The sequence below is a fragment of the Drosophila ananassae genome (genome assembly GCF_017639315.1).
Source record: "Drosophila ananassae strain 14024-0371.13 chromosome Y unlocalized genomic scaffold, ASM1763931v2 tig00000098, whole genome shotgun sequence".
Taxonomy (NCBI): Eukaryota; Metazoa; Arthropoda; class Insecta; order Diptera; family Drosophilidae; genus Drosophila; species Drosophila ananassae.
Genome location: NW_025319060.1, coordinates 298,356 through 370,444, shown reverse-complemented (window position 1 = coordinate 370,444; position 72,089 = coordinate 298,356). Strand labels below are relative to the sequence as shown.

Below are 72,089 nucleotides of genomic sequence, written 5' to 3'. Positions count from 1 at the left end.
CAGAAGTTAAGTCCATTTGTCCATGAAACGTCTCAGGCTGGGCTTTCCTTTTCGTTGTTGCGGGTCGGGGGGCGACTAGCTAATGCTCCTATTTCGTACGATGCCAAGTTTCCAGTATTGTTGACGAAGCGCTCTCAATTTGTTCAGAACTATGTCCGATACTTGCACGAGTCGAATTTTCATGTGGGTCCACGAGCACTGGTGAGTCTCTTGCGACAGCGCGTTTGGATAGTAAACGCGCAGGAAGTCTGTAGTCAGACAGTGCGGTCATGCGTACGCTGTTTTAAATGCAAGCCTCATCTGATGACTCAAATCATGGGAGATTTACCCTTAGATCGAGTTCGTGCCTCGTTTTCGATTCGCTGCCGCAGTGCCGCGAAGTGGCGACTCGCTCCGACGAAGTTCGTCAAGAAAAGGATGCGTATTTGCATTCATACCGCCGCGGGCTCCGCACATGGGCGGACTATGGGAGGCAGGTGTGAAGTCTGCAAAGCACCTACTCCTACGAGCGGTAGGCAGCGCGAAGTTGACCGCAGAGGAGCTGCAGACCGTTCTCGTTGGAGTCGAGGCCGTCCTGAACTCGAGGCCCCTGGGCGCCCTCAGCCAGGACCCAAGCGACGGCGAGGCGTTGACTCCCGGGCACCTATTGACAGGCGGGTCGCTCATCGAAAGGTCTAACGTGCTTCCGGCGATGGCGGCTTGTCTCGTCAATCAAGCAATCGTTTTGGCAGCGATGGTCCCGGGAGTACGTCTTGGGCCTACAGGCGCGGTCGAAGTGGCAGCTGGAGCAGGAGGACGCCAGGAAGGGCGATATGGTCCTGGTCGCCGAGGACAACCAGCCGCCCCAGCAGTGGATCACCGCCAGGGTCGTCGAGACTCACGCCGGCGCGGACGGAAGAGTCAGGGTCGCCGACGTCGGGACTAGGCTTAAGTTCTTTTGATAGAAATTTTCGTGGTAATCACAATAACTACAACAACAATAACTACAACAACAGTAACTATAACAACAATTACCAAAATAACAATAGCGGACGAGGCCAATATAGAGGAAACTATAGAGAGGGTGGAAATTCGAACCGAGGCCACAATGGCAATAACCAAAGCAATGTCAGAATTAGACAAAGTACTAACCAAAACACATCGGAAAACTCCCAAAACCCTTTAAATACCCAACAATAAAAGAAGTCAGAGTTCACACTATTAATCTCGGCCAGAATATATTCGTTTTTCAATGTAGCTACTGGAAAATAACTTATCTTTTTAATAGACACAGGTGCAGACATTTCCATTTTAAAAGAATCTTCGGATAACTTCCAAAACATCCAAGATGATCACATCATACACATAAAAGGCATAAGTCAAGAAATAACCAAATCTAACGGTTTAGTTTCTTTGGAGATACAGACAACTAAATACATAATTCCATACGATTTTCATATCCTAAATTCACATTTCCCAATTCCATGCGATGAAATAATAGGCATCGACTTTATTAAAAAATACTGTCAATTAGACTTAAAGCCATCTGAAGATTGGCTTATAATTAGACCCAATAATTTAAAATTTCTAATAAGGGTACCAATAGCTCATAGTTCTGGCAATAATTCAGTACTTCTGCTAGCAAGATCCCAAGTTATTCGGAAAATTTAACTTAATTTAAAAGAGGACAGTGTTTTAATTCCAAATCAGAAAATTCAGCATGGTATTTACGTCTCAAATACTATAGCAACATCAAGACTATTAAACACAACAAATACCGACCAAGTAGTCAGTACAGATAACCTAACATATGAATAACTTTCGAACTACGATGTAGTCAACACAAATTCAGACAATAGAAAAAAATCCGTACTATCACAACTTTCAAAAAACTTCCCTCCACAGTTCAAGTCACAGCTTTCTAGCTTATGCACCCAGTACAGCGATATATACACAAATAATTTTTATAAACAGAAACAAAAGATGATGAACCAGTCTATATAAAGAACTATCGAAGCCCACATAGTCAGGTGAACGAAATACGAAATAGCAAGTAGGAAAATTAATCTCTGACAGGATTGACGAACCATCAGTATCTGAATATAATAGCCCATTGTTACTTGTTCCTAAGAAATCATCCCCCGGGTCAAATGTAAAGAAATGGCGATTAATAATTAACTACCGCCAGATTAATAAACAATTACTATCTGATAAATTCCCATTACCTAGAATTAATGATATTTTAGATCAAATAGGTCGAGCAAAATACGTTTCATGTCTTCACTTAATGTCAGGATTCCATCAAATTGAACTAGAAAAAGTATTAGGAATATCATCTAAGCATGTTTGAGTATTCATAAGACATCTTTCTAAAAATCGATACGATAATTTGGGTTTACTTTTAATTCTTTCACTGCGTCTGATTTCTTCTTCCTTTTTATTTTCTTTTAATTTATCACCAGTTTCAACGACTGGATCGGCATTCTCAAGATATGTGGAATTTTCATTGAGTTGCCCATTTAACTCAGAATCAACAGATTCATTATTTTCCACCAAAGGAAAATCCAACTCTTCATTCTCTTTAGTTAAAGATTCATTATTTCGTTCAACAGTATTACTTTGAACATCCGAAACTTTTCCATGTAAAACTCTCGATTTTAGCATGTTTATTTCATCCACCACAACATCTCTTGCTATCATAAATTTCCTCGATTCCTCATTCCATAATTTATAACCATTTGGTTCATATCCAACAAGTATAGCTTTAATTGACCTTTCGTCAAACTTTCTTTTTTTTACTTTATTCAATGCATATACCGTCGAACCAAAAATCTTCAGATACTTTAACGTTGGCTTTTTGTTATGCCACATCTCAAATGGTGTTTTATTTATCTTTTGCAATGCTCTACTTGGGGATCTGTTAATTAAATAGGTTGATGTTAAAACAGCCTCACCCCAAAAATGTTTATTAAGTTGAGCACCATTGATCATAGATCGAGCCTTTTCGGTGATAGTTCGTATCATCCGTTCTAATACACCATTCAACTCTGGAGTATGAGGAACCGTTAAATGATAGCTGATGCCTTTTTCAACACAGAAATCACGCATTTCACCAGAAAGATATTCCCTTCCATTATCGATATACAAATTCACAATTTTTAAATTGAAGTGAGCCTCGCTCTTCGCTACAAAGTCCTTGAAACAGAAAAACACATCCGACTTATAAGTTATTAAATAGGTTACACAGTAATGTGTATACTGATCAATAAAAACTACATAGTAGTTCTTATTATCAATGGTAGTGGGTGTTATTGGGCCACAAACATCGGAATGGACAACAAACAAAGGTCGTGTAATATTTTCCTTATTTTTAAATTTTTGAAACTTTAATCTAGATTGCTTGCCATTTATACAAGCCTCGCCTAATTCATAAATTAAATCAGAATTGCTTAAAATATTAGTATCTTCAAAAAGACTATTTCGCTTTATTTCTAAAAACTTTCCTACGCTTATGTGACCTAATCTTTCATGCCATAATCGATACTCAGCACTATTTGAAATTTTAGACATAAATACGTTACTGTTTAATTGAAATTTTATAATAGGTACATTGAACTCACGGATTCCATTAAAAACCAATTTACCATCCTTGGATACTTTTTCACCTCCAGGATTAAATTCAATGGTCATACCTGCATCCTGCATTTTCTTTACCGATATCCTTATGGAATATCCTTGCAATACAAAACGTTTTGCAAGGTGATTTGGTTTCCGCAGCTGGTAATATTGACAACTCCTTTGGCTGTAGCGTAGATAAACTCTCCGCGTTTGGCAATCTCGATGGGCATATTTGATTGCAAATGGTCATATTTGGAGAACAATGCTGTGTCATTTATTAGGTGGTCTGATGCTCCTGAGTCTAGTATAAACTCAGCCTCGTTTGTATTTGAATTGGAAGTTGCATTTCTCAACATGAAGGCAAAACTACGCTCTGGTTGGGTTGCTGCTGCTGTTGCCATCTGAGCCTGCTCTTCCTTTCTTTTGTTTTCGTTAGAATTCTGATTTGGCTTTCTTTTTAAAAAGAAACAATCCTTCTTTAATTGTCCTGGCTTACCACAATGAAAACATTTTGGTTTCGGATTGAAACTTGGCTTGAACAATTTTTTCTTAAACTTTTGCATTGGATTATTGTTAAATTTTGTATCTTTGAACTCCTTTTTACCTACTGCTTGCAAGATTTTATTTCTTGGTCAAGAAGTCGTGTTTTTACAAATGCCAATGTCAAATTATCTTCTGATAGAGTCTCTGTTGCCGTTATAACTCCATCATAACTGGGTGGAAGAGTTAGAAGTAAATGGGAAATTTTATCCATCTCATCTAATTTTGCTCCTGGTGCGATAGGTTCGGTAATGAGATCATCAAATGAATTAAAATGATTCAGGAGTGAAGTGTCACCTTTTAACTCCATGGCTAAAAGTTTCTTTCGCAGAGATAGATGTTATGCCAAGCTTCTTCTCTCGTAAATTGCATCTAAATTTGCAAAAATCTGCTTAGCAGTGCTCCCACTGTTAGTGAAAGATAGAAATGCATCACTTAGGTATTCAAGGTATCTGCCTTTTTTATCTCATCAGTCACTTTTTCGTGCGTTTCATCTATAACCTTCAGAAGATCATGCTCTTCTAGCAACGCTCTCATTCTAAACTTCCATATTGAATATTTGTCACCATCAAACGGTTTGATATTTCTTTTCCCTTTATCCATTGTAAGATTAGCAATAACGTTTCTCAACAGTAGCACTATCTTGTAACACCGTCCTGTCGCCACGTGGTGATTTGCGGCTAATTTGTCAAAGCGTTTCCAGAAAAAAAACTTGCGAATTGATTAAATGTATATAAGTATGCTTTACTTATTCACAGTAGTTGTGTCTGGGCCCATAACCTATTGGTTTTGTTAATAAATAAGTAATACAATTAAGTATTAACCAGAAACCCTCAATGAATAAATAAAACACACAATAAAGATTTTATAAACCACACGCTCTCGATGCCAGAAACGAAGTGAAGTAAAATGTCAAGAGGATAAGATATCAACAAATAGGCGAGAAACAAGGAACACATTTTTAGTGTGTATACACTTGCTACATCCTTACATTCAAGTGAATATATAGCATAACTGTCTATGTTACTTTTGCATATTTGAATACGCAAATTTCAATAGGGAAAATATCTTGCAAATTCCTCAACTCCTCAACAGCCGGTCTCTAGTCTGAAATGCCAAGAAGAAATATTAGAGTCAATAGACAAAAACTTGAAAAAATTCTGGTCGTTGGAAGAAGTTCCATCTTCTAAAAAGATGTTGTCGCCAGAACAAGAGCTATGTGAGGAACATTATCGGAAGACTACAAGAATACAGCCTTCAGGTCGATTGGAAGTTAAACTTCCATTTAAGTCGGATCCAAGCGTTTTGGGCAACTCATTCGAGATAGCCAAACTCCGATTTCTGTCGCTCGAGAGAAGATTATCTCGAAATCCGAACTTAAAGAAAATGTATTTGGAATTTATGGAAGAATACGAATCCCTAGGCCATATGTCCCCTACAAGCAATGACGTTCTTGCTTCTCCACACTACGTTATTCCCCACCAGTGTGTCTTACGGCCTCAAAGTACAACGACCAAACTCCGAGTCGTTTTTGATGCGTCCTGCAAGACATCCACACAGAAGTGTTTAAATGAGTTGTTGATGGTGGGTCCAACAATTCAGGAAGAGCTTTACTCAACTCTCCTTAGATTTCGGCTAAACAAATTCGCTTTGGTAGCCGACATAAAAAAGATGTATCGTCAAGTTATGGTAAATGAAGCAGATCGACGATACCAGTTGATAGTGTGGAGAAAAGACCCGTCTGAGTCCTTGAAATTGTGCAAGCTCAACACCGTTACTTATCGCACTGCACCAGCCCCATCCCTGGCCATAGGGTGTTTGAAGAGGTTGAGTGAATCCGCGAAAAATACATTCCCTCGAGCTGCTTAAGTTATTGGGTCTGACTTTTACGTCGACGACATGTTAACGGGTGCTGGTTGCGTGGAGGAGCTAAAGACAATTAAGTCTGAAGTAACTCAGGTTCTTCAAAACGCTGGGTTTGAATTGAGTAAGTGTTTTTCAAACTCGCCTGAAGTTACTGCATCCGAGAGCACGGTTAAGCCAATTTTCGACCCCCTTGGCTTATTAAGCCCAATCCTTATTAAAGGAAAGATCCTGTTGCAGGAACTTTGGCTTAATAAGCTAGATTGGGATGAGTCGATTCCACTGCACTTGGAAACCGCGTGGAACAAAATTCAGCTTGCCTTGTCACAGTTAGAAGATATCTCAATACCGAGATTTGTGATGAGTGAGCCAATGTCACCAATTGAAATTCATGCCTTCTCTGACGCATCGATGAGAGCCTATGGAGCCTGCGTCTATATCCGTTGCAAATCTGCAGAAGGTAGTAAAGTTTCATTATTGACTGCAAAGTCGAAAGTAGCGCCGCTCAAGACAAAGACGCTCCCCCGTCTTGAGTTATGTGCCGCTCACCTTCTCGCGGACCTCTGTCGCAAAATAAAACCTCTTACCAAAGCACCGATCGAACGAAGTGTTTATTGGTCACATTCGGAAGTTTGTCTTCATTGTATTCGTTCCCATCCATCGTCGTTGACTACGTTCGTATCAAATAGAGTATCTGACATTCAAGAGTGGTCAGAGGATAGCACGTGGCGGCATGTACCAACTAAACAGAACCCGGCAGATATTGTGTCAAGAGGTGGAGACGTAAAGGAAACGATAGAATCAATCTGGTTTACAGGTCACAGGCCAACGAGCCCCCGGTTTGATCCGTCACCAGAGATCTTGCAGATGGAAGCAAAGAAGAATGCAGTCGGACTGACTGCAATGGTCTCTACCTCATATTTGTTGGAAGTGATAGAAAGATTTTCCTCTCACTTAAAACTGCTGCGAGTGTTAGTTTACGTGATCCGCTTTATAAAAAAGTGTAAAAAATTAGTAGTTGCTTCTGATAATGTACCTTTACCTGTCGAATATGGAGAAGCTTTTAACAAAATTGTCCAGATAGTTCAAGAGCACGAGTATCAGGAGGAGATTAAAAATATTCGAAAAAATATTATTGTTAGCCCAAGCCTACAGAAGTTTAGTCCATTTGTCCATGAAACGTCTCAGGCTGGGCTTTCCTTTTCGTTGTTGCGGGTCGGGGGGCGACTAGCTAATGCTCCTATTTCGTACGATGCCAAGTTTCCAGTATTGTTGACGAAGCGCTCTCAATTTGTTCAGAACTATGTCCGATACTTGCACGAGTCGAATTTTCATGTGGGTCCACGAGCACTGGTGAGTCTCTTGCGACAGCGCGTTTGGATAGTAAACGCGCAGGAAGTCTGCAGTCAGATAGTGCGGTCATGCGTACGCTGTTTTAAATGCAAGCCTCATCTGATGACTCAAATCATGGGAGATTTACCCTTAGATCGAGTTCGTGCTCTCCGCCCATTCTCCATATGTGGCGTGGATTACTGTGGCCCTATTGAAACGACGTTGAAAATTCGTGGTAGACCACCCTACAAGTCTTACATTGCCCTTTTTGTTTGTTTTGCGTCCAAGGCAGTACATTTAGAAGTAGTTTCCGATTTGTCAACTGATTCCTTTTTATTGGCCTTCCAAAGGTTCGTTGGGCGCCGAGGATGTCCGCAGATCGTGCACTGCGACAACGCGACGAACTTCGTCGGAGTGAGTCGCCACCTCGCGGCACTGCGGCAGCAGTCGAGGACGAGGCGGACGAGCTGCGGCAATACGCATCAAGAAAAGGATGCGTATTTGCATTCATACCGCCGCGGGCTCCGCACATGGGCGGACTATGGGAGGCAGGTGTGAAATCTGCAAAGCACCTACTCCTACGAGCGGTGGGCAGCGCGAAGTTGACCGCAGAGGAGCTGCAGACCGTTCTCGTTGGAGTCGAGGCCGTCCTGAACTCGAGGCCCCTGGGCGCCCTCAGCCAGGACCCAAGCGACGGCGAGGCGTTGACTCCCGGGCACCTATTGACAGGCGGGCCGCTCATCGCAAGGTCTAACGTGCTTGCGGCGATGGCGGCTTGTCTCGTCAATCAAGCAATCGTTTTGGCAGCGATGGTCCCGGGAGTACGTCTTGGGCCTACAGGCGCGGTCGAAGTGGCAGCGGGAGCAGGAGGACGCCAGGAAGGGCGATCTGGTCCTGGTCGCCGAGGACAACCAGCCGCCCCAGCAGTGGATCACCGCCAGGGTCGTCGAGACTCACGCCGGCGCGGACGGAAGAGTCAGGGTCACCGACGTCGGGACTAGTGCAGGAGCAGTCTTCAGGAGAGCAGTCCACAAGCTGGCGAGGTTGCCAGTGGTTGAAGCCTGATGGACGCCTTCAACGGGGCCGGTGTAGAATTAATGTAGAATATTAAGTTTGAATTTTATTAAAGTCTAGTATAAGTTAGTATAGGGCGGAGCGGGAGCACAAGAAAAGCTCACTTGCGCTCTCTCGTGAATTCGCCCCGCTTCGCCGCAATAGATAAGCTAGGCTTAAGTGCTTTTAATAGAAATATTTTCGAATTTATAAAGTTGAACCGAGTGCACGTATTTCTCGTAGTTGCTATATTTAAATTTTATTGCCACCTCTTTCGGGTTTTCGCGACGAGATAAACTAATCTCAGTTAACAGGCCCACCTAGTAATAATTAGCAATAAGCATAAAACAATATCTGACCTAATAACACAGCACTAGTAGACAGCACCAGAAGCAGAAATCAGCATTATCAGCGGGAAGAATGACTGACTGACCGAAGAAAGCAAAAACCAGCTAGCCAAGCCGAAATGCATGTTCAGCAGTACATGAACAAATATTCTGAGTCAGCAGACTCAGAGGTGGGCGACCCTAGCATTAATATTAGATTTAGCACGTCCATAACATTGTCATTTCTAGATTTAATTATGTATAATTTAGCATCTTATAAAAGAATTGTTCTTCTGAAATAAAGATAGTTGCGAAATCAGAGTGACTCGTCTCCAGTGTAAACGGACCACCAGTAAAACTTTCATCATGGACGGCTCGAGTGGCTCCTGTGTAAACGGACTACAAGTAGAACCCGCGGCATACCAGTCTACTTCAAGTGTTACTCCCGTGAAACGGTTCACAGGTAGGACCGGCCGATAAGGAATCAGCCGAACCACCATACCATCTGTACTTAAGGAAAACCAGCCCAGGACTTCAAGTATCCCACATCCACTCCAGCCTGATCACAGCAAGCACCTGGTCAACCCGATCAGTCCCTTGCAGAATCCAGGAAAATTAGTCAGATTTCATACATTCCTTGAATACGACTCCGGGGTCTACGGTTTTGCCCGCGACTTCGAATTCGACGTAGTGGCCGCAAAACCCTCTACGGTCGAACAAAATTAAATAAGTTACTTTCGGAATTTGATTGGTATGATTTACTGAGATGCGAGGATATAAACATCGCATAACAAAAATTTTATTACACCTTGTGTTCGGATCAGAGCTATGTTCAACGTTCTAAATAATGGCTTTAGTAAAAACAAGCACAGTTCAATTTAGAGCTATTCATACAATTTATTTGAAATGTTTTGGGTTTATACAATTGATATATGTATAGATGTGACTGCGAGGGGGTGAAAACCGAATTAGAATACAAACACGGGAGCGCGGCCCAACGCTTGATGCTGCGGAGCGATCGAGAGAGCCCGGAGAGAGAGAGAGAGTCAAACGCTAGTGCATGACCGTCGACCGATCGGCAGGTGGCCGATCGAATGCACGAGAGCGGGCGACGCGAACATAAGTATAAAAGAAAGTGATGTCACGAATTCAATAAAATATTGCAGGCCAAACTTCTTTCCGGCGGCTGCTTGACCCGACATACTCCCCCCGTTGGAAGATGAGCTTTCAACAACTTCATGAAGGGGCAGCAGGCACCATTTGTTTTTTGCCCGCCTTGTAACTCCGGACGCCGTCCTCAGCAGCGCACCTGTGGGACATCTGCGCACCTGTGGAAACCGCAGGAGAGGGGTTTGGTCTTGAGCTGGCGACCTGCCACCAAAATGCAGCAGATTATGATGCCTGCGTCCACACGCACGGCAGCTTGACGCATTGCAATGCCGAGATAGGTGCCCAGATCCAAGGCACTTACGGCATAAATCCAATCGCCTAACTTCGCCTAAACGATCCTCAGGCGACAAGCTTAAGAACCTTGGACAGGAGTTTATCACGTGAGAATGGTCATCACAGATCATGCATGCGGAAGAGTTTGTGATCACAAATGCAGAGTTACCTGGATGAAAGGGTCTACGTCGTCCTACCGCAAAGTTTGGTGCATGTGATGTCGTCGGCAAATCCATGCTCTCCAAGGTCGGGCATCTTCGCTCAAGAAAACTGGCGATGGACTCCAACGTTGGAATGGAATCCAAGGAATCCGAGTCGGCTTGCATATTCTTCCACTTAGACTGCGTGGCATCATCAACCTTCTGCAACAGCACTTGGATTATGATGCAGCTGGCAATCTGCTTCGTCGTGCCCTTGCTTGCCAGGGCTCGCATATGCGAATTAAATTTGAACGAAAGCTCGCGAAGCCTCGTCGCCGATGCGGATTCTACGGCCCTCAGATTCATTATTTCATTAACATGAGCTTGAAAAATGAGCCTGAGATTACTAATCCTTTTGTTTAGCAGCTCCAATGCGACGTCATAATTTTTGTCCGTGAGCTCCAACGATTGAACAGTCTCCAAGGCAGATTCACGAAGGCAGGACCGCAACCGTTGAAGCTTCTCGACCCGACTGATGAATGGGTTTGTGACATCATGGTCGAGAACATTTACCGAAATTCAAGCCACTCCGCATAACCTCCACTAAAAGTGAGAAGTGGCAGTGGCGGCAACGCCTGAAAGGTTCTGCCAAACGATGCATCGAAATTGGTGGCAGAAGATACGTTGATCAGCGTCAAACTAATATCCTGATCCAGGATGAAGCGTGCCTCCCTCGCCGCATCGTTGAAGTTGACGCGCAGATCGCTCCTGAGTTCTGCAACATCCATCTCGGACAGCTCCTTGTGTATGCTCTTGAAATCCGCAACGATTCCCTCCAATTCGCTGAGCCGCACATTTAACGTCGACTCCGGAAATGTCTCCACTGATTTTAAGGAGGACAACAACCCTTGAAGATCATCAAAAAAGACAGCCGCACTTTGGCTCAGGAATACTTTCCTTCCCGGAGAGGCCCAATTGAAAAACGGATTCATTTTCGCAACAAAAAATTTATTTTATTTTGTTTAGTTATTGTATAGACCCACAGTGCCACTTCTATATAACGGAGTAATATATGTATGAGCGATTGTAGCACTCTGCAAACAGCGTATGTATGTATGTCAACAGATGCTAATATTTTTCGCACAAATCTCCAACCGAATAATGTTTTTATTCCCTTGCAGAGGGTATTATAATTTTGGTCAAAAGTGTGCAACGCAGTGAAGGATACATCTCCGACCCTATAAAGTATATATATTCATGATCAGGATCACCTCCTGAGTCGATATGAGCATGTCCGTCTGTCTGTCTGTCTGTTTCTACGCAAACTAGTCTCTCAGTTTTAAAGCTATCGAGTTGAAACTTTGCACACACCCTTCTATCTGTTGCAGGCAGTACATAAGTCAGAACGACCGGGATCGGTCGACTAAATCCTATAGCTGCCATATAACTGATTGATCGGAAATGCCATAACTTCGTTGTTTTTCAAGTTAGAAGGATGGGACTTCCTATGGAATCTAATTTGGGCAAACGTATACGATCTGCACTTCGGGGTTCACCAATGTTCAGTTACCGAGCATTTTCGGGTGCTATGTTCAACGTTCTAAATATTGGCTTTAGTAAAAACAAGCACAGCTCAATTTAGAGATATTCATACAATTTATTTGAAATGGTTTGGGTTTATACAAATGATATATGTATAGATGTGACTGCGAGGGGGTGAAGACCGAATTAGAATACAAACACGGGAGTACGGCTAAACGCTTGATGCTGCGGTGCCATCGAGAGCGGGCGACGCGAACATAAGTATAAAAGAAAGTGACGTCACGAACTCAATAAATTATTGCCGGCCAAACTTGTTTCCGGCGGCTGCTTGACCCGACACCTTGAAAATATTTTACGGCACCGCTTGACTTGGAAATATCCCTCCGCTTCAACGAATCCGACTTGATATGCAAGGCACCTTTTAAATTTAAAGAACATTATGAGTAGACTTTTAAATAATCATAAATCTGGCTGTACATTAAGTTATTCAAAATACTTAGTAGCTCGGTCCAATTTCACCGTGCATAACGCAGAATGTTGTAGGAGTAATATAAGCCGCTGCCGGATTCATTTTACTCAGGATCCGAAGCAGTTTAATAACTTTAAAAACAATAAGCGCAAACATGTATCTTTTCCTTTCCTGCTTACGTTTGAGAACTCATATGCGAACTCTGTTCATGGCCGATCACTTTGCACAGTTTTTTTAAACAACGTATTCACCTAGCAGCAGTTTCCCTCACCCTTACACTTATAATATCCAATCAGCCAACCTTATAATTTGGCCATCTTTCGATCAAAGTAGTGTGTTATCGGATTTTATTAAGGTCAAGCCCGTGTATTCACCAGGCCCTGTTGAAGTACCAGGCTGTGTTATGAAGAACTGCGCCGAGGCTCTGTGCAAACCGCTCCTTAAACTCCTTAATCTATCGCTGAAAACTGTAATCTTTACCCTTATGTGGAAGGAATCTTTCATTATTCCGCTGCATAAAAAATGGACAAAATCCGACGCGGCAAATTATAGAGGCATCTCTAAATTATTACCAATTCCAAAGCTTTTTAACTCCACATTTGCTACATCTATGTAGTTCAATAATATCTCCATGCCAGCATGGCTTCATGAAGCGCCGCTACAACTTTTTTGAGCTTACATCTTTTATCACGGATGGGCCCCGGAATGGCTTACAAACAGACAACATTTACACTGACTTCAGTAAAGCACTTGACTCTGATAAGTATTCGCTTCTTATAAGTAAACTCAGTCTTTTGGTATTACCAGCTGATCTTCTTATCTGGATTTCGAGCTACTTATCTGGGAGAACCGAACCTGTCTTCTTTAAAGATGTCACCTCGCGTTTAGTCCGCGCCACATCTGGGGTGCCCATCGTACCCTTAACTCTGTTTATTAAGAACTTGCCCCTTGCCTTAAAAAATTCAGTTTTATTTATGTTCACTCATGACGTTAAGCTTGTCTTCAGTATAAATTCACTAGCCCAGTCTAGACTTCAATCCGATTTGGATAAATTTCAAAATTGGTGTTTATCAAATAGCCTTAAGCTTAATGGATCGAAATGTAAACTCATGCCATTTTATCGATCAAGTCCTCACCAGGCTATGTGCTTTCTCTATGGGACCGCCTTAGAACGATTAACTCCAGTTAAGGATCTGGGTGTCCTATTAGATTTGAAACTTAAATTTACGGACCATATATCTACCATGGTTAATAAAGGTATGGGTGCGCTTGGTTTTATTAAAAGATGGTGTGAGGAGATTAGATCTGCCACACGCCAAGATAGGTATAGCTAGCCCGGCTGCGCGCACTGAAGAAGGAGAAAGAGGAATCACCGTGGAACGTAATGGTTCCTGACGGGCCAGCGCGGCTGCCTTTAAAAAGAATGGAAGGAAAGAAATGCCGGAATAAAGACGGAATGAGGGGACAGCAGCGGGGGCAGAAGAACCAGCAGAAACACAGAAATGCGCCACGCACCAAGACCACACGTCCTTCTGCGCGAAAACTTTGGTGGCACGTGTTTATTGGCACCAACCCGTAACGGTGACTGGGGAACGACGGGAGAACGTGCGGTCGATCGACTGAGCTGAGCAGCCGGTGAGATTCACCCTTTGTACCCATTATAAAAATAAAGGGTGTTGGGACTTGTGCATCAAATATCGTAATTATTACAAATTAGTTCTTTCAGTGTGACTAGCCGCTGCGGTCCACTAATTGCCCGTTATCAGCAGTTCCACATTCTTTGATTCTCCCAGATTCGCATGCTGGGAGCATGCTTTGTTGTTCTTATGTAGCGCATGCACTTTGGGAGCTTCGGTGGAGCTTCTGCGCAAGCTCTTACTTTTATGCACTTGATATTCGGCATTGTATTAATTCGGCCGCGGCATTTGTGACTCTACGAGCTAGCCGAGGCATTTGTTGCGAGCACCAAACAGCAAAAAACAGTTCGTTACAATGGTCAAAAGAATTTTATGGCCCGTACATACTAAAACGTTTTATACATCATTGGTCCGTCCGATTCTTGAGTATGGATCGTGTGTCTGGAGTCCTCAATACAGACAACAAATATAAAAACATTCCTGACTTTCGCTCTTAGGGGACTTAATTGGGTTGCAAATCTTCACCTCCCCTCTTACCATAGTAGACTTTTACTAATCAACTTAGCATCAATACCGAAGAACGATGCTGGGTGTCATGTTTCTACATAATCTTATTTATGGAAATGTAGACAGGCATTTACTAACACACGCTTAAATTTTAAACTTTCGTGAACCTTTGCCGAGGTCCAAGCATCGGAGCACGATTCTGTTGGTGATGATTGACCGATTCTCGAAGTGGATGGAGATGCTTCCGATGCGGTGGTGAGGATCAAAGGACATGGGACGTGCACTGGCCAGAGGTAATGCTGGCAGTGAGCTCAAGCATGTCCGACTCCACGGGATACTCACTGTGCTTCGTAACCCAAGATAGAGAGCCGAGAATGCCGAAAGCATAATGACAAAGAGGCGTTGGGGATGGGAGCATAACAAGCCACGCCGCCAGAGAACTCAGCGAAACTCAAAGAAGTATTTGAACCGGTCCCAAAATGTTTAATAACATTATTTTATCTCTAAATTTCTGAAACTATGGGTGGCTGTATCTTGTTAAGAAAATAACAACGACGAAAATTAAATGCGTGCACTCGATCTTTATATCATGTTCCTCTTAAGCCTAGCTTATCTACAAGTGTCCAACTGAATATATATGTTATACTTAATGTTACGCTATTAATATTTTTTAATAACGGGGCCGGACATCAGGACATCATCAAGGGAATAACCAGAGCATGTAGCAGTCGAACTGGAGCTGTCTTCCTTCAGGACGCAGTGATGGGGAAGAGAATACTGCACTTACCTCGCAATTCCTGCGGCATCAGAGACATGTGACCCAGATCCAAGTATTCCTTGATGAACGACGTATATTGGGTCCTTAAATTCGGATGACGATCCAGCTTGCACTCAAGTGAATGGAACCGCCGCAAGGCCTGTGCTAGATTGGGAGACGGGGCGATCTTCAAAAGGGTTTGCGGAGTCAGCAGGAGTCATCTTAAATGAGGCGACATAACTGCCTCAATGTACACAGAATTGGCGTGACTTTAGGCAAACATTAACCGATGCTCCATCCGTAGTGAATTCAGCGTCTTCAAGGCCAGTCACTACTACAGGGAGTACGGAACCTTTGTTTCAGGAACAGAGCCATAGTTTCCCAAATTGGCAGGCTGTCATCACTGCTTTCTGCTAGAGAGTATTCCCACTTTCTGGCTGGGTCCAGCTTTTGGAAGATGATCTGGATGAGGAGGTACCCTTGAATTTCGGACGACGCCGCGGAACTCATGAGGGCCCGCATATGACGGATAACTATCGAAGAGTTTCAACGGATCCCGGCTCAACCACCCTTACCTGCAGGATCTCTTATGGAAGTCTGGAAGAATAATGGAAGCCTGGAAGACGGTTACTGTAACGATTGCGCAAAAGATCAAAGGCAACATCATAGTTAGCATCATTAATCTCCAGCGCTCCCACAGTCTCCAGGGCTGAGTCCCGCAGGCATGAAATAAGCCACCTGAGTTTCTGCAACTTGGTCAAGTGCGAATGACTGTCAATAGTCGTCCTAAACCGGGCGCAGAAATCCGGCCACTCGGCATAGCCGCTAAATGTTTCACGTCCGTAGCCAGCTGAGAGCTACCAATATAAGTCGCATCTGTTATGTTATATCTGTTATGTATGTTAAGTCTCTTATGTCTGTTAAGGATGTTATGTCTGTTATGTCTGTTATGTCTTTTAAGTCTGTTAGGTCTGTTATGTCTTTTATGTCTTTTATGTCTTTTATGTCTGTTATGTATGTTATTTCTATTATTTCGGTTATGCCAGATATGTCTGTTATGTCGGATATGTCTGTTATGTATGTTATGCATGTTATGTTTCAACCCCCGTTTCGTACTTTGTGCAAAATGCTCGCGTGTTGTTTCCCATATTAAAAGGATAGGGGCCGAATTTTTCACTCTAAATCTCTCTCATCATTCCGGAATCCATTCCTGTCCACGTTCTTCATACCCTACATAGCTGACATTTGAAAAGAATTGAAAAGACTTTGAAAAGAATGAGATCAAAGAGATCTCGGCATCCCGCTAGTATCGGACAAGACATTTAGTCTTAAAGCTTAAAGAGAAGATTAAACAAGTAATAGGCGCATATAAAAAAAAAAAGTGTGAACGAATTTTTTCGATCTCACTTAAATTTATGTAATATGGTCCCAATCTCAATAGACGCCGATTTTGCAAATTTATGATTTTTAATTCACATTTTTTTAGCATAACCTGCTTTTTTGTTGTTAAATTTATATTTTTTAATATATTTATTTAATTTTTTTTATTTTTATACCCTTGCAGAGGGTATTATAATTTTGGTCAAAAGTGTGCAACGCAGTGAAGGAGACATCTCCGACCCTATAAAGTATATATATTCTTGATCAGGATCACCTCCTGAGTCGATATAAAAAAACACCCAAACGATTGTTTTTCTTGTTGCCTACAATAATACATTGAGAAAAGCAGCTTATGCTTTTATAAGCATATATTTGAATCAGGTATTGAAATAATTAAAATACATTAACCCGAGTTCCAAATCATGCTGAAACAATTCTTACTTATTACATATGTTCACTTTAATTTCGGGATGTTTTCGAGTTTGCACGTTTTTACTAATCGAATTCATGCCTATGGAAATGCCCGAGTTACTATATGTTACTATACTAATTGTTACTATGCGGTCCTTAGATCATGTTTGGTTTACAACAAAAGTAACTTTAAATGAAAAGATTTTATTTCTATTTCCAAACAAATACAAGTGAACGCCAGGAGGCTTTACTTTGGTATCGAACAAATGACTTAAAAAAAACATTGTTTTTTTATGGTGTCAGCACTGATGGAGAATTACCGTATGATAAATGTTTTTTTCATTCGTCGAAAGTTCATTTTTTTTCTCATGGATTTTTCAAAATAAATGTCATAATTACAACCGATGGCATATATGGAAATGAAATAAAAGCAAGTAGTTACACTTTCATAAAAACTAATTTTTCTATTTCTTGTGAACCTAAATTTGACATATCCCGGTGCCATGATTCAAACAGGCCACTTCACTATGAAACATCGAAAGTGGTTGTTCTTTGAGCTGTATTTTTTCACCATTGCCCAATGGACAGTTTTATACAATACTACTGGACCCTACACGACAGTACGGAGTCGGGTTAGTCTTTATAAACATTATTTAATATATTTATATTATAATACTTTTTTTATAGAACTATTGGATTTTTTGGGAGCTACTTTAAAACCAGAACTTAAGATACCAAGGTATCGTATTAATTTGCGGCAGCAATCCCCTTTGAATCGTATGGTGTTAGTGCGAATTAATGTCAGAATTGTTGGTCGACGTGCTACTTTAGTTGCTCGCGTAAGTAGCTTGTATATATTTAAATCAATTATAACACTGGCATATTTAGTGTTATTTAGCTTTGGCCTCTCAACGCTTATTTGCTTCTATTCGAGGTGGAAATTATAGAGAAGTTTTTCGTGGTAAGACTATATCTGTAAATGCGAGTCCTAGTCGGGATTTATCATTGACTCATACTGGAATGCAGTTCTTGGGGTATAAATGGTCTTGCACTTCAACAAAAAAGCAAAACAAAAAAATATGTCATCAGAATATGGGATCATGTAAGGCAAACCAATGTAAAAATATTATGAAAAGTAAATATATTATTCTTCCCAGGCAATCGTATCATTATTCCAGCCTATAGCCAACCCCATAACCAGACGTTGCGTGTTATTTTACTAATAAGGTCTGAGTTTGATCCGCTTCGTACGGCGACAACGAAGCAAACTATTTTTTTTTCTTCTTCTCGACACTTAATAAATGTCAACATTGCTTGTGTTAGTAACTGCAATGGAAACAAGTATACGTTGCAACTACCAATACATTTAAAAGGGCAATGTTTACGTTGTCGTAATAAAAAAATAATTAAATGGCAATGGAGAGTTGAGTCTTCGCCGGTTGAGGGAGCATCCAACCGCCTCATATTTGATGTAAAGGAAAAAAAAAAACGGCTTCAAAGTATGCATCTAGATGTTGAAGCTGTGAATCGATATAAACCAAAATATATATATTATGGTACAACTTGGGTAGTTTTGGAAAAAAATATGGGCCCTGCGGATACTACATGTTCCATAAAACCTAAAGTTGGTAAAGTCAGGCACGTTTTAAACCTCTTCAATATTGCATTGGTGTCTAGAACTTTCTTATTGACGATTGCAAAACCGATGAAGAAATATTGGTTCGGCTTCCACCAACTGAACAAGTAATTGTTATGGTACGTAAAAATAGTACTACATTTAAACCCAAAAATATGTTCTTCATGGGATTTGATCAGTACAAATGAGCAATGGTCCTATGTTGGTTTGTAGCATCTTCAACAATTTTTTATTGTTTTTATCGCACGTCCAGAATAAAAATATTTTTTTTGTGCAATTTTGAACACCTATATAGCATTATTTCTTCCTCAATATTGATATCCCGGTATCCCCCTCACCGGTATTTTACCTCGTCAAGAGGTTTTTATACCCTTTCCGAGGGTATTATAATTTGGGTCAAAAGTGTGCAAATCAGTGAAAGGACATCTCCATCCCTATAAAGTCTTGAAAAATTTTTGATCATAATCACTTTCCGAGTCGATATAAGCATGTTTGCAGGCATATTATAAATCTGAACGGCAGGGATCGGCCGACTATATCTTATAGCTGCCATATATCTGATTAATCGGAAATGCCATAGGTTATGTTAGGTTATAGCGGTGATGCTAGGGGTTCATAGAAGACCCCCCCGCTTCCACTTGAGCCGCTAGGGCTCCTTGTGTTACCGCTGGGGCAAGGGTTTCACCGAAGTGCTACCAGTGGCCGCGTGTTCACCTATCAGCCAGTGCCCAGTAATTGCCGCAATCGCTAGGCTGCAGTCGGTCTGGTGAGAGCAATAAGTCTCGCTGATCTTTTCTGAGCGCGTGTCGGCCAGATCAGACGTGAGGTTCTACAGGTCTGGAGATTTCTCCATTTCCTATTGGCTGCCAGGTCAAAAATACTCCCTGCACTTTAGCTTGCAAGTAGTTAAGGGTATGCCTACAAATTCTTTCTCCGGTAGTCCCTGCCCTAGCTAGTTCAGCTGAAGTGCAGTTTCCCTCGTGGTCCCTGTGACCGGGAACCCAAATGAGGTAGATGCCATGCTGTTCAGCCATCTCGTTGAGAGATCTGCGACAGTCATTGACTGTCCTGGAGTTGGACGAGAATCCGTCGAGTGCCTTGAGCGTATCCCGATTGCCCCTTAGTGCTGGGGATTCCAGTGCTTCCCTAATGGCTACTACTTCAGCCTGGAAAACAGTACAGTGGTCAGGGAGTCTGAAGGACTCCTTTAGGCTCAAATGTTCACAAAAGTAACCGCCTCCCACCTGGCCGTTAAGTTTTGATCCATCTGTGTAGATATGAATGGAGCCCTCCGGTCCCGGTGTCCGGGCGTTCCATTCTCCCTCGAGGGGATGATGATTCTGTAATTAGTGGTGGGTTGGTCGATGGGCACGCAGTAATCCGTGCCCCCCTCAGGCATGAAGTGATGTAGGTCCAGTCTGGTATGACCAAAACTATTTCTGCTCCATAGATTCGCCTCTCGAAGTCTTATTGCCGCCAGAGTGGCTATCTTTACCCCCATCAGTTCTACTGGTAGTAGGTCAAGGATGATATCTAGGGCGTCGCTAGGCGTAGTATGTAGACTTCCTGTTATACAGACCTCCGCCATGCGCTGTGTCTTCCTGAACCTTTCCCTGCATAAGGAGTTGTCTAGGGCTGGCCACCAGACCACAACTCCATAGAATAAGATTGGTCTGATGATCGCTGTGTATAACCATCTGACTATCTTGGGGGACATTCCCCATTTCAAGCCTACCGCCTTGCGGCAGGTATAGAGTGCTAATGCCGCTTTCTTAGTCCTATCAGCGGTTTTCAGCTTCCAGTCCAGTTTCCTGTCTAGTGTGATGCCTAGGTACTTCGCACTATCACTAAGAACTAGTGTTTCTCCTAGGAGCTTCGGAAGTCTTAGTTTAGGTATTTTGTACTTCCTGGTAAACAGCACGAGCTCTGTCTTGGACGGATTGACTCCCAGCCCGTTCCTTTGCGCCCAGGCCGACAGAACTTCGAGCTTCCCTGTCATTAGGTCGCATAGCGTTTGTGGGTATTTCCCTACGAAGGCAATAGCAACATCGTCCGCGTACACAATGATCTTACAGCCGCCACCCTCCAAGGATCGTATTAGGCTATTAACCGCCACGTTCCATAGTATTGGTGAGAGTACACCTCCTTGCGGGGTGCCCCTCTTGACGTATCTTCGAATAGTCGAACCTCCAAGAGTAGCCTCGACACTCCTGTTGACCAGGATCTGCCGTATTAGGTGAATTGATCGGTCGTCTATTCCAAGTCCCGTCAGTGCATCAATTATTGAGCACGGCAAGATGTTGTTGAAGGCCCCTTTTATGTCTAGAAAAGCAACAAGTGCGTATTTCTTAAAGTTGATCGCTCGCTCGGCGATCATAGTGATATCGTGGAGGGCTGTTTCTGTTGATCGGCCCCTTTTGTAACCATGCTGAGAGCATGAGATGTCACTTGGGTTAATGTGTAGTTGGAGATGGAGACTTAAGAGTCTTTCCATAGTCTTAAGGGGGCAGGATGGTTTCAGAGGCTGAAAAATAGCAGATTTTTGCGATTTTCATTTCTGAGCGAATACAATTTTTCAATTTTTTTTACACGATACACGGCTATATTTGGAGAGTATTTAGGATTTTTTTGCTAAGAAATAATTATTATTTATCCCGTGACGGGCAGTCGGGTGGAGTCTGTCCTTACAGTGTTATCGGAAATGAAAAAATTTAATTGATTTACTTAAAATATTAGTTTCTTGTGCGGATGAACGAAACCATTTAGAAAAATATGCGATTTTGAATTTTTGGCGCGGTTCTAAAGTAGGAGGTACCATTTTTTCATAAATATTCATAATATTTCCCGAAAAAATGGTAAAAAAAAAATTAAAAAAAAAAACGTTAGTTCATCCGCAAGTATTTATTGTATTAAAGATGTGTGCAAAATTTTATTTAGATCCGAGCATTACTTTTTGAGTTACGTTACGCACCGACTTGAAAAAGTTGTTTTGAGAAAAAAGCGTCTAAAGTTTTAAAAGCAATTGAAAGTATATGGAGAGAAAGAAACTAGAAAATCTGTATCTCAGCGAGCTTAAGTCCGATTAATATGAAACTTTCACAGGATATTCCTGAGATATTGCTCTATTATATAAAAAATTTTGGAAAAAAAAAATTTTTTGAAGTCTCAAACCATCCTGCCCCCTTAAGGAGGAAGGATGAAAGACTTATAAGTCTGAAGTCCTTAGGAATGCAGTGGGATGGTTTGCCCGCCTTGGGTATGAATACAACCTTCGTGCACAGCCACGCCTTTGGTTCCATACCAGTAGTGAAGACTGTACTGAAGATTTTCTTGATCCATTTCCTTAGGTTGATACCGGCCCTGGATAACTGAGCCGGTATAATACCGTCTGGGCCCGGAGATTTGAAGGGTTTAAAGCTTTCTATTGCCCATATAAGATTTCTGTCACTAAGTAGGTAGTTAAGTAAGCCCTGATGACCCTGGCTACGCATCACCTGGGTTGTTTCCTCCGATGAGCAACCCGCGAAGTGTGCGTTGACAAGGGTCTCCAGGGATTCCTGGCTTGAGGTTGTCCACCGCCCATCCGTGTTCTTAATATAACCTACAATGGGGGCTGTAGTAGAGAGAATCTTTCTTAGGCGGGCGGCCTCTGATGTCTCCTGGATATTGGTGCAGAAATTGGCCCAGGCAACCCTCTTTGCCTTTCGCAATTCCTTGTTATACCGCCTGAGTTCGGCTTTATAGGCCTCCCACGCGTCGTCTGTGTTGATACGCGTGGGGGCTAGCGACGAGGTCCACCATGCAGGCTTCTTCGATCTGCTGCTGCCTAATCTTTTCTTGGGGCAGGCCCTGTGGTATGCTTTTGCTCGTCGCAGTAAGCTTTCCACCCATGGCGTTCAGCCCCTCGTAAGTCTCGATAGTCTCTGAAGGTGGTTCACCTAGGGATCTATCCAGTATCTTTTTATAGAGCTCCCAGTTTGCCTTCCTAGGGTTTCGAACTGCTTGCTTGGTAACGTTTTCAAAATTTACGGCTATCTCAATGTAGCGGTGGTCTGAAAAGGAGTGTTTGTCTAGGACTCTCCAGCTGGTGATTGCATCAGCCAGGGAGTGCGAGAATAGTGTAATGACAAGAACCTCTCTCCTGTTCTTGATGACGAAGGTTGGTTCTGAACCTCGGTTACCCACTAGAAGCTTAGAGCTGAGGATAAAATCGAAGATTGACTCACCCCTCTCATATGTGTCCGTGCTTCCCCACTGACTGTGATGAGCGTTGGCATCGCATCCTATTAGTAGGTCGATTTTCCTCCTTTCGCTGTCTTTCACAAGCCGCCTGAGTAGCAAGTGCGGCCTTCTATCGATGCGGCTACATGATCTTCATTGCTGAAATTTGATAGCAAGAAAATGTTAAGGCTCTTTTTTGCGAGTATGCATGCTCGCTTTTTACCTGTTACATCGGCTGTGTACAGCCTGAAATCTGACGCCCCCAAACCGACAATCCTGTCCCCATGGATCAAGGGTTCTTGGATGAGGGCCACGTCAGCTCCACTCTCCGCGAGATGGAGCAGGAGGGCGGCGGATGCCACCTTATTGTGATGGAGATTTATCTGCAGAAATTTCAGAGACATCCTTTAGATTTTCCACCACAGTAACCTCAGCCTAGGTGTCGGAGCCCAGCAGTGAGTCCTCCTCCATACCGACGCCTCCAAGAGCCCTTGCCAAGTCACTCTCCTCTGAGATGTACCCTTCCAGAATGTCCTCCTCCACATCTGACATTCCTTCTGGGCGGACCTCTTCGGTCGGTTCCCCCAAGTCTAGCTCTTGTGCGTCTATCTCCAAGTCGATGCCTCCTGGCTTATTCTTCGCATCCGACTTGTAGATCCTCACTCCTCAGTCTCCTCATTTAGAGTGAGGACGACCTGCCTTCTTAGTCCCACTGCTTCCTCCACCTTGGCGAATCTCCAGTCCGCCGTAGGGAGTGTGTCAGCCATACGCGGGCCCTCGGTTTGCTGGGGATCTTGTCCCAGTCCACCGCCTCCAGACTGGCTCCTGGGTAAACCTCTCCAAGCGACGCAATCATGCGCTTGTAGAGGCTTACAGACCTCGCATCTTGGCATGCTATCACCTTGTTGCTACCTTGGTACCACCCTGCGTCTTCGCAGTCCGGTGGAGGTCCTCCGCTCTTGAGCATCTCCTCCATGAAGCGCCCATGCAGCTCGTTCACCACCCTCCGCCAAAGCTCCTTGGGGATCAGGCCATCTTTGGAGCCGTTGTCAACGACCACAATGGTGGTCTTGCCCTTAGTAACCTCTGCGAAGGATCTGTTGCTTTGTTGCGTCTGCACCTTGTTTTTCTTCGCTATGAGCGCTCCACCGTCCGTCGACCTCTGCCTCTTCGCACTTTGTGCTCTATCCTTGGCAGAGCCGCCTACTTCTGTCGGCTTCTTCGAATCCAGTCTCACTCCCGCTTTTGCTGGCTGAAAGTCAGGCAGAATTTCCCTCGCCCACTTTATTATCTCAGCAGGGGAGGCTGTTATCTGGTCGGGGTTGGATTCCGCCTATGGGTCTGCCCTCATCAGAATGGAGGCCGCTCTCCTCCTATCCTTGTACGTGCCCTTCCGCTGCAAGGGGCCAGCAGTCGCCGGACCGGGCCCTCCTTAGGGATTTATATTTTTTTTCAAATTCATACTTGGACCCACGAGTAGGCGGGAAGGGGTTCGTCCATCATGACATAGCCCGCTTATCATGATAAGCCTGCTTGAAACTGAGGGGTCGGCCGGTCTCCCAGAGTCCGCATATTAACGTCCGTGCACCCCCCCGGACATGCATCCCTCGGCATATGCTGTTCCACCTTGGATTGGGGTGATTTGAGGAAGGGAGTGTTCTTCTCCCCGCCCGACTACGATTCGCCAGCGTCCTCGGCAGAGACATGGCCTTACCGGAACCTGTTACCAGCCGCCCTCACGTGGAGAGTATAGTCGCACAACCAGCGGTGTACACAGTTACGGCACAGTTACGGTTTGGTCAAAATATCTTAAGTACAAATTTCCATAAGGATCGCCCGACCAGAGAACTGCAACGAGTATGATTGAGTATGATTTAATCACCTTTTGACAAAATAGGATCAAATCAAATCACATCATTAGTTATAACATTTCAAATCAATTCATGTAAAAACCAACTTCAAATCAGTTGATGTGAGTTGTATCGTATGGTTTGCTCGGTTTGAATCAAATCGCTTCAAACCTGACTTTGATTCAAAATTTTTGATAAAGTAGGCTCGATCTAGGCATATGATTTAAATCATTGAGGTATACTCGAGTAAAAATGTATGATTGAAAGTTTCATTTCGAAACCTGGGAATTGAAATAATGATGAACTGTATATTTTCAATTTATAACAGCTTGCAGCTTATATTATATTATAATATATATATCGGATCATATATAGTTGGCCGATCCTTATGAGAATATCACCATCGAATCAATTTTCTGATAAAAATGTTGGAAACAGCCGCAAGCATCTTTAAAACTAGCAAGGTTTTGCCATTTCCGATCGTACAGTTATATGGCAGCTATAGGATATAGTCGGCTGATCCTTACAAAGTCATATAGCACCCGATATAGCCTTTTTCCCAAGGCTCCCATTTGGAGCCTCCCGAATCAAGCTCGTAAAGCTCAGCAGGCGGATCAGAATCAATCATATATGTTTAATTTTGCATATTTTTCGGGTATTGCTTTGCTTCTAAAAAATCAAAACAAATCATTCCCAATTGATGCGATAGTGATTCAAAATTGTTCCAAATCATTGACACGAAGCGTATGGATCGCTCTGTTCACATGAATCAAATTTTAAAATCAATCAGAGTAACCTATCATTACTCGAGTATGAACAAAAAAAATGTGATTCGTGCAGTTCTCTGCGCCCGACTATATCCTATAGCTGTCGCTGTGGCATGTTTTTAAAGTTAGAAAGATGGAACTTGGTACCGATTGCATTTTCGGCAAAGTAATCTGATCTGTCAAATTTCATAGGGATCAGCCGACTATATCCTAAAGCTGCCATATGACTGTACGATCGGAAATAATTTTAAAGATGCTTAGGGTGGTTTTATTTATTTTTAATGTTTTATTTTTTTTTTACTTTTATAAATGTACTACATTCATTCCTATGATTAGCGGACTGCTTCCCAATTGGCAGCTTCATCTAATCGTCTTCGGATGGCTTGGCAACTCACACCACCAATCACAATAAAATCCGGGTTTTGCAAGCGCAAACCCTTTGAAGGATCTCTGAAGCGTGGGTTTGCCGTGGTTCATCCGAACCAGAGACATTGAACGTGATCTCAACGTGCCCAAACTTTGAGACAAGCTACAAAAACTTTCTCAAAAACACATGCAACGTCTTAATGAACACCCCAACAGCCTAGCCAAAAGACTTGGCACCACATATTCTGGCAAAGCAATTGTGGCACCCAAGATACTGCTGCTTTTGGTCAGGACAGCAGTGTCATCAGCATAGGTCGCAATTAGAACATCTTTTTCTTGAGGAACTCGGGGAGAGAGGATGGTTTTCAAGATTTTCATTAAAAAATTTATTTGATGGTGAAATTCTCACAAGGATCGGCCAACTCTATACGATCCGATATACAGGCCCGGCAGGAGTAGTGGGTTGAGTGGGTAGCTAGACCCACTCGAAAAAATCGAACGAATAATCAAATCGATAGTACGATCTCCGCCAAAGCTTCGGGGTTTTACGATTACGTAGAGTCTTTTGAGTGCGTATTTTATTTGACAATGATGATTGAAATTTTCGATCGCATTGAAGTATTGAACATAGAACTGCAGAAGCCGAGCCTTTGTGTTATTGAATCGCATGAAAAAGTAAAAGCAGTTGCTGATGTGTTGAATGCGTCTCGTGAATCAAAATTTGAAGAAATTTTGGAAAAAAGTGTTAAAGCTTTAATGGATTTTGAACTCAGAGAACCTCAAATTCTTCGTCAGCGTAAAATTCCCAAACGTTTTGATCAAGGTAGAACCGAAAATTTCCATTTTCCAACACCCAAGGATTATTTTAGACAATCTTACTGTGAAATTTTTGACCAGTTGATTGGATCGTTGAAAAGTCGAGCGAGGTTGTTGAGCGACCTTGACATGTTTTTGCAGCTTTTGCGCAGGCAAAATGAGCAAGCGAACAATTTGAGGGGAGTTGTGAATTTCTTGAAAATATACGAATGGGCTAGAGGGCTCATCCCAGATTTTATTCGTTTTGTTCGTCTGTTGATAACAATTCCAGTTTCATCCTGTTCAAATGAGAGAAGTTTTTCGGTCCTTCGTCGACTGAAAACATATTTAAGGTCGACAATGTGACAAAATCGGCTGAACAACGTCGCTCTTGTACATATTTAATCAAATATGACAGACGAGCTCGATCTGGAAAAAGTCGTAAATGAGTTTATTTGTCACTAGTTGACTACCCACTCGGGCCGAACATGTCCTGCCGGGCCTGCCGATATATATATAATAATATAAGCTGCTACCTAACTGGTAGGGTATATCAACTTCGGCTCCGCCCGAAGTTAGCTTTCCTTTCTTGTTTTTATATGATATCTGCTTAGGAACTATCGAAACTTAACTTAGACTTTAGCCCTTATTGTCATCTTTATATTTTCTGTAGTCTTTATTTGCTTTATAATCCACATCATGTGTACATCTCCTTGTAATTTTTTCTCGTTATGGTGCAATTAAAAGCATTGACAAAGGATGCGCCAGACTCAAGGCCAATATCACACGGAGCTTGGGTTGGGCTAAGGACGAGCATCAATCGAACGACACACGGCCAGAGGTGTCTTCGCGTCTGGAGCATCTCACAACATGGAAAGACTTCCATCGATTTGGGTATGAAATAGCTATGCTAGACGAGGTAGATGGATATGTAGATCCCGAACATGACAACATTTTCAACGAGGAAAATTACACAGGCCGACAATTTCCAACTTTTTTGTCGAGAAAGAAGAAAATAAAAATCTTCCACAGAAAAACGTTTGGAGAAAAATCATAGAAGACCAAAAATTAATCTAGAAAAACTGAGATTTCAACTTTGGATGAGTATTCCAAAGATATGGTAACGGCTAGATACCACTTTTTAATTTTAGTTGGTACACATACATTTCAAAAATGATATTTACTAGAAACAATGATGATCATCGCCATTACAGGGCCTACATAATTCAATATATGGTATAATTTGATCAATATTTCTCTTAGGTGTACCGCGGAAACTGTGGTTGATAGAACCTATGTTTGTTCTGGACTTTGGTTCAGGGGAGCCTAAAGGTTATGAAGCAGGTGGAATTATGCGTGGAGATTTTTTGCTGTTTGCCTGTGTTTTCTAAGGGCACATGCAATACCTTCGGCGATTGTGCTCATAGGGTCTGGTCCGGTTCTGTTCATAGGGTCAGAGAATGTAAATCTACGGTCAAGTGCAGGCAATGTGAAGGCCAGAATCATCCTTTCACCGGCAAGGCTCGCAACCGGCTATTGGAACAATGGCTCAAACTGGTGAGGATCAGAATGATCCTAACGCACACATCTCATCGGTGACTACTAGCAGTAACCATACAACATATAGACCAGAGAACTGCACGAATCACTTTTTTTTGTTCATACTCGAGTAATGATAGGTTACTCTGATTGATTTTAAAATTTGATTCATGTGAACAGAGCGATCCATACGCTTCGTGTCAATGATTTTTGATTTTTTAGAAGCAAAGCAATACCCGATTCTGATCCGCCTGCTGAGCTTAACGAGCTTGATTCGGGAGGCTCCAAACGGGAGCCTGATGCTATATCGGGTGCTATATGACTTTATAAGGATCAGCCGACTATATCCTATAGCTACCATATAACTGTCGGAAATGGCAAAACCTTGCTAGTTTTAAAGATGCTTGGGGCTGTTTCCAACATTTTTATTAGAAAATTTATTCGATGGTGATATTCTCATAAGGATCGGCCAACTATATATGATCCGATATATATTTTATAATATAATATAAGCTGCAAGCTGTTATTAATTGAAAATGTACAGTTCATCATTATTTCAAATTCCGAGGTTTAGAATTGAAACTTTAAATCATACATTTTTACTCGAGCATACCTAATCATATGCCTAGATCGTAGCCTACTTTATCAAAAATTTTGAATCAAAGTCAGTGAATCATACTGTACGATAGGTTTGAAGCGATTTGATTCAAACCGAGCCAACCATACGATACAACTCACATCAACTGATTTGAAGTTGGTTTTTACATGAATTGATTTGAAATGGTATAACTGATGATGTGATTTAATTTGATCCTATTTTGTCAAAAGGTGATTAAATCATACTCAATCATACACGTTGCAGTTCTCTGATATAGACTTCTCATTTCATACAACGATAATGGACGCAAAAATTTCTTGCGTCAGGCCCCAGCAGGCTCCAGAGAGAATCTTACTCTCATTCTTACGTTCATAAGCTAATTGAATTTTTTTTGGTTTTTTAAGTCGCAGAGAAGCGTCATCATAAAGAATGATGATTTTTATATATTTCAGCATTCATTTTATAATTGTTAGGGAATACGATTACGATCATACCGTACGATCATATATACATATATGTAAACGAATGAACACAAATCTATATACTAAGGTAGAAACAGGGTATATTTTAGTCGGTGTCTCTTAAAACCCTGATTGCTTGGAAGTTGTTGTAGTTCTGCAAGCGGATGGTGCTTCCATACCCTTCTGGACGATGATTTTTAGTGGAGTGAGAATAAACAAACAGCTGATTTTTTGTTTCTGTGGTCATCAGTATGGTATGCAACCACCATCCGTTTGAGTGGTTATCGACGGCTCATATCAAGACGCCAAAGGCAAGGCGTTAAATATTCATAGCAGTCCGAGTACTGGAACATCTGGCTGCTGACAATCGGTAGGAGTTTCTGAATGCAGCAAAAATCGTGTTGGAAGATTTCTATGTCGACGACGATCTCATTGGTTCAAATAGTGAGGATGAGCAGAAGCTCATCCGCAACAGGGACGAACTCGTCCAACTGACGTCCTGTGCTAACCTAGAACTCTGGAAATGGGTATTGATATCTGGGGATATCTGGGGGATTGACCTGCACAATAACAATACGGATCGGAGGCCCGAGCGGGGCAAACGGGGGGGCAACTAAAGGAAGCCCGCCGATAGAAATGCAACGTGAATTGGAGAAAGTAGATGAGCGAAGGATTAACGGCAGGAAGTAGATTTGCGAGGACTAACGGATGCCTCTGGCACTATATTAGGAGAGCCCCTGGAGCAAATCAGGACCGAGTCTTCTAGGGAAGCTGGAAGAGTTGAGTGAAAGACCCCCGTGGGTAAGTCTGACATTCGAGTAGGAAAGTTTCCTTGGAGGAATTAGGAGTACAGGCTGAAGGACCCCCCGTGGGTAAGTCCGACAGTCTTAAGTGCGGGCTTTAAAGCAACTTCTTCGATCAATAGCTAAGCGAGCAAGGATCTTCGATCCTTGTTCGATGAGCTTTAGAACCCCATGTGGGTAAGTCCGGCGGCAGTACGCGAGTCAAGCAAGGAGTAAGGGGGAAAGGATCAAGGATCCGCGGCAAATCCACTTCCTCTCTTTATCTTAAAGCGGACGGACGTGTTTTTTTTGTGCGCATTACGTTTTTGTAAAATTTGCAATAAGCTTTCTATAAACAATCGGTGTTTATTTCTTTACATATATAAAAACAAATTGCAATTTCTTAGATCCGTATCGCTTCGCGTGTGCAGTGATATATTTGGAGGTAAAATAATAATTTGTTTTATTTACTTTCCAAACATAGCCCTGCTCTGCTTCTTCATCTCCTACGGTGTTGTTGCTATTCTTTTGCTTCTACTCTCGCTCAATAGAGATTCTTATCTCTATTTCTTTGAATCTTACTAACTTGGACTAACTGCTCTCTTTAATCTCCCCCTTTCATATCCTTGGTACAGTGGTTCAAGGTTCCTCATTAATAAAATGAAATATTTTTAAATTAATTATTAATTGTTTTAATAATTTTTAATAAATTAATTATTTAATTTTAAATAATTTTTAATAAATTAATTATTTAAATTTTTAATAATTATGGATTTAAATTGGTCTGTGCATTAAAGTCTTGCAATAAGACAATCTCGTCTTCCCAGCCTACCATCCATTGCTGGCTCTGGGAAAACGTATGCACGCTAAGTGTGCCGGGTTCACGGCCTCAGTTTCGGATGCAATCTTACGTAGGTCTGGTCTCCACTTTTGCTGTGACGGTTGTCGTGCTGTTCAGCACGAAATGAGGTCGTTCATGAGGCAGACTAAAAGCGGTTTCAAGGAGTTGATTAGTGGTTTTCGAAAAATCAATGACCAACTCTGTGCGCTTGATACACAGTTTAGTAGTCTTCAACTACTAAATGATGAATTAGTGATGTGCTCGGGTCGAATATGTAATCTTCAGCCTGCTCAGCCGACAACTATGCAGCCGCTTATATCTCTGGCCACCCCAAGAGCCCAATAATTCAAACTCCTGGTACAGTCACCAAACAGGGTAAGAAACCGTCCGGACCGCCGGTACGCACTGATGCCGCAGTATTAGTTACGGCGGCACCAAAACCCTTGCAGGTGATCCCACCATCGAAACACATTTTTTTTTCCCGGCTTGCCTCTGATACTTCGGAGATTGATATCTCGGCTTACATCAAAGCCAAAGCAAAAGCCGACATAAAGGTGGTGGATATTACAAATTCAAATATTCTTACACCAGGCACTTTAAAAAAAATACGTGTGCCCTTGCAGATGTTCAAGACGATCTGTTCCGCCAGCTTTTGGCCAGAGAACATTTTCGTCCAAGAACATCAGACAAGTACGGTGAAAAAAAAGATAACCAAACATGTGGGTGTAAAACTCCCACATGTTAAGGCAACTGATCAACCTTCCACCTCGTCTTCCTCAATCTCAAAAAACTGATGTCTTCATTAACACTTACCTATCAGAATACAAGAGGGTTACGTATTATTGTATTTACAGAAACTTGGTTAAAGCCGGAGATCTTAATCTCCGAAGTTTTTCCTAGTAGGTACACCACTTTTAGATGTGCTAGAACTTTGCGAAGGGGAGGAGGAGTGCTAATTTCTGTAGACTCCAAATTCGCTTCTGAAGAGATAAAATCACAAGAGTTTGGTGACATTGAATTTCTTTGCATCAAAATCACTTTGTCCGATCAATCTTTGTATGTTACCTGTTCGTACATACCACCTTCGTCCGAACCGCCAACATACTGGCAACATTTGTCCGCTATTCGTTTGGTTTTCGGTCGTCTGTCTGATGGTGACCAGCTGATAGCTCTGGGTGACTTTAATATCCCAGAACTTATGTGGTCAAATGTTGATAATTCACCGTCTTTACAGCTTAACTCCCACCATGACTTCCCTGAGGGCATGTTCGACATGTCACTCGGGCAAATAAACCACGTTAGAAATTCTTTAGGTTGGCTGTTGGACTTATGTTTCGTTTCTGATCCTGATGGAATTACTCTTTCCAGAACTTTTCCCCTTTCTAACCCTGAGGATCTATATCATCCCACTCTTGAGGTTTCAATTGAAAATAATTACTTTTTTTACCTTAAGTCTACAGTTAAATTAAATAAGTTAATTTTGGAATTTGATTGGTCTGATTTACTGGCATGCGAGGATATAAACATCGCATTACAAAAATTTTATTACACTTTGAACATATTTTTCGACGCTTGCGTGCCGTGGAAATATCCGTCCGCTTTAACGAATCCGCCTTGGTATACAAGACACCTTATAAATTTAAAGAATAGTATGAGTAGACTTTTAAACAAACATAGATTATCTGGATTTACAGTTAGTTATTCAAGATACTTAGTAGCTCGGTCCAATTTCACCGTGCATAACGCAGAATGTTATAGGAGTTATATTCGCCGCTGCAGGATTCAGTTTACTCAGGATCCGAAGCAGTTTTATAACTTTTTAAACAATAAGCGTAAACATGTATCTTTTCCCCCACTGCTTACGTTTGAGAACTCTTATGCGAACACCGATCAGGCAATGGCCGATCTCTTTGCACAGTTTTTTCAAACTACCTATTCACCTAGCAGCAGTTTAGCTCAGCCTTACACTTATAATATCCAATCAGCCAACCTTATATTTTGCCCATCTTTCGATCAAAGTGGTGTGTTATCGGATCTTCTTAAGGTTAAGCCCGTGTATTCGCCAGGCCCTGATGGAGTACCAGGCAGTGTTCTGAAGTACTGCGCCGAGGCACTGTGCAAACCGCTTGTAAAACTCTTTAATCTATCGCTGGAAACTTCGATCTTTCCCTTTATGTGGAAGGAATCCTTCATTATTCCGCTGCATAAAAAAGGGAAAAAATCCGACACTGCTAATTATAGAGGCATCTCTAAATTGTCAGCTATTCCAAAGCTTTTTGAAAACTTATCACTCCACATTTGCAACACCTATGTAGTTCAATAATATCTCCGTGCCAGCATGGCTTCATGAAGCGCTGCTCCACCACTACTAACTTATTGGAGCTAACATCTTTTATCACGGATGGCTTCCGGAATGGCTTACAAACAGACGTCATATACACTGACTTCAGTAAAGCATTTGACTCTGTTAACCATTCGCTTCTTATAAGTAAACTCAGTCTTTTGGGATTCCCAACTGATCTTCTATTGTGGATTTCGAGCTACTTATCAGGGAGAACCCAACGTGTTTTCTTTAAAGATGTTACCTCGCGTTTAGTCCGCGCCACATCGGGGGTGCCCCAAGGAAGCCATCTTAGACCCCTACTTTTTACTCTGTTTATTAACGACTTGCCCCTTGCCTTAACTAACTCACTTGTACTTATGTACGCTGATGACGTTAAGCTATGCCTTCAGTATAAATTCACTAGTGCCCAGTCTAGACTTCAATCCGATTTGGATAAACTTCAAAATTGGTGTTTAGCAAATAACCTAAAGCTTAATGGATCGAAATTTAAACTTTTGTCTTTTTACCGATCTAGTCCTCACCAGGCTATGTACTTTCTCTATGGGAACGCCTTAGAACGATTAACTCAGGTTAACGATCTAGGTGTCCTATTAGATTTGAAACTTAAATTTACCGACCATGTATCTACCATGGTTAATAAAGCTATGGGTGTGCTTGGTTTTATTAAAAGATGGTCAAAAGAATTTAATGACCCGTACATAACTAAAACGTTATATACATAACTGGTCCGTCCGATTCTTGAGTATGGATCGTGTGTCTGGAGTCCTCAATATGGAGTACACCAAGATCACATTGAATCTGTACAAAAAAACTTCCTTACTTTTGCTCTTAGGGGACTTAATTGGGATGCAAATATTTACCTCCCCTCTTATCATAGTAGACTTTTACTAATCAACTTACTATCATTAACATAGCGTAGGACGATGCTGGGTGTCATGTTTCTATATAATCTTATTTATGGAAATATAGACAGCCAGCATTTACTAAAACGCTTAAATTTTAACATTCCTAGTAGAAGGGCCAGAAACTTTCGTCCTATACTTCTCAGCCATTGTAGTTCGTCATATGCCCAACACGATCCGTTCAGGGTATTATGTTCGGACTACAATGGTCTTTACCACATCTTGTCACTTTGCTCTACTAACAATCTTAAATCGCTTATATTAACCGCCTTATCTGTGCAACACTCTTCCTCGTGATATCTTTCTCCTAATCCTCGCTTATCTATCTCGGATCTATTCCCGCGATTCGAGCCGTACGTTGCGCGGCAGCGTCCCTCGGTCAGTTGGACGTGAGGTGGGCTGTACGTATGCAGTGGGAACCGCGGAAAAAAAAAAAAAAAAAAAAAACAGGCCCAAGGGTAAACGAGTCGGGTGGAGTTATTCCCGGACACAACAGGTGTCCTGGTGTAGTAGCGGCAACGACGGGCGCTGGAGCGTATGCACAGCGTATCACCTGGAGTTAAAGGAGACGCGACGCCCAAACCTCTGGCCTACCATAGATCCTGCAGAGCGTAGGCACGCAGGTGTTTGGAGGCAAGTGGCGAAAGCGACCGGAGGCGTGTTCTGTGCGGTAGGTAGGCCGTTCGTGCCCTGATCCGGCCGCTAAGCAGCGAGGAGCATATCCTGCCCGGCGTGTGCCTGGGAGGTGAGCCACTCGGTCTGTTAACACGGATTAGGTGCCGGCCACGGCGAAAGGGCAATCACAGCGAGCCAAAGATTCCGAAGGTCCACGGCACCCATAAAGGAGGCGCAGCAGCAGCAGAGGCGACTACGAGGGAGCGACAATAAAGGGGATTTGTTTAAAAAGAAGCATTCCGTGTTATTTCTGGGCTCGGGCAATCACGTCGAATCTATAAATTCGGTGGAACGTACCCTCAATCTCTGTGAGCTAGTCGCGGCATTTGTTGCGAACAAAATATAGCAAAAACAGTTCGTTACACTTGGCGCCCAAACTACGTGATTGCTTTAGAGTCTAGGAGTAACACAGCTTCAAGATGGGGAGGAAAAATTGGATCTACGCGCTTCGCAAAGATCCAAAGCCACAATGGGACGAGCACTGGCCAGAATTAATGCTGGCGGTGAACTCGAGCGTGTCAGATTAAACGGGATACTCACCTTGCTTCATAACCCAAGGCAGAGAGCCAAGAATGCCGAAAGCAATATTCGACAAAGGGGCATTGGGGACAGGAGAAGCACAAGCCACTCCCTCAGAAAATGCGGAAAAATTGCAGGAAGTGTTCGAGCTGGTGCGGAGAAACATGGAGCGCGCGGCGCAGGAGCAAGCTCAGCACTAAAATCTGAGGAGGCGGGAGTGGAGCCCGAAGATCGGCGACATGGTGTGGGCAAAAGAACACCATTTGTCCAAAGCGGCCGAAGGTTTCGCGGCGAAACTAGCGCCGAGATACGACGGGCTATACAGAGTGACGAGTTTTATTTCGCCGGTGATCGCCGTGCTACGTCACGAGAGCACAAAGAAAGAAAAGAGAGCCCACGTAAGTGAGCTAAACGCTCAGATGGAGGAATTGGCAATACAAGCGTAGGAAAGAAGGAAAAGGAGAATGTACAATCACCAATAAGGGCAACAATAAAAAAATAAAAAAAAACAACCGGAGAAAGGAGGAGACCAACAAAGGGGGCATGGAAAGAGGACAAAAGAACCGCAAGAACAGATCTATTCCAGGCAGCAGGCCTATAAAAAGACAGCGATGGACACCGGCCGGCCTTCTTTAATTTACCTAGCAACAAAAAAATGGACACGACATCATCCCACGCATCGCCGATGGTCAGCTCCGACGAGAGTGCCCTGGAGATCCTGGACTTGCCAGGATGGGACGTCCGGCCCGGTGATGGCCCAGGGGGCCAACGGAGAGAGAGCGATCCCGGTGGGCAGAGCCAGGGTGGAAGAAGAGGACCACCGGCCTAGCCTGGAGCTACAGGCACTGCAAAGGAGGAGGAGGATGAGCCAGGTCCGGAGAGAGGCGGACGCCACCCTGGCGCTGGCAAGGGCCAGAGGTAGGTTGGCCGAAGGGATGGCCAAAGAAGCGGTCCGCCGATGGAAGGCGGCGGAAGCTGCAGGACGTGCCGCGATGCTCCGAAGAGCGGCGCGCCGGAGATGCCAGCAAAGCAGGGCCACCCGGCGGGGCCGTTGGGCCAGGAAAGAGGCGCTGGACGCAAGAATAAGGAGGATGACGGGGCCACGGGAGTGGCCAAGCCGGAAGTGGCAGCCAGCGAGGCCACCCACCCGCAGGAGCCGAAGGAGAAGGAGGCAGAGGAGGAGCCATGGACGCGAGGTTCATCGGCGTGGCCAGCCCCGACGGAGAGGCCGAGGCTGGAGAGGCAAATCTCCTGCCCGGAGAAGAGGCCTCCGAGGCCGGTGCTCAAAAGAGCAGAATCGGCAGGAGATGGAGGAGCAGTGCCGGAGCACAACTGGCCGCCAGAGCTGAGGAGTAAGGTGGAGGAAGAGGCCAGGAGGAGGAGGAAGAAGTCGGACCGGTGGAGTGTGGTCTGGCAGATTGGGCAAGTGAGTTTTCGGGTGCGCGGAGGACAGAGCGGAATACGCGTCACCCGAAAACTATAACACAAAAAAAAAAGATAAAATATACAATAAAGATTTGAAAAACAAAACAATTACAAAGTCAAAAAAAAGGAAAAAATATATATGAAAAGGAAAATATATATATTAGAAAGAAATATTAAAAAAAGAAAAAAATATATTAGAAAAATAAAAATATAAAAATACGCATGGAAAAAAATATATATAAAAAGAATATATATCAAAAGAAATTTCAAAAAAAATTTAGGAAATAAAATATAAAAAATATGCATGGAAAAAATATAAAAAAAAAAATATATATATATCAAAAGAAATTCAAAAAAAAAATTTAGAAAATAAAATGAAATAAATATGCATAGAAGAAAATATATAAACAAAAAAAAAACAAAAAATTATATTTGAAAAGAAAAACAAAAAAAAAGGAAAAGATACTAGAAAAATATTAAAGAAAAAAATTATATATGAAAGTAATGATAAAAATGAAGAAATATATACGGGTCAAAAGTATATACCTATGTATATAAAAAAAAAAGGATGAGGGAGAACATATACATAAAATAACTGTACTTACAACAGCATATAGGAAAATAAGAAGGGGAACGACCCTAACATCACCCGAAGAAGGGGGAAGTGGATAAGGGTATCCACACACAAAAAAATGCACACATAAAGGAAAAAAGTCAAAAACAAAAAAAAAAACTACAACCAAAACAAAAACAAACATGAAGGTAGAACCACGAAGCATCTGTCGTTCCCGTAGAAGGGGGAAGTGTGAGGAGATTGGATCTCCCACCCGCCAAGACAGGTGGCAAGAGGGGCAGCAGCGGGGGGGGGGGGGGGGGTGACAAGCAAGTCAGCACTGCAGCGTCGGATGGGCCAGCGCTGCTGTGTTTAGAAAAACAGAAAGGGAGAAATGCGTCGAGCACGAACGGCATGCGGGGGCAGCAGCGAGGGGCAAGAGGAACCATCACGGCGTCGCGCACGAAAGAGGGAGGAGGCCCGCGACTGGGCAGCTGTGTTTAGGAGAATGCAGAAAACACAGAAATGCTTTTTGGGAATTCACAAAGGGGGGGGGGGGGGGGCGCGCGCGGATATCTGGGGGATTGACCTGCACAATAACAATACGGATCGGAGGCCCGAGCGGGGCAAACGGGGGGCGCAACTAAAGGAAGCCCGCCGATAGAAATGCGGCGTGAATTGGAGAAAGCTAACGGAGAAAGTAGATGAGCGATGGATTAACGGCAGGAAGTAGATTTGCGAGGACTAACGGGCGCCTCTGGCACTATATATGGAGGGCCCCTGGAGCAATTCAGGACCGAGGGGAAGCTGGAACAGTTGAGTGAAAGACCCCCGTGGGTAAGTCTGAGTAGGAAAGTTTCCTTGGAGGAATTAGGAGTACAGGCTGAGGGACCCCCGTGGGTAAGTCCGACAGTCTTAAGTGCGGGCTTTAAAGCGAGTGAGCAAGGATCTTCGATCTATTGATCGCTATTGCTTAAGGACCCCCTGTGGGTAAGTCCGGCGGCGGTACGCGAAGTCAAGCAAGGAGTAAGGGGAAAAGGATCAAGGACCCGCGGCAAAACTGAGGCCCAAGGGTAAACGAGTCGGGTGGAGTTATTCCCGGACACAACAGGTATCCTGGTGTAGTAGCGGCAACGACGGATCAGTCTGGCGTACGCCTTGCCTGCTCCTGCCCGTTCGAACTAGGTGGGATCCTGTAATGCGAGGGATAGCCAGCTCGGGAACTCAAGCCCACAAGTAAAACCACGCAGGGACACCCCGGGAAAGTCAGTAGAATCCTGATCCAGGCGCTGGAGCGTATGCACAGCGTATCACCTGGAGTTAAAGGAGACGCGACGCCCAAACCTCTGGCCTACCATAGATCCTGCGGAGCGTAGGCACGCAGGTGTTTGGAGGCGAGTGGCGAAAGCGACCGGGGGCGTGTTCTGTGCGGTAGGTAGGCCGTTCGTGCCCTGATCCGGCCGCTAAGCAGCGAGGTGCATATCCTGCCCGGCGTATGCCTGGGAGGTGAGCCACTCGGTCTGTTAACACGGATTAGGTGCCGGCCACGGCGAAAGGGCAATCACAGCGAGCCAAAGATTCCGAAGGTCCACGGCACCCCGCAGAAGACAGCAGCCACAACTCAGGCCCCGCAACCAGAGTCCGTGAGTCCGAACGAAGGGAACCGTGAGCCGTTTCGGTGCCAGGCACCAAGACCACACGACCTGCCGGGCGCAAGCTTTGGGAGGGCGTGTGTATTGGCACCAACCCGCAGCGGGATCGGAGATTGACGGGAGGGCGAGCTATAAATTGGGTGGATCGTACCCTCAATCTCTGTGAGCTAGTCGCTGCATTTGCAAAATATAGCAAAAACAGTTCGTTACAGCAGATAAACCTCCACCATTGTAAAGCTATTAGTAAGATATATAAAATAATGGCCTGCATATTAGCTTAAAAGCGAAAGGCTCAACCTAGGCCTCCTTATAGGATGTGACTTGGACCATCTTGGACCCCTACTTTTTACACTGTTTATTAACGACTTGCCCCTTGCCTTAACTAATTTACTTGTACCTTTGTAGTGATGATGTTAAGCTATGCCTTCAGTATAAATTCACTAGCGATCTGGATAATCTTCAAAATTGGTGTTTAGCAAATAATCTAAAGCTTAATGGATCGAAATGTAAACTCATGTCTTTTTACCGATCTAGTTGGGTGTCCTATTAGATTTGAAACTTAAATTTACCGACCATATATCTACCATGGTTAATAAAGGTATGGGTGCGCTTGGTTTTATTAAAAGATGGTGTGAGGAGATTAGATCTGCCACACGCCAAGATAGGTATAGCTAGCCCGGCTGCGCGCACTGAAGAAGGAGAAAGAGGAATCACCGTGGAACGTAATGGTTCCTGACGGGCCAGCGCGGCTGCCTTTAAAAAGAATGGAAGGAAAGAAATGCCGGAATAAAGACGGAATGAGGGGACAGCAGCGGGGGCAGAAGAACCAGCAGAAACACAGAAATGCATTTGGAATGTTTAAAAAGGGGGCGTGGAGAGGGGGGGGTACGGGGGTACTAACGGAGGACTAACGGCGAGAACAGAGGAACGAATGATTAAAGGCAGGAAGCGAGATTGCCAAGGATTAACAGGCGCCTATATGGAGGGCCACTGGAGCGAATCGAGGCCAAACTTTCAAGAGAGTTTATATAGGCTGAAGGACCTCCTGTGGGTAAGTCCGGCAGTCTCAAGTGCGGGATTTAGAGCGAGTGCGCAACTGCCGAACTGAAGCCGAGTCTGATTTAAGGGTAAATCGAGTCGGGTTGGTTTTATTCCCGGACACGACAGGTATCCTGGTGTCATAGCAATGGCGTCGGATCGGTCTGGCGTACGCCTTGTCGATTCCTGACCGTTGCGACCAGGAGTGATTTTGTAAAGCGAGGGGTAGACAGCTCGGGAACTTAAGCCCAACAGTAAAACCAAACAGGGTCACCCCGGTTAAGTCAGGAGACTCCTGATCCAGACTCGACGCCAAACCTTTGGTTAGCCATAGATCCTAGCCATAGCGAACGGAACCGGGGCGTATCCTGGGGGGTAGGTAGGCCCTTCATGCCCTGATCCGGCGCCAGGCGCCAAGAAACGTATCCTGCCCGGCAAATGCCTGGAACTGGAGCACGTGAGTTTAATCGGAGGGAACTGTTAGCCAAGACCACACGTCCTTCTGGGCGAAAACTTTGGTGGCACGTGTTTATTGGCACCAACCCGTAACGGTGACTGGGGAACGACGGGAGAACGTGCGGTCGATCGACTGAGCTGAGCAGCCGGTGAGATTCACCCTTTGTACCCATTATAAAAATAAAGGGTGTTGGGACTTGTGCATCAAATATCGTAATTATTACAAATTAGTTCTTTCAGTGTGACTAGCCGCTGCGGTCCACTAATTGCCCGTTATCAGCAGTTCCACATTCTTTGATTCTCCCAGATTCGCATGCTGGGAGCATGCTTTGTTGTTCTTATGTAGCGCATGCACTTTGGGAGCTTCGGTGGAGCTTCTGCGCAAGCTCTTACTTTTATGCACTTGATATTCGGCATTGTATTGGATCGGCCGCGGCATTTGTGACTCTACGAGCTAGCCGCGGCATTTGTTGCGAGCACCAAACAGCAAAAAACAGTTCGTTACAATGGTCAAAAGAATTTTATGGCCCGTACATACTAAAACGTTTTATACATCATTGGTCCGTCCGATTCTTGAGTATGGATCGTGTGTCTGGAGTCCTCAATATAGACAACAAATAAAAAACATTCCTCACTTTCGCTCTTAGGGGACTTAATTGGGTTGCAAATCTTCACCTCCCCTCTTATCATAGTAGACTTTTACTAATCAACTTACCATCAATACCGAAGAACGATGCTGGGTGTCATGTTTCTACATAATCTTATTTATGGAAATGTAGACAGGCATTTACTAACACACGCTTAAATTTTAAACTTTCGTGAACCTTTGCCGAGGTCCAAGCATCGGAGCACGATTCTGTTGGTGATGATTGACCGATTCTCGAAGTGGATGGAGATGCTTCCGATGCGGTGGTGAGGATCAAAGGACATGGGACGTGCACTGGCCAGAGGTAATGCTGGCAGTAAGCTCAAGCATGTCCGACTCCACGGGCTGCTCACTGTGCTTCGTAACCCAAGATAGAGAGACGAGAATGCCGAAAGCATTATATGACAAAGAGGCGTTGGGGATGGGAGCATAACAAGCCACGCCGCCAGAGAACTCAGCGAAACTCAAAGAAGTATTTGAACCGGTCCCAAAATGTTTAATAACATTATTTTATCTCTAAATTTCTGAAACTATGGGTGGCTGTATCTTGTTAAGAAAATAACAACGACGAAAATTAAATGCGTGCACTCGATCTTTATATCATGTTCCTCTTAAGCCTAGCTTATCTACAAGTGTCCAACTGAATATATATGTTATACTTAATGTTACGCTATTAATATTTTTTAATAACGGGGCCGGACATCAGGACATCATCAAGGGAATAACCAGAGCATGTAGCAGTCGAACTGGAGCTGTCTTCCTTCAGGACGCAGTGATGGGGAAGAGAATACTGCACTTACCTCGCAATTCCTGCGGCACCAGAGACATGTGACCCAGATCCAAGTATTCCTTGATGAACGACGTATATTGGGTCCTTAAATTCGGATGACGATCCAGCTTGCACTCAAGTGAATGGAACCGCCGCAAGGCCTGTGCTTGATTGGGAGACGGGCGATCTTCAAAAGGGTTTGCGGAGTCAGCAGGAGTCATCTTAAATGAGGCGACATAACTGCCTCAATGTACACAGAATTGGCGTGACTTTAGGCAAACATTAACCGATGCTCCATCCGTAGTGAATTCAGCGTCTTCAAGGCCAGTCACTACTACAGGGAGTACGGAACCTTTGTTTCAGGAACCGAGCCATAGTTTCCCAAGTTGGCAGGCTGTCATCACTGCTTTCTGCTAGAGATTATTCCCACTTTCTGGCTGGGTCCAGCTTTTGGAAGATGATCTGGATGAGGAGGTACCCTTGAATTTCGGACGACGCCGCGGAACTCATGAGGGCCCGCATATGACGGATAACTATCGAAGAGTTTCAACGGATCCCGGCTCAACCACCCTTACCTGCAGGATCTCTTATGGAAGTCTGGCAGAATAATGGAAGCCTGGAAGACGGTTACTGTAACGATTGCGCAAAAGATCAAAGGCAACATCATAGTTAGCATCATTAATCTCCAGCGCTCCCACAGTCTCCAGGGCTGAGTCCCGCAGGCATGAAATGAGCCACCTGAGTTTCTGCAACTTGGTCAAGTGCGAATGACCTAAACCGGGCGCAGAAATCCGGCCACTCGGCATAGCCGCTAAATGTTTCACGTCCGTAGCCAGCTGAGAGCTACCAATATAAGTCGCATCTGTTATGTTATATCTGTTATGTATGTTAAGTCTCTTATGTCTATGCCACTCGGCATAGCCGCTAAATGTTTCACGTCCGTAGCCAGCTGGGAGCTACCAATATAAGTCGCATCTGTTTCTTATGTCTGTCTCTTATGTCTGTTAAGGATGTTATGTCTGTTATGTCTTTTAAGTCTGTTAGGTCTGTTATGTCTTTTATGTCTTTTATGTCTTTTATGTCTTTTATGTCTTTTATGTCTGTTATGTATGTTATTTCTATTATTTCGGTTATGCCAGATATGTCTGTTATGTCGGATATGTCTGTTATGTATGTTATGCATGTTATGTTTCAACCCCCGTTTCGTACTTTGTGCAAAATGCTCGCGTGTTGTTTCCCATATTAAAAGGATAGGGGCCGAATTTTTCACTCTAAATCTCTCTCATCATTCCGGAATCCATTCCGGAATGGATGGAGAATGGTGGCAAGAGGGGCAGCAGCGGGGGGGGGGGGGGGGGGGGGGGTGACAAGCAAGTCAGCACTGCAGCGTCGGATGGGCCAGCGCTGCTGTGTTTAGAAAAACAGAAAGGGAGAAATGCGTCGAGCACGAACGGCATGCGGGGGCAGCAGCGAGGGGCAAGAGGAACCATCACGGCGTCGCGCACGAAAGAGGGAGGAGGCCCGCGACTGGGCAGCTGTGTTTAGGAGAATGCAGAAAACACAGAAATGCTTTTTGGGAATTCACAAAGGGGGGGGGGGGGGGGGGGGGGGTGCGCGCGCGGATATCTGGGGGATTGACCTGCACAATAACAATACGGATCGGAGGCCCGAGCGGGGCAAACGGGGGGCGCAACTAAAGGAAGCCCGCCGATAGAAATGCGGCGTGAATTCGAGAAAGCTAACGGAGAAAGTAGATGAGCGATGGATTAACGGCAGGAAGTAGATTTGCGAGGACTAACGGGCGCCTCTGGCACTATATATGGAGGGCCCCTGGAGCAATTCAGGACCGAGGGGAAGCTGGAACAGTTGAGTGAAAGACCCCCGTGGGTAAGTCTGAGTAGGAAAGTTTCCTTGGAGGAATTAGGAGTACAGGCTGAGGGACCCCCGTGGGTAAGTCCGACAGTCTTAAGTGCGGGCTTTAAAGCGAGTGAGCAAGGATCTTCGATCTATTGATCGCTATTGCTTAAGGACCCCCTGTGGGTAAGTCCGGCGGCGGTACGCGAAGTCAAGCAAGGAGTAAGGGGAAAAGGATCAAGGACCCGCGGCAAAACTGAGGCCCAAGGGTAAACGAGTCGGGTGGAGTTATTCCCGGACACAACAGGTATCCTGGTGTAGTAGCGGCAACGACGGATCAGTCTGGCGTACGCCTTGCCTGCTCCTGCCCGTTCGAACCAGGTGGGATCCTGTAATGCGAGGGATAGCCAGCTCGGGAACTCAAGCCCACAAGTAAAACCACGCAGGGACACCCCGGGAAAGTCAGTAGAATCCTGATCCAGGCGCTGGAGCGTATGCACAGCGTATCACCTGGAGTTAAAGGAGACGCGACGCCCAAACCTCTGGCCTACCATAGATCCTGCGGAGCGTAGGCACGCAGGTGTTTGGAGGCGAGTGGCGAAAGCGACCGGGGGCGTGTTCTGTGCGGTAGGTAGGCCGTTCGTGCCCTGATCCGGCCGCTATGCCTGGGAGGTGAGCCACTCGGTCTGTTAACACGGATTAGGTGCCGGCCACGGCGAAAGGGCAATCACAGCGAGCCAAAGATTCCGAAGGTCCACGGCACCCATAAAAGAGGCGCAGCAGCAGCAGAGGCGACTAAGAGGGAGCGACGGCGAAAAAGAGGAAGCAGCAGCATCGTCGAGGGAGCATCAGGGTCAAAAGAGCAGCGACGACGATGGAGCGGCGGCGACAGACGAGCAATGGCAGCAGAAGATCAGCGCAGAAGACAGCAGCCACAACTCAGGCCCCGCAACCAGAGTCCGTGAGTCCGAACGAAGGGAACCGTGAGCCGTTTCGGTGCCAGGCACCAAGACCACACGACCTGCCGGGCGCAAGCTTTGGGAGGGCGTGTGTATTGGCACCAACCCGCAGCGGGATCGGAGATTGACGGGAGGGCGAGCGGTCGGTCGGCTGAGCCAAACAGCCGGTGAGATTCACTTATTTTTGTAAAGTAAAGACAATAAAGGGGATTTGTTTAAAAAGAAGCATTCCGTGTTATTTCTGGGCTCGGGCAATCACGTCGAATCTATAAATTGGGTGGATCGTACCCTCAATCTCTGTGAGCTAGTAGCAAAAACAGTTCGTTACAGCAGATAAACCTCCACCATTGTAAAGCTATTAGTAAGATATATAAAATAATGGCCTGCATATTAGCTTAAAAGCGAAAGGCTCAACCTAGGCCTCCTTATAGGATGTGACTTGGACCATCTTGGACCCCTACTTTTTACACTGTTTATTAACGACTTGCCCCTTGCCTTAACTAATTTACTTGTACCTTTGTAGTGATGATGTTAAGCTATGCCTTCAGTATAAATTCACTAGCGCCCAGTCTAGACTTCAATCCGATCTGGATAATCTTCAAAATTGGTGTTTAGCAAATAATCTAAAGCTTAATGGATCGAAATGTAAACTCATGTCTTTTTACCGATCTAGTCCTCACCAGGCTATGTTCTTTCTCTATAGGACCGCCTTAGAACGATTAACTCCAGTTAACGATCTGGGTGTCCTATTAGATTTGAAACTTAAATTTACCGACCATATATCTACCATGGTTAATAAAGGTATGGGTGCGCTTGGTTTTATTAAAAGATGGTGTGAGGAGATTAGATCTGCCACACGCCAAGATAGGTATAGCTAGCCCGGCTGCGCGCACTGAAGAAGGAGAAAGAGGAATCACCGTGGAACGTAATGGTTCCTGACGGGCCAGCGCGGCTGCCTTTAAAAAGAATGGAAGGAAAGAAATGCCGGAATAAAGACGGAATGAGGGGACAGCAGCGGGGGCAGAAGAACCAGCAGAAACACAGAAATGCATTTGGAATGTTTAAAAAGGGGGCGTGGAGAGGGGGGGGTACGGGGGTACTAACGGAGGACTAACGGCGAGAACAGAGGAACGAATGATTAAAGGCAGGAAGCGAGATTGCCAAGGATTAACAGGCGCCTATATGGAGGGCCACTGGAGCGAATCGAGGCCAAACTTTCAAGAGAGTTTATATAGGCTGAAGGACCTCCTGTGGGTAAGTCCGGCAGTCTCAAGTGCGGGATTTAGAGCGAGTGCGCAACTGCCGAACTGAAGCCGAGTCTGATTTAAGGGTAAATCGAGTCGGGTTGGTTTTATTCCCGGACACGACAGGTATCCTGGTGTCATAGCAATGGCGTCGGATCGGTCTGGCGTACGCCTTGTCGATTCCTGACCGTTGCGACCAGGAGTGATTTTGTAAAGCGAGGGGTAGACAGCTCGGGAACTTAAGCCCAACAGTAAAACCAAACAGGGTCACCCCGGTTAAGTCAGGAGACTCCTGATCCAGACTCGACGCCAAACCTTTGGTTAGCCATAGATCCTAGCCATAGCGAACGGAACCGGGGCGTATCCTGGGGGGTAGGTAGGCCCTTCATGCCCTGATCCGGCGCCAGGCGCCAAGAAACGTATCCTGCCCGGCAAATGCCTGGAACTGGAGCACGTGAGTTTAAACGGAGGGAACTGTTAGCCAAGACCACACGTCCTTCTGGGCGAAAACTTTGGTGGCACGTGTTTATTGGCACCAACCCGTAACGGTGACTGGGGAACGACGGGAGAACGTGCGGTCGATCGACTGAGCTGAGCAGCCGGTGAGATTCACCCTTTGTACCCATTATAAAAATAAAGGGTGTTGGGACTTGTGCATCAAATATCGTAATTATTACAAATTAGTTCTTTCAGTGTGACTAGCCGCTGCGGTCCACTAATTGCCCGTTATCAGCAGTTCCACATTCTTTGATTCTCCCAGATTCGCATGCTGGGAGCATGCTTTGTTGTTCTTATGTAGCGCATGCACTTTGGGAGCTTCGGTGGAGCTTCTGCGCAAGCTCTTACTTTTATGCACTTGATATTCGGCATTGTATTGGATCGGCCGCGGCATTTGTGACTCTACGAGCTAGCCGCGGCATTTGTTGCGAGCACCAAACAGCAAAAAACAGTTCGTTACAATGGTCAAAAGAATTTTATGGCCCGTACATACTAAAACGTTTTATACATCATTAGTCCGTCCGATTCTTGAGTATGGATCGTGTGTCTGGAGTCCTCAATATAGACAACAAATAAAAAACATTCCTCACTTTCGCTCTTAGGGGACTTAATTGGGTTGCAAATCTTCACCTCCCCTCTTATCATAGTAGACTTTTACTAATCAACTTACCATCAATACCGAAGAACGATGCTGGGTGTCATGTTTCTACATAATCTTATTTATGGAAATGTAGACAGGCATTTACTAACACACGCTTAAATTTTAAACTTTCGTGAACCTTTGCCGAGGTCCAAGCATCGGAGCACGATTCTGTTGGTGATGATTGACCGATTCTCGAAGTGGATGGAGATGCTTCCGATGCGGTGGTGAGGATCAAAGGACATGGGACGTGCACTGGCCAGAGGTAATGCTGGCAGTAAGCTCAAGCATGTCCGACTCCACGGGATGCTCACTGTGCTTCGTAACCCAAGATAGAGAGACGAGAATGCCGAAAGCATTATATGACAAAGAGGCGTTGGGGATGGGAGCATAACAAGCCACGCCGCCAGAGAACTCAGCGAAACTCAAAGAAGTATTTGAACCGGTCCCAAAATGTTTAATAACATTATTTTATCTCTAAATTTCTGAAACTATGGGTGGCTGTATCTTGTTAAGAAAATAACAACGACGAAAATTAAATGCGTGCACTCGATCTTTATATCATGTTCCTCTTAAGCCTAGCTTATCTACAAGTGTCCAACTGAATATATATGTTATACTTAATGTTACGCTATTAATATTTTTTAATAACGGGGCCGGACATCAGGACATCATCAAGGGAATAACCAGAGCATGTAGCAGTCGAACTGGAGCTGTCTTCCTTCAGGACGCAGTGATGGGGAAGAGAATACTGCACTTACCTCGCAATTCCTGCGGCACCAGAGACATGTGACCCAGATCCAAGTATTCCTTGATGAACGACGTATATTGGGTCCTTAAATTCGGATGACGATCCAGCTTGCACTCAAGTGAATGGAACCGCCGCAAGGCCTGTGCTTGATTGGGAGACGGGCGATCTTCAAAAGGGTTTGCGGAGTCAGCAGGAGTCATCTTAAATGAGGCGACATAACTGCCTCAATGTACACAGAATTGGCGTGACTTTAGGCAAACATTAACCGATGCTCCATCCGTAGTGAATTCAGCGTCTTCAAGGCCAGTCACTACTACAGGGAGTACGGAACCTTTGTTTCAGGAACCGAGCCATAGTTTCCCAAGTTGGCAGGCTGTCATCACTGCTTTCTGCTAGAGATTATTCCCACTTTCTGGCTGGGTCCAGCTTTTGGAAGATGATCTGGATGAGGAGGTACCCTTGAATTTCGGACGACGCCGCGGAACTCATGAGGGCCCGCATATGACGGATAACTATCGAAGAGTTTCAACGGATCCCGGCTCAACCACCCTTACCTGCAGGATCTCTTATGGAAGTCTGGCAGAATAATGGAAGCCTGGAAGACGGTTACTGTAACGATTGCGCAAAAGATCAAAGGCAACATCATAGTTAGCATCATTAATCTCCAGCGCTCCCACAGTCTCCAGGGCTGAGTCCCGCAGGCATGAAATGAGCCACCTGAGTTTCTGCAACTTGGTCAAGTGCGAATGACCTAAACCGGGCGCAGAAATCCGGCCACTCGGCATAGCCGCTAATATTTCACGTCCGTAGCCAGCTGAGAGCTACCAATATAAGTCGCATCTGTTATGTTATATCTGTTATGTATGTTAAGTCTCTTATGTCTATGCCACTCGGCATAGCCGCTAAATGTTTCACGTCCGTAGCCAGCTGAGAGCTACCAATATAAGTCGCATCTGTTTCTTATGTCTGTCTCTTATGTCTGTTAAGGATGTTATGTCTGTTATGTCTTTTAAGTCTGTTAGGTCTGTTATGTCTTTTATGTCTTTTATGTCTTTTATGTCTTTTATGTCTTTTATGTCTGTTATGTATGTTATTTCTATTATTTCGGTTATGCCAGATATGTCTGTTATGTCGGATATGTCTGTTATGTATGTTATGCATGTTATGTTTCAACCCCCGTTTCGTACTTTGTGCAAAATGCTCGCGTGTTGTTTCCCATATTAAAAGGATAGGGGCCGAATTTTTCACTCTAAATCTCTCTCATCATTCCGGAATCCATTCCTGTCCACGTTCTTCATACCCTACATAGCTGACATTTGAAAAGAATTGAAAAGATTTTGAAAAGAATGAGATCAAAGAGATCTCGGCATCCCGCTAGTATCGGACAAGACATTTAGTCTTAAAGCTTAAAGAGAAGATTAAACAAGTAATAGGCGCATATAAAAAAAAAAAGTGTGAACGAATTTTTTCGATCTCACTTAAATTTATGTAATATGGTCCCAATCTCAATAGACGCCGATTTTGCAAATTTATGATTTTTAATTCACATTTTTTTAGCATAACCTGCTTTTTTGTTGTTAAATTTATATTTTTTAATATATTTATTTAATTTTTTTTATTTTTATACCCTTGCAGAGGGTATTATAATTTTGGTCAAAAGTGTGCAACGCAGTGAAGGAGACATCTCTGACCTTATAAAGTATATATATTCTTGATCAGGATCACCTCCTGAGTCGATATAAGCATTTCCGTCTGTCGGTCTGACCGTCTGTCTGTTTCTACGCAAACTAGTCTCTCAGTTTTAGACCTATCGAATTGAAACTTTGCACATATCCTTCTTTGCAGGCAGTATATACATAAGTCGGAACGGCCGGGATCGGCTGACTATATCCTATAGCTGCCATATAACTGATTGATCGGAAATGCCATAACTTTGGTGTTTTTCAAGTTAGAAGGATGGGATTTCAATGGATTCCTCTTTTGACAAAATAATTCGATATGCCAAATTTCATAAGGATCGGTGAACTATATATGATCCACTATATATCTAATAGTATAAGATGCGTGGCGCCACCTAGAGGACTGCGACTCAACTGCAAGGGTACATAAACTTCGGCTCCGCCCGAAGTTAGCTTTCCTTTCTTGTTTTTAATAAATTTTTTTTTAAAACAAAGAACAAAAAAAAGCACCCAAACGATTGTTTTTCTTGTTGCCTACAATAATACATTGAGAAAAGCAGCTTATGCTTTTATAAGCATATATTTGAATCAGGTATTGAAATAATTAAAATACATTAACCCGAGTTCCAAATCATGCTGAAACAATTCTTACTAATTACATATGTTCACTTTAATTTCGGGATGTTTTCGAGTTTGCACGTTTTTACTAATCGAATTCATGCCTATGGAAATGCCCGAGTAATTGTTACTATGCGGTCCTTAGATCATGTTTGGTTTACAACAAAAGTAACTTTAAATGAAAAGATTTTGGTGGACTATTTCCAAACAAATACAAGTGAACGCCAGGAGGCTTTACTTTGGTATCGAACAAATGACTTAAAAAAAACATTGTTTTTTTATGGTGTCAGCACTGATGGAGAATTACCGTATGATAAATGTTTTTTTCATTCGTCGAAAGTTCATTTTTTTTCTCATGGATTTTTCAAAATAAATGTCATAATTACAACCGATGGCATATATGGAAATGAAATAAAAGCAAGTAGTTACACTTTCATAAAAACTAATTTTTCTATTTCTTGTGAACCTAAATTTGACATATCCCGGTGCCATGATTCAAACAGGCCACTTCACTATGAAACATCGAAAGTGGTTGTTCTTAGAGCTGTATTTTTTCAGCATTGCCCAATGGACAGTTTTATACAATACTACTGGACCCTACACGATAGTACGGAGTCGGGTTAGTCTTTATAAACATTATTTAATATATTTATATTATAATACTTTTTTTTATAGAACTATTGGATTTTTTGGGAGCTACTTTAAAACCAGAACTTAAGATACCAAGGTATCGTATTAATTTGCGGCAGCAATCCCCTTTGAATCGTATGGTGTTAGTGCGAATTAATGCCAGAATTGTTGGTCGACGTGCTCCTTTAGTTGCTCGCGTAAGTAGTTTGTATATATTTAAATCAATTATAACACTGGCATATTTAGTGTTATTTAGCTTTGGCCTCTCAACGCTTATTTGCTTCTATTCGAGGTGGAAATTATAGAGAAGTTTTTCGCGGTAAGACTATATCTGTAAATGCGAGTCCTAGTCGGGATTTATCATTGACTCATACTGGAATGCAGTTCTTGGGGTATAAATGGTCTTGCACTTCAACAAAAAAGCAAAACAAAAAAATATGTCATCAGAATATGGGATCATGTAAGGCAAACCAATGTAAAAATATTATGAAAAGTAAATATATTATTCTTCCCAGGCAATCGTATCATTATTCCAGCCTATAGCCAACCCCATAACCAGACGTTGCGTGTTATTTTACTAATAAGGTCTGAGTTTGATCCGCTTCGTACGGCGACAACGAAGCAAACTATTTTTTTTTCTTCTTCTCGACACTTAATAAATGTCAACATTGCTTGTGTTAGTAACTGCAATGGAAACAAGTATACGTTGCAACTACCAATACATTTAAAAGGGCAATGTTTACGTTGTCGTAATAAAAAAATAATTAAATGGCAATGGAGAGTTGAGTCTTCGCCGGTTGAGGGAGCATCCAACCGCCTCATATTTGATGTAAAGGAAAAAAAAAAACGGCTTCAAAGTATGCATCTAGATGTTGAAGCTGTGAATCGATATAAACCAAAATATATATATTATGGTACAACTTGGGTAGTTTTGGAAAAAAATATGGGCCCTGCGGATACTACATGTTCCATAAAACCTAAAGTTGGTAAAGCCCATGAAACCATATTCCTGTTACAGTGTAAGCAGAGTCAGGCACGTTTTAAACCTCTTCAGTATTGCATTGGTGTCGAGAACTTTCTTATTGACGATTGCAAAACCGATGAAGAAATATTGGTTCGGCTTCCACCAACTGAACAAGTAATTGTTATGGTACGTAAAAATAGTATTACATTTAAACCCAAAAATATGTTCTTCATGGGATTTGTTTAGTATAAATGAGCAATGGTCCGATGTTGGTTTGTAGCATCGCTCCAATATCAATAGTGTAAACGAAAAAAATGCTACATAGGTGTACAAAATTGCTTACCCCCTCATGTGAATTTTTTATTGTTTTTATCGCACGTCCAGAATAAAAATATTTTTTTTTGTGCAATTTTGAACACCTATATAGCATTATTTCTTCCTCAATATTGATATCCAAGTATCCCCCTCACCGGTTTTTTTACCTCGTCAAGAGGTTTTTATACCCTTTCCAAGGGTATTATAATTTGGGTCAAAAGTGTGCAAATCAGTGAAAGGACATCTCCGACCCTATAAAGTCTTGAAAAATTTTTGATCATAATCACTTTCCGAGTCGATATAAGCATGTTTGCAGGCATATTATAAATCTGAACGGCAGGGATCCGCCGACTATATCTTATAGCTGCCATATATCTGATTAATCGGAAATGCCATAGGTTATGTTAGGTTATGGCGGTGATGCTAGGGGTTCATAGAAGACCCCTCCGCTTCCACTTGAGCCGCTAGGGCTCCTTGTGTTACCGCTGGGGCAAGGGTTTCACCGAAGTGCTACCAGTGGCCGCGTGTTCACCTATCAGCCAGTGCCCAGTAATTGCCGCAATCGCTAGGCTGCAGTCTGGTCTGGTGAGAGCAAAAAGTCTCGCTGATATTTTCTGAGCGCGTGTCGGCCAGATCAGACGTGAGGTTCTACAGGTCTGGGGATTTCTCCATTTCCTATTGGCTGCCAGGTCAAAAAAACTCCCTGCACTTTAGCTTGCAAGTAGTTAAGGGTATGCCTACAAATTCTTTCTCAGGTAGTCCCTGCCCTAGCTAGTTCAGCTGAAGTGCAGTTTCCCTCGTGGTCCCTGTGACCGGGAACCCAAATGAGGTAGATGCCATGCTGTTCAGCCATCTCGTTGAGAGATCTGCGACAGTCATTGACTGTCCTGGAGTTGGACGAGAATCCGTCGAGTGCCTTGAGCGTATCCCGATTGCCCCTTAGTGCTGGGGATTCCAGTGCTTCCCCAATGGCTACTACTTCAGCCTGGAAAACAGTACAGTGGTCAGGGAGTCTGAAGGACTCCTTTAGGCTCAAATGTTCACAAAAGTAACCGCCTCCCACCTGGCCGTTAAGTTTTGATCCATCTGTGTAGATATGAATGGAGCCCTCCGGTCCCGGTATCCGGGCGTTCCATTCCTCCCTCGAGGGGATGATGATTCTGTAATTAGTGGTGGGTTGGTCGATGGGCACGCAGTAATCCGTGCCCCCCTCAGGCATGAAGTGATGTAGGTCCAGTCTGGTATGACCAAAACTATTCTTGCTCCATAGATTCGCCTCTCGAAGTCTTATTGCCGCCAGAGTGGCTATCTTTACCCCCATCAGTTATACTGGTAGTAGGTCAAGGATAATATCTAGGGCGTCGCTAGGCGTAGTATGTAGACTTCCTGTTATACAGACCTCCGCCATGCGCTGTGTCTTCCTGAACCTTTCCCTGCATAAGGAGTTGTCTAGGGCTGGCCACCAGACCACAACTCCATAGAATAAGATTGGTCTGATGATCGCTGTGTATAACCATCTGACTATCTTGGGGGACATTCCCCATTTCAAGCCTACCGCCTTGCGGCAGGTATAGAGTGCTAATGCCGCTTTCTTAGTCCTATCAGCGGTTTTCAGCTTCCAGTCCAGTTTCCTGTCTAGTGTGATGCCTAGGTACTTCGCACTATCACTAAGAACTAGTGATTCTCCTAGGAGCTTCGGAAGTCTTAGTTTAGGTATTTTGTACTTCCTGGTAAACAGCACGAGCTCTGTCTTGGACGGATTGACTCCCAGCCCGTTCCTTTGCGCCCAGGCCGACAGAACTTCGAGCCCTCTTGACATATCTTCGAATAGTCGAACCTCCAAGAGTAGCCTCGACACTCCTGTTGACCAGGATCTGCCGTATTAGGTGAATTGATCGGTCGTCTATTCCAAGTCCCGTCAGTGCATCAATTATTGAGCACGGCAAGATGTTGTTGAAGGCCCCTTCTATGTCTAGAAAAGCAACAAGTGCGTATTTCTTAAAGTTGATCGCTCGCTCGGCGATCATAGTGATATCGTGGAGGGCTGTTTCTGTTGATCGGCCCCTTTTGTAACCATGCTGAGAGCATGAGATGTCACTTGGGTTAATGTGTAGTTGGAGATGGAGACTTAAGAGTCTTTCCATAGTCTTAAGGGGGCAGGATGGTTTCAGAGGCTGAAAAATAGCAGATTTTTGCGATTTTCGTTTCTGAGTGAATACAATTTTTCAATTTTTTTACACGATACACGGCTATATTTGGAGACTATCTAGGATTTTTTTGTTAAGAAATAATTATTATTTATCCCGTGACGGGCAGTCGGGCGGAAATGAAAAAATTTAATTGATTTACTTAAAATATTAGTTTCTTGTGCGGATGAACGAAACCATTTAGAAAAATATGCGATTTTGAATTTTTGGCGCGGTTCTAAAGTCGGAGGTACCATTTTTTCATAAAAATCAGCCCAATATTTCCCGAAAAAATGGTAAAAAAAAAATTAAAAAAAAAACGTTAGTTCATCCGCAAGTATTTATTGTATTAAAGATGTGTGCAAAATTTTATTTAGATCCGAGCATTACTTTTTGAGTTACGTTACGCACCGACTTGAAAAAGTTGTTTTGAGAAAAAAGCGTCTAAAGTTTTAAAAGCAATTGAAAGTATATGGAGAGAAAAAGCTAGAAAATCTGTATCTTAGCGAGCTTAAGTCCGATTGATATGAAATTTTCACAGGATATTCCTGAGATATTGCTCTATTATATAAAAAATTTTGGAAAAAAAAAATTTTTGAAGTCTCAAACCATCCTGCCCCCTTAAGGAGGAAGGATGAAAGACTTATAAGTCTGAAGTCCTTAGGGATGCAGTGGGATGGTTCGCCCGCCTTGGGTATGAATACAACCATCGTGCACAGCCACGCCTTTGGTTCCATACCAGTAGTGAAGACTGTACTGAAGATTTTCTTGATCCATTTCCTTAGGTTGATACTGGCCCTGGATAACTGAGCCGGTATAATACCGTCTGGGCCCGGAGATTTGAAGGGTTTAAAACTGTCTATTGCCCATTTAAGATTTCTGTCACTAAGTAGGTAGTTAAGTAAGCCCTGATGACCCTGGCTACGCATCACCTGGGTTGTTTCCTCCGATGAGCAACCCGCGAAGTGTGCGTTGACAAGGGTCTCCAGGCATTCCTGGCTTGAGGTTGTCCACCGCCCATCCGTGTTCTTAATATAACCTACAATGGGGGCTGTAATAGAGAGAATCTTTCTTAGGCGGGCGGCCTCTGATGTCTCCTGGATATTGGTGCAGAAATTGGCCCAGGCAACCCTCTTTGCCTTTCGCAATTCCTTGTTATACCGCCTGAGTTTGGCTTTATAGGCCTCCCACGCGTCGTCTGTGTTGATACGGGTGGGGGCTAGCGACGAGGTCCACCATGGAGGCTTCTTCGATCTGCTGCTGCCTAATCTTTTCTTGGGGCAGGCCCTGTGGTATGCTTTTGCTCGTCGCAGTAAGCTTTCCACCCATGGCGTTCAGCCCCTCGTAAGTCTCGATAGTCTCTGAAGGTGGTTCACCTAGGGATCTATCCAGTATCTTTTTATAGAGCTCCCAGTTTGCCTTCCTAGGGTTTCGAACTGCTTGCTTGGTAACGTTTTCAAAATTTACGGCTATCTCAATGTAGCGGTGGTCTGAAAAGGAGTGTTTGTCTAGGACTCTCCAGCTGGTGATTGCATCAGCCAGGGAGTGCGAGAATAGTGTAATGACAAGAACCTCTCTCCTGTTCTTGATGACGAAGGTTGGTTCTGAACCCTGGTTACCCACTAGAAGCTTAGAGCTGAGGATAAAATCGAAGATTGACTCACCCCTCTCATATGTGTCCGTGCTTCCCCACTGACTGTGATGAGCGTTGGCATCGCATCCTATTAGTAGGTCGATTTTCCTCCTTTCGCTGTCTTTCACAAGCCGCCTGAGTAGCAAGTGCGGCCTTCTATCGATGCGGCTACATGATCTTCATTGCTGAAATTTGATAGCAAGAAAATGTTAAGGCTCTTTTTTGCGAGTATGCATGCTCGCTTTTTACCTGTTACATCGGCTGTGTACAGCCTGAAATCTGACGCCCCCAAACCGACAATCCTGTCCCCATGGATCAAGGGTTCTTGGATGAGGGCCACGTCAGCTCCATCCTCCGCGAGATGGAGCAGGAGGGCGGCGGATGCCACCTTACTGTGATGGAGATTTATCTGCAGAAATGTCAGAGACATCCTTTAGATTTTCCACCACAGTAACCTCAGCCTCGGTGTCGGAGCCTAGCAGTGAGTGCCATGCCAACGCCCCCAAGAGCCCTTGCCAAGTCACTCTCCTCTGAGGGGTACCCATCCAGAATGTTCTCAAAAAAAATCTGCAATCGCGAATCGTCTTCAACCCCAAAGCGGGCATGCCCTCCATGCGCTCATTTCTAAAATAGAGAAAGCCTTTTCTCAGAATGAAAATGCCCTGGTAGCCTTTCTGGACATAGAAGGAGCCTTCAACAACATTTTCCCGAACACCATAACCAGCACCCTGAGGACTCTTGGGGTAGATGACCACCTGGTAAGACTCATTGACCAGCCGCTAATCTGCAGAACAGTGACGTCCTCACTAGGCACATCTTCCTTAAAAAGAGTCGTCCCTTCTTCTATGAACATAACTGTCAACTCGATTTTATGCAAGATGGAAGAGTGAGGCTGAAGAATAGTGGCTTACCCAGACGAAGGCTTTCCTTCAGTAATAGCGCCAAATACTTAGGGCTAATTCTGCAAAGGAAGCTAAATTATAACTCCAATATTGAAAAAAGGTCAAAAAAGGCTATTGTAGCCCTTTTTACCGAAAAAAAAAAGGAAACAAGTGGAGCTGGATCTAAACGCCCATAGTCAGACTACTGCAAGAAATGCTGGTATGGCGGCCAGGTCTCAAAAAAAAAATCTCCTTAAGAAGCTGGAAAAAAAGCACTGCATCAGCAGTGCACCACGATCCACACAAAACGAAGCCCTAAATATCATAATCGCTTACCAAATACAAGACTAGCTAGTTTTGATTATGCAAGCTAAATTAAGTTGGGTTGTAGTAGTAGTTATTGGTCCTTTGCTGATGACGATGTCTTCAGATGCGGGTAATGTGGTTGTCCCTAGTGGTTGCCTAGGGGGTTCTTCCTTCTTGCTGGAAGTTATGGTAGGAGTTACTAATTCCGTTGCTACTGCCCTTGAGGCTAAGTAACCAATATGACAAATGAATTGACTTTTACGGCTGTGCCGGAGTATCAATAAAAGACTTCTTTATTGTATGAAGCTCAAACATAAACTGAAACTTAAAGCTAAGAAAATATGTTTCACAGCGGCCACGCAATTATGCAGTGTATGCCGGGTATGCACGGGCATCCGGCCAGACGCTGTGTCTGCAGTTTGGCCAGAGCTAGCTCTTATGTAATCGGACACTGCCGTTGCGCGGTTAACTTCAGTTAACTACTCCCCCTTCAAGAATGAGGCCGCCCTCGGCTGACCCTATTTGGGCGATCATCTCTTTTAGTTGGGCCGAGGTTCGTCGGGCCTGAGTGACCGGCCGATAGGCCAAGCCGATCCACACACGCGCGAGCCGGGCTATCATTTATAATTACAATCCCCTCATCAACGTAAGTGATGGGATGTAAGTCGCATTGCTGGATCTCGCAATGCGCCGTGCCTCTAGCGTGGAGCTCTTGAGCGCATGATCTTTTTCGCGCCAGCCGGCAAAATGTAGCCCCTGATGTCGAGGAGCAGTTTTCTACTGTGTAGATATTGCCGACGCATTCAGCAATTACGTTATCTTCCAGCCTAAGTATGGTGTCGTAATGAGACACCGGAAAAACGGTGATCTTGTTGCAGGCCGACTTAATTTTTGGAAACTTAATGATAAAGTGTAAGATGTTAACGGATTGTAGAATCTTAACGGACGATACGGACATAACATCCCAAATCGCGGTCTCGATGGGCTCTTTCATCCACACATCCTCTAGGTCTGCATGATCTAAGATGCTAGGGCTAACAACATTAACTTTGGCAAGTGCTACTGCCAGCTTTAAACCCTGCAGCTCCATTGTTATCATCCTATTTCAGGTTAAAAGCATCTCAAATAGGTGCCCTGTATCATTTTGGGACTTTTTAGCTGACCTCAGAAGTTTGTTGACAGTAGCGGAAATTTTATTAATTTGAATTTGTACTTTATTTTTAATATTGACATATTGTTTGCATTTGTTAATTGGAATTCTCCAAATTTAATTTTAAAGTCTTCCGCGTCCGGCGTTCCTGCCACTACTTTTAACGCGGTCCCTAGGAAGTCTACGCTTCTTGCTGCTCTATGATGGATGCTCAAGGAATCGAGCAGGTCGCGTAGATGGGCGACATCAACAATAAAGAATTTCGGCATGTGAAATTGAGGGAACATGTCGGTCATCCCATTTGTTTCTTCTATGACGCGCCTATATTCCGAGAGATTCGCTGAGTGTTTTACAAATGCGAATTCCTCCCATACTAGCATTTAGCCATCAACGATTGGAATGTATTTGGCTTTAGAATAGTCCGTGACGCGTGCCGATGTTGCGGCATAAAGGTAAATCAGGGATATGGTTGTGAGCGTGTAATTTGGATGTGCTGTAAGTTTTGTTCAATTTGGGTAGCCCACCACCAAAGCGTGATTAAATTAATAATGGAAGCAAAAAACTTATGCCAAGTGGCTTGAAAAAAAAGACAATAAAAATAAAAAATTATCAGGCGAGCGATAAAATAGTCAAGCTCAGTCTACCTTAGGTTGTCTTTGTGGACCACGTTCCCCTTAATGAGGACTGTGGTCCCCATGTCCGCTTGAACGGTTTTTTTCACATAACGGCGAGAGTTTGTTTCCTAGGCGTTTGCAGACTTCACTAGGAACATTTCGTCAACCTCGAACACTCTATTTTGTCGGGAAGCATTTTCCCTGATCTGGAGCTTGTCCTGGGCGAGTTTTAACCTATCCTGTATTTCGTATTGTGGTTTTTTTGATTGAGGCTGAACCACCTCGACTGGCCTCTTGTCGATGACCGAATGGATAGATTTGTTGTATTTGGTCGTAGCCAATAGGATGAGCTCTACGGTATCGCTAATGCCTTTGTCGATTTTAAGGCATCTAGCAAGTTCTACCAGAGTGCTGTGGAAGCGTTCCACCTGTCCGTTTGAGACACAGTGGAGGGGCGCTGCTTTTGAAATGCTATCGCTGAAGTGGGTTTCCAGCAGTTTAACGATGGCTCGTTGTCGCAATATATGACCTTTGCCTTAGGGAAAATGTTCTTCAGCTGTAGTAGCGCTGGTTTGAGGTCCTCTATGGCTCTAGAGGGAACCGGGTTGTGCTCGACAGTGAGAATCTCCCGCCTCTCTTCAATTGCAAAAATGTCCTTTACTCGGTTTTTGCAGTGCCAAAATTTGGTCATTTCTGTAAATCGAAATGAATGGCGTTTACCCCTTTAGGAACTATTATGTCCGCGAGCTTTTCCAGCAATGACTCCTCACAAGTGAAGTCAATGTTATGCCGTCTCTTGTTTCTAATAAGAAGAAAGCTGCGTTTTGACGAAAAGCGGGCTTCCTTCAGAGTTATCTGGTTTTGGAAGCAATTGAGAGGCTTGTCCGTGGATGGGATAGTGTGGGTTAGCGACAGCTCATTGTGAATTGTGGCCGCGCTTGAAAATGCCTCTTCCTCTTCTAAAACGTTGAGATGTTGCTTCGAGAGGGCATCAGCAACGAGGTTGTTTTTGCCAGGCATGTAATGGACCTTGGCATCACACTCGTCGATGCGTTCTTTCCATCTATTAATTTTCGTGTTGGGATTAGAATCCGAGACCGCGTCAGTCAGCGGTTTGTGGTCAGTGTAGGCATTTATATCCCATATAGGTAATGGCGCAACTTTTCTAGTGCCCAAACTATCGCTAACCCTTTCGTTGATAGCGTAGTTAACCTCTCTGTCCTTTAAGGTTCTAGAGATCATAGTAATGGGTCGTCCCTTTTGGGAAAGGACTGCGCCAATGCCGTATGCCGAGGCATCTGTCGTTAGATGAAATGCCTTTTTACATGTCGCTTAGCATTTTTTAAAATGCTTTTCTGACTGAAGGTGGTGCACTGGAGAAGTCCACTTCAGTAAAATTTATGTTGGGGCATGCTTGGACTTGTAGCTTTTCTACTTCGGAGCCCCATTTGAGGTGGGCGGAAGCTAGGCTAAGCGATGCCCCTGCCTGTTTTAACAAGTCAAGGCCGCTCAAAGGAGCACAAATCTGGTAAGATAAAGAACGTGGCCTTCAAGTTGTGGTAACACCATGGATAGAATGTACCGAAAATGGCGAATCTACTGGGCGAACGCCCTTCAACCCTTCGTATGGACGGATGCAATTTTTTGACGCGGCCGTGTCTATTAAAAGCTTCATTTCTAGCCCCGCTACTCTTCATCTAATGACGGGTAGCAGGGACTTTCCCCTAAAAAATTAATTACGCGTGTTCGTCCGTAGAGCGTTATGCGGCAACTACGTTAAACTTGAACTCACGGGAGTAACGGTAGGTCCCGGGTCGTAGTCAAAGATCGTAAATAGTCTCGACTAAATTTACCTGGATGCTGCAAGGGACTGCTCGGGTTGGCCAGACGCTTGCTGTGATCAGGCTGGAGTTGATGTGCTTGAAGTCCTGGGGTGGTTTTCCTCAAGTACCGGTGGCATGGGGGTTCGGCTGATTCCTTATCGGCCGGTCCTACTGGCGGTCCGTTTCACGGGAGCAACACTCGAAGTAGGTTAGATAGCGCGGGGTCTGCTGGTGGTCCGTTTCAAGGGAACAACACTCGAGCTAGACTGGTATGCCTCGGGGTCTCCTCGTGGTCCGTTTCACGGAAGCAACACTTGGAGTAGTTAGGCAACGCGGGGTCTACTGGCGGTCCGTTTCACGGGAGCAACACTCGACGTAAACTGGTATGCCGCGGGATCAACTCGTGGTCCGTTTCACGGGAGCAACACGCGAAGTAATGAGGTGACGCGGGGTCTACTTGTGGTCCGTTTCACGGGAGCAACACTAGAAGTAGAGTGGTATGCCGCGGATTCTTCTTGTGAACCGTTTTACACAGGATCACTCGAAGTAGGTTGATTTTAAGTGCCGTGGTTCAGACACTGAGTAACGAGACGATTGACTCTGATTTCGGAACTATCTTTATTTCAGAAGAACAACTCTTAAATTAGATGCTAAATTAAAAAGTCAATGTTATGGACGTGCTAAACCTAATGTTAATGCCAGGGTCACCCACCTCTGAGTGTGCTGACTCAGATTGTTTGTTTTTGCTTGCATCGGTCAGTCGGTCATTCTTCCCGCTGATATGCTGATTCTGCTTCTGGCGCCGTCTACTAGTGCTGGGTTAATAGGTTGGATATAGTTTTATGCTTATTACTAATTATTTATAAGTGAGAAAATCGGTTAGTGGGTTTGTATATTGCGACATGCTGATGCATATTGATTGGATCAAATTACTAGGTGTGCATATAGGGTAGTAGGTCTTGGCACTAGGTGCCAACAACGCGTCTGAAGCTGCGCTTTATATTTTACCCCGGATTTGCCTGCGCCCTGTACGACGTGGTTAACCCTCTGACTTTTATATGGGCCGATCGTTCGGACTCAGCCGGTTTCCTTTTTTGGTTTGCCGGGGCTTGAGATGGCTTAAGCATCCTGGACAGTGATGGATCAACATGCATGGGTTCGGGGGTGCTTCCATTGTGCACTTGCGCCTTGTGTTGCTTGGTGTAGAATGGATTTTTGCCAGTGCTTGTCTGGGCATTTGCCACCGCAGGAGCCTGACGGTGTTCATGCGCCTTGGAATATTTTTTTTTATTCTTGTCCTCGTGGCTTCTGGCAAACGAAGCCGCGAAGGAGTATCTCTCGAGGTTAGATTCTACTTCTTATGCCAAAGCGAGGGCTGAAGGCATATCTTTCGGCTTTGCCTAAAAAAGGACATCCGTAAGGCTACGCTTAAATCCCGAGAAATTTACTCGAAGTGCGTCATCCCGGAATTTGTCACACGATACCTTTGCCGCGGAGGCTTCGTTTTCCAACACGCTTGCGCGGGAACGATTTGTACTGCGTTGATCTGTTCGGTCAGCTGTTGTATAGCCAGGCGAAGTTCGTTTTCCCTACGTTTGCTTTCGATATTGGCTTCTTGAACGGCATGTTGAACGGCCGCCTGTATAGTGGCTAGAAAATCTGGCCTGTCATTCGGTCTCGGACTCAGAATCACAGGAGAGGTGTCTTGCGCTTCTATATCGTTGGAAGTGATTGCTCATGTGGAGCTGTAGCTATGTATAAAACCACCCGAAAAAGAATAAATTCATGCTCGAATTGCATGCCCACAGAAGCAATTGGTAGGGGGAGGGGGCTCGCGAGGGCTGAGCCGTCGTTTTAGTTATGTGTGCGGGCTCGTCGAAATGCACTATTGGTTTGCCAAGTAGAGGCAAGGTGAGGCGTATGCGGGTCTGAGCCTCCGCTATTATCAACAAAGAAAAATAAAAATAAAAAAGTGCCACACACTGCATGCGCGGTCGTATCGTATTCTCAAAAATATATCGGGGAAACAAAATGGAAAAGAAAAATAAATAACCAAGACTGCGCAGCTAATACCAAGAATTCTTGTGTAACAAAAGAGACATATAAAAGCTGAATTAAATGCACACAATTATATGAATTATTTTTGATTGGAAATTAAATTTTGAGTTAGTGACTTTTTTTGTCTTTGTTAACAATTTTCTATTCTGCAATTTTTGTGTTGTATTTATTTATTCATACAGAAAAAAGAAATGCAAACAATATTGGGAAGAAAATATCCCAAAAATGGTTTAAAAAAAAAATTGTATAAAAATACAATGTGTTAATGCTAAACCGTCAGCCAATTAATGGAAATTAAATAATGTAAAAAAGTTAAAGGGGCTGCAGTTATTAGCTGTCAGTGTAAGGAACAAATCTTCACTGCTTTTGTCTTTTTTATACCCTTGCAGAGGGTATTATAATTTTGGTCAAAAGTGTGCAACGCAGTGAAGGAGACATCTCCGACCCTATAAAGTATATATATTCTTGATCAGGATCACCTCCTGAGTCGATATGAGCATGTCCGTCTGTCCGTCTGTCCGTCTGTCCGTCTGTCCGTTTCTACGCAAACTAGTCTCTCAGTTTTAAAGCTATCGAGTTGAAACTTTGCACACACCCTTCTTTCCTTTGCAGGCAGTATATAAGTCGGAACGGCCGGGATCGGTCGACTATATCCTATAGCTGCCATATAACTGATTGATCGGAAATGCCATAACTTTGGTGTTTTTTAAGTTAGAGGGTTGGGACTTTCCATACATGTTATATTTGACCAAAATATCTTGTGTGCAAAATTTCATAAGGATCGGCCGACTATATCCTATAGCTGTCATAGAACGATCGAAATTGGCATAACTTTGGTGTTTTTTAAGTTAGAAAGATGGGATTTGGTACAGATTACTCTTTTAGCAAAATAATTCGATATGCCAAATTTCATAAGGATCGGCCAACTACATACGATCCGCTACATATCTAATAATTTAAGATGCGTGGCGCCACCTAGCGGACTGCGACTGAACTGCAAGGGTATATAAACTTCGGCTCCGCTCGAAGTTAGCTTTCCTTTCTTGTTTTTTTATAAAAAAACTAATGCAGACGTAAAGGATTTATTGGTGAAAGTGCTCACTTGCATGACTTTTACGTTGGGCGCCAGCTAAATTAACCTTAAAAGAAGGATGGAAAGTTTAGATACAAACTCGATAGCTCTAAAACTGAGAGACTAGTTTGCGTAGAAACAGACAGACGAATAGACGGACATGCTCATATCGACTCAGGAGATGATCCTGATCAAGAATATATACACTTTATAGGGTCGGAGTTGCCTTCTTCACTGCGGTGCACTCTTTTGACCAAAGTTATAATACCCTCTGCAAGGGTATAAAGATGAGAAACACTGGCAGGAAATAAATAGGGGTCACAAAGTAATGAAAACAAAAGTAAATTTAAAAAACTAGATAAGGCAATGGGATTCCATCAAAATAAAATGGAATCAAATCAATACACACAAGAAAGGAAAGCTAACTTCGGGCGGAGCCGAAATTGATATACCCTTGCAGAATTTTCTATAAGGTTAAAAAAAATGTTTCATATCTTCATCCATTTAAAAAAAATACATATTTAGCCCATTCGGTCAAACACAACCGTAGTAAGGTTTCACGTGACAATTTCAAAATATTTATATCGAATAATGGGATTTTGTAGGTCTACACAAAATTTTAACAAATTTCATTTAGGGGGTATAGCCCTTAAAATTGTAGATAAAGGGGTTTTTATTGCAAGCAAGACAAATGAACCGTAACATATATAATATAATAACAGGTAGTAGCTTATTTCTGATTAGTCGAGTCGGAAAAAAATGATGCTAAAAATTTTGACTGCAAATATTTATAACCCTGAACTTGCACAATAGGATTTTCTTTTAGGACGAAATATTCTAAACCTTACATCAGCCCAAATAGATTTTGGAAAGAATATTGTTAAACTAAATAATTCCACTTCCTCTCTTTATCTTAAACTGTGGGTGATAGAACCTATGTTTGTTCTGGACTTTGGTTCAGGGGAGCCTAACGGTTATGGAGCAAGTGAAATTATGCGTGGTGATTTTTTGCTGTTGGCCTGTGTAATTGGTATTGTAAAATGGGAAGAGAAATGAATAAAAATCACTTCCTCTCTTTATCTTAAAGTGGACGGACGTCTTTTTTTGTGCGCACTACGTTTTTGTACAATTTTTAATAAGCTTTCTATAAACAATTGGTGTTTATTTCTTTACATATATAAAAACAAATTGCAATTCCTTAGGTAAAATAATAATTTGTAAAATTTAATTTTCCTTCCAAACATAGCCCTGCTCTGCTTCTTCATCTCCTACGGTGTTGTTACTATTTTTTTGCTTCTACTCTCGTTCAAGGTACTCTCGCCCCCCCCCCAAGGTTCCTCAATAATAAAATCAAATAATATTATTAAATTAATTATTAATTTTGTTAATAATTTTTAATAAATTAATTATTTAATTTTTAATAATTTTTAATAAATTAATTATTTAAATTTTTAATAATTATGGATTTTAAATTGGTCTGTGCGTTGAAGTCTTGTAATAAGACAATCTCGTCTTTCCAGCCTACTATCCATTGCTGGCTCTGTGAAAACGTTTTACACGCTAAGTATGCCGGGTTCACGGCCTCAGTTTCGGATGCAATCTCACGTAGGTCTGGTCTCCACTTTTGCTGTGACGGTTGTCGTGCTGTTCAGGACGAAATGAGATCGTTCATGAGGCAGACTAAAAGCGGTTTCAAGGAGTTGATTAGTGGATTTCGTAAAATCAATGACCAACTCTGTGCGCTTGATACCAGTTTAGTAGTCTTCAACTACTAAATGAGTCTCCAAAGCGTAAGAAATCTGCTTTTAGTGATGTGCTCGGGTCGAATAATCTTCAGCCTGCTCTGCCGACAACTATGCAGCCGCCTATATCTCTGGCCACCCCAAGGGCCGGACCTAAGAAAAATTCGGCTTCCGAATGTCTCGTAATCAATGAGCAGTTGTCCGATATGTCCTCTGTGGCATCGCTTCAAGTGATCCCAGACCCAATAATTCAAACCCCTGTAACAGTCACCAAACAGGGTAACCAAACAGGGTAACGCAGTATTAGTTACGGCGGCACCAAAACCCTTGCAGGTGATCCCACCATCAAAACACATTTTTGTTTCCCGGCTTGCCCCTGATACTTCGGAGATTGATATCTCGGCTTACATCAAAGCCAAAGCAAAAGCCGACATAAAGGTGGTGGATATTACAAAATTCAAATATTCCTACACCAGGCACACGTCATCTTTCAAAATACGTGTGCCCTTGCAGATGTTCAAGACGATCTGTTCCGCCAGCTTTTGGCCAGAGAACATTTTCGTCTAAGAACATCAGCCAAGTACGGTGAAAAAAAAGATAACCAAACCTGTGGGTGAAAAACTCCCACATGTTAAGGCCACTGATCAACCTTCCACCTCAACTTCCTCAATTTCAAAAAACTAATGTCTTCATTAACACTTACCTATCAGAATACTAGAGGGTTACGTAGTAAACTTTCCACACATTATTGTATTTACTTGGTTAAAGCCGGAGACCTTAAGCTCCGAAGTTTTTCCTAGCAGGTACACCACTTTTAGATGTGATAGAACTTTGCGAAGGGGAGGAGGAGTGCTAATTTATGTAGACTCCAAATTCGCTTCTGAAGAGGTAAAATCACAAGAGTTTGGTGACACTGAATTTCTTTGCATCAAAATCACTTGGTCCCATCAATCTTTGTATGTTGTTCATACTGGCTTACTACATACTGGCCACATTTGTCCGCTATTCGTTTGGTTTTCAATCGTCAATCTGATGGTGACCAGCTGATAGCTCTGGGTGACTTTAAAATCCCAGAACTTATGTGGTGAAATGTTGATAATTCACCGTCTTTACAGCTTAACTTCCACCATGACTTCCCTGAGGGCTTGTTCGACATGTCACTCGGGCAATTAACAACGTTAGAAATTCTTTAGGTCGGCTGTTGGACTTATGTTTCGTTTCTGATCCTGATGGAATTACTCTTTCCAGAACTTTGCTCCTATAAAAAATAATTACTTTATTGACCTTAAGTCTACAGTTAAATATCAGAAAGTTCGTTTCTTTCGTAAGGCTGACTTTATGAAATTAAATAAGTTAATTTTGGAATTTGAATGGTCTGATTTACTGGCACGCGAGGATATAAACATCGCATTACAAAAATTTTATTACACTTTGAAGTTATTTTTTGACGCTTGCGTGCTGTGGAAATATCCGTCCGCTTCGACGAATCCGCCTTAGTATACAAGGTACCTTATAAATTTAAAGAATAGTATGAGTAGACTTTTAAACAAACATAGATTATCTGGCTGTACAGTTAGTTATTCAAGATACTTAGTAGCTCGGTCCAATTTCACCGTGCATAACGCAGATTGTTATAGGAGTTATATTCGCCGCTGCAGGATTCAGTTTACTCTGGATCTGAAGCAGTTTTATAACTTTGTAAACATGTATCTTTTCCCCCACTGCTTACGTTTGAGAACTCTTATGCGAACACTGATCAGGCAATGGCCGATCTCTTTGCACATTTTTTTCAAACTACCTATTCACCTAGCAGCAGTTCAGCTCAGCCTTACACTTATAATATCCAATCAGCCAACCTTAGATTTTGCCCACCTTTCGATCAAAGTGGTGTGTTATCGGATCTTCTTAAGGTTAAGCCCGTATATTCGCCAGGCCCTGATAAAGTACCAGGCTGTGTTCTGCAGTACTGCGCCGATGCACTGTGCACACCGCTCGTTAAACTCTTTAATCTATCGCTGAAAACTTCGATCTTTCCCCTTATGTGAAGGAATCCTTCATTATTCCGCTGCATAAAAAAGGGAAAAAATCCGACGCTGCTAATTATAGAGGCATCTCTAAATTGTCAGCTATTCCAAAGCTTTTTGAAAAACTTATCACTCCACATTTGCAACACCTATGTAGTTCAATAATAACTCCGTGCCAGCATGGCTTCATGAAGCGCTGCTCCACCACTACTAACTTATTGGAGCTAACATCTTTTATCACGGATGGCTTCCGGAATGGCTTACAAACAGACGTCATATACACTGACTTCAGTAAAGCATTTGACTCTGTTAACCATTCGCTTCTTATAAGTAAACTCAGTCTTCTGGGATTCCCAACTGATCTAATTCACTTGTACTTATGTACGCAGATGACATTAACCTATGCCTTCAGTATAAATTCACTAGCGCCCAGTCTAGACTTCAATCCGATTTGGATAAACTTCAAAAATTGGTGTTTAGCAAATAACTTAAAGCTTAATGGATCGAAATGTAAACTCATGTCGTTTTACCGATGTAGTCCTCACCAGGCTATGTACTTTCTCTATGGGAACGCCTAAGAACCATTAACTCAGGTTAATGATCTAGGTGTCCTATTGGATTTGAGACTTAAATTTACAGACCATATATCTACCATGGTTAATAAAACTATTAGTGTGCTTGGTTTTATTAAAATATGGTCAAAAGAATTTAATGACCCGTACATAACTAAAACGTTATATACATCACTGGTCCGTCCGATTCTTGAGTATGGATCGTGTGTCTGGAGTCCTCAATATGGAGTACACCAAGATCACATTGAATCTGTACAAAAAAACTTCCTTATTTTTGCTCTTAAGGAACTTAATTGGGATGCAAATCTTTACCTCCCCTCTTATCGAAGTAGACTTTTACTAATAAACTTACCATCATTAACCAACCATAGAACAATGCTGGGTGTCATGTTTCTCAATAATCTTATTTATGGAAATATAGACAGCCAGCATTTAGCTTAAAGTTCAACGTTCCTAGTAGAAGGAATAGAAACTTTCGTCCTCTACTCCTCAGCCAACACGATCCGTTCAGGGTGTTATTTTGTCACTTTGCTCTTACACTCTTCCTCGTGATATCTTTCTTCTACTTTTCGCTTAACTATCTCGGATCGATTCCCGCGATTCGAGCCGTACGTTTTTTTTTTTTTTTTTTTTTTTGCGCGGTTCCCACTGCATACGTACAGCCCACCTCCCGCCCAACCGACCGAGGGACGCTGCCGCGTAACGTGAATCGCGGAAATAGATCCGAGATAGATAAGCGAGGATTAGGAGAAAGATATAGTAGGGCAGTAGATGTGGTAGAGACCATTGTAGTCCGAACATAATACCCTGAACGGATCGTGTTGGGCATATGTCGAACTACAATGGCTGAGGAGCAGAGGACGAAAGTTTCTGGTCCTTCTACTAGGAATGTTAAAATTTAAGCGTGTTAGTAAATGCTGGCTGTCTATATTTCCATAAATAAGATTATTTAAAAACATGACACCCAGCATCGTTCTACGATTTGTTAATGATGGTAAGTTGATTAGTAAAAGTCTACTATGATAAGAGGGGAGGTAAAGATTTGCATCCCAATTAAGTCCCCTAAGCGCAAAAGTAAGGGGATCTGATCGATCTGACGCTTATCACTGTACATAAAGTCGAGTCGATTTATAATCGCGTCGAAATTTAGCACAGTGCCAAACAAGGATAGCACGGCATCGGCAGGGCCTTTTATTTTACTCCTAATAATTATAACGGCCTGATAATGGCGAGAGCTATTTACATAGTTCCTAAAAATATAATATGCGGCTACCGCCGCTTGCGGCCAGGAAACGTATGCTTCTTGCGCTCCTGTAAATTCGGGCAGGCACTTGACGGCATCTAGGGGTTCGTCACATTTGACATTGTCCCTAATTTTTATAGGTTCTATAGGCTTTGATTCTGGGAGCTTCCGCTTGCGCGGGAGCGATTTGCACTGCGTTGACCTGTTCGGTCAGCTCTTGTATAGCCAGGCGAACTTCGTTTTCCTACCGTTGGCTTTCGATATTGGCTTCTTGAACGGCATGTCGGATGGCCGCTTGTATAGTGGCTGTCATTTGTTCCATGCTGAAAGCCATTTGTGCGTGTGTGACTGCGCTAGCGTTTGCGCTTTTTGGGGTGGAGAATCTGGCCGGTCTTTCAGTCTCGGATTTAGAATCACTCGAGAATTGTCTTGCGCTTCTATATCGTTGGAAGGGATTGCTCATGTGGTGAGGGGGCTCGCGAGGTCTGAGCCGTCGTTTTAGTTATGTGTGCCGGCTCGTCGAAATGCACTATTGCTTTGCCAAGTAGAGGCAAGGTGACTCCGCTATGACAAACAGAGAAAAATAAAAATAACAAAGTGCCACACACTGCATGCGCGGCCGAATCGTATTCTCAAAAATTGAGTGGGGTAACAAAACGGAAAAGAAAAATAAATAACCAAGACTGCGCAGCTAATACCAAGAATTTTTGTGTAACAAAAGAGACATATAAAAGCTGAATTAAATGCTCACAAGTATATGAATTATTTTTGATTGGAAATTAAATTTTGAGTTAGTGACTTTTTTTGTCTTGGTTAATAATTTTCTAATCTGCAACTTTTGCGTTGTTGTATAAAAATGTTTATTTATTTATTCATACAGAAAAAATATATGCAAACAATATTGGGAAGTAAATATGCCAAAAATGGTTTATAAAAGAATTTGTGTAAAATTTGTATTGTTTATAAAAAAATTTGTATGAAAATACAATGCTAAACCGTCAGCCAATTAATGGAAATTAATTAATGTAAAAAATGTTAAAGGGGCTGCAGTTTTTTATTTCACTACTTTTTTTTATTTTTTATTGAACAAAAAACTAATGCAGACATGAAGGATTTATGGGTGAAAGTGCTCACTTACATGATTTTACGATGGGCGCCAATTAATTAAATTAAGGGGTAAGGATAGTTGTTTGTCCGTTGCTGGAGAGGATGTCTTACTAATTACTAACTCCGTAGTTACCGCCCTTGAGGCTGAGTAACCAATTTTACAAGTGAATTGAAATTTACTTGTGCCGGAGTTTTGGTAGAGGAGCTCTTTATTGTGTGAGACTCAAGTATAAACTGAAACTTAAAGCTAACAAAAATATATTTCATAGCGGCCACGCAAATATGCAGTGTTCGCCGGCTACGCACGGGCAGATTATATCATCTTATAATTCTCAGACCCAAGGGGGGGGATTGATCCGTAGAGCGTCAAAGTTCTGGACGTGCTAAACACATTTTTACGCGATGACTGTGCAGTACAGCATTATTATTATTATTATCGCAGATTGCGGATTATTATCGCAGTGTAAAATAAAACTTACAAAAAAACGGGATATTATTCTGAGTCATATCCCCCCCATATCAAATAGCTATCTACGCCACTGAGTCAAAACCGTAAATAGTCCTGACTAAATTTACCTGGACTTGAGGAAAACCACCCCAGGACTTCAAGCACATCAACTCCTGCCTGATCACAGCAAGCGTCTGGCCAACCAGCAGACGCTGCTACCGGTGGTATGGTGGTTCGGCTGATTCCTTATTGGCCGGTCCTACTGGCGGTCCGTTTCACGGGAGCAACACTTGAAGTAGGTTAGGTAACGCGGGGTCTACTGCTGGTCCGTTTCACGGGAGCAACACTCAAAATAGACTGGTCTGCCGCGGGATCTCCTCGTGGTCCGTTTCACGGGAGCAACACTCGAAGTGGTTAGGTAATGCGGGGTCTACTTGTAGTCCGTTTACACAGGAGCCACTCGAAGTAGATTCGATGATGAAAGTTCTACTGGTGGTCCGTTTACACTGGAGCCACGCGAAGTAGATAACTTTCAGAGAGTCCTACTTGTGAACCGTTTTACACAGGATCACTCGAAGTAGGTTGATTTTAAGTGCCGTGGTTCAGACACTGAGTAACGAGACGATTGACTTTGATTTCGGAACTGCCTTTATTTCAGAAGAATAACTCTTATATAAGATGCTAAATTATACATCATTAAATCTAAGAAAGGTCAAAGTTCTGCACGTGCTAAACTAAGGTTAATGCCAGGGTCACCCACCTCTGAGTCTGCTGACTCAGGGGTTGTTTGTTCACGTACTGCTTTCCACACGCATTTCGGCTTCGCTGGCTGGTTTTGGCTTGCCTCGGTCAGTCGGTCATTCTTCCCGCTGATCACGCTGATTCTGCTTCCGGAGCCATCGACTAGTGCCGAGTCAGTAGGTTGGGTATTGGCTTATGCTTAGAGTTACATTATCAATAGGCTAGTAGGTCTGATGCTTGTATATCGTGACCTGCTGATGCATCTTGATTGGGTAGTAGGTCTTGGCACTAGGTGCCAACATTCTCCCCCCCCATTGAGGTACTCAATAATAGGGGCTGTGCGTTATTGTTGGACCGTCTTAGTGAACCGATGTGTACCCTTGCGCTAGAAAACATTGTGGATCTTAAAACTAATTACTAAAAATCTAATATTAATATAAAAAAAAAATGTTTGAATCATGTGGGTGAGATCTCTACCAACGATAATTCTATCCGACCTGTTGTC

The 72,089-nt window shown here is 43.4% G+C and overlaps 1 protein-coding gene and 1 pseudogene across 1 annotated transcript; both read left to right on the top strand.

Annotated features, from left to right (window-relative positions):
• Positions 1-16,933: 16,933 nt before the first annotated feature.
• LOC116655210 lies at positions 16,934-29,847 on the top strand (annotated as a pseudogene).
• A 20,172-nt stretch (positions 29,848-50,019) lies between these two features.
• Positions 50,020-51,407, top strand: LOC26514915. The gene is made up of 4 exons (XM_014903581.3): positions 50,020-50,694; positions 50,751-50,902; positions 50,962-51,165; positions 51,221-51,407. Exons 1-3 carry the CDS (start codon positions 50,091-50,093, stop codon positions 51,040-51,042), a joined length of 837 nt encoding a protein of 278 aa, XP_014759067.2. The 5' UTR covers positions 50,020-50,090; the 3' UTR covers positions 51,043-51,165; positions 51,221-51,407.
• Positions 51,408-72,089: the final 20,682 nt, after the last annotated feature.

Bases quoted from the DNA above. Each gene is read 5' to 3' on its own strand.
- LOC26514915 (XM_014903581.3), top strand. From the start codon at position 50,091: ATGCTGAAACAATTCTTACTAATTACATATGTTCACTTTAATTTCGGG. The intron at 50,695-50,750 runs GTTAGTCTTTAT...TTTTTTTTATAG, and splicing joins ACACGATAGTACGGAGTCGG to AACTATTGGATTTTTTGGGA. The intron at 50,903-50,961 runs GTAAGTAGTTTG...AGTGTTATTTAG, and splicing joins GTGCTCCTTTAGTTGCTCGC to CTTTGGCCTCTCAACGCTTA.